This window comes from Pleurodeles waltl, chromosome 4_2, assembly GCF_031143425.1.
Source record: "Pleurodeles waltl isolate 20211129_DDA chromosome 4_2, aPleWal1.hap1.20221129, whole genome shotgun sequence".
Lineage (NCBI taxonomy): Eukaryota > Metazoa > Chordata > Amphibia > Caudata > Salamandridae > Pleurodeles > Pleurodeles waltl.
In genome coordinates, this window is record NC_090443.1 from 281,005,740 (window position 1) to 281,077,828 (window position 72,089).

Sequence of the window (72,089 nt, forward strand, 5' to 3'; positions counted from 1 at the left end):
CAAAGGCATTTTTGGCTATATAAACTGGGTCTCTGACCCCACCAAATCACACACTTCTGGATCTACACATGACCTCTGTCAGAGGAACCGCCTGGCTGCCCAAAGGACTCATCTGGACTGCTTTGCTGAGAAGGACTGCTGCCCTTCTGTTGCACAGCTGCCTGCTGGCCTCTGACTTTGCTGGAATGACTCTGCCTTCCCCCAATGTGCTCTCCAAGGGCTTGGATTGAGCTTGTCTCCTGTTCTGAAGTCTCAAGGCCAATGAAGACTTTGCCAGCTAGCTTTAATCTAGTTTTCTGACTTCAGAGATACCAGGAACGGTTTCAGCGATGACAGCACTGATGCCGTAGCTGCTCCCACCCCATGGACCTTGCTGCACACAACAACCATAGCCTGCAACGCAAGTCTGACATTGCTGCGACGTCACAGAGTGTGATCAAGACACTGCAAAGTCAACTCATCACATCTTGATTGGCTGGATTCATCGATCCAGAAGGGTCACAAGGAACCGACGTCTTTCCCCGACGTTGCACCAGGCCTCGCTTCCCCTGCCTTGCAGGACTGAACCGGCACCTCACCTTCCCATACGCTGTAAGAGACTGACGCCGCACCAGCTCCAGCGAAGCTTCACCTCCACGACTATATGCGTTTCCTTTGTTTCATCGTTTTCAAAGGTACTGTGCCTGGGGTCTGTGCAACTCTGTGACCGATGCCTGTGGCGCTGGGTTATTCAGAACAACTCTGTCAATGATGCAGTGGTAGCCACAGTTGGAGCTATTGAGTTTCCAAGCACTTTAGTGGGATTTAATCTTTAAAAATTCATAACTTTTCTTGTATACATTGGATTTTCAACGTTTTTACCTTATTTTATTCAGATAAATATTACCTATTTTTCTAAACCCGTGTGGTGTATTGTTTTGGTATTTTCACTGTGTTACTGTATGAATTATTGCACAAATACTTTACACATTGCCTTCTAAGTTAAGCTTGCCTGCTCGGTGCCAAGCTACCCGAGGGTGAGCACAGGATAATTTGTGTTGTGTTGTGACTTACCCTGACTAGGATTGTGGTCCCTACGTGGACAAGGGTGTATACCTCTGCCAACTAGAGACCCAATTGCTAACATCGGTGATCAACGGTGAGGATAGGACTTGTGTTTGTGCAGTGCCATACAATAGCTACGTGTACACTACTTACCCACAGTTAAAAGTCAATTTGATTTATTTTCCTTTTGCTACAGTTTCCCTGCTTGACATTCTATACATCATGTCTCTGGCTGGGTCTACAAGTGGAGCTGGGGAGTTTGACCTGGCTAAGCTGGAGAAGTACACAGTAACCCAGCTGAAGGGCCTTTACAAATCTATGGGGTCACCTGCCAGTGGAGCTTTCTAGAAAAGAGAATTTCAAAAGGCGCTGAGGGCCCGAGCAGAGCCCTGCACACAAGGGAATGATGAGTTGGGGGAAGAGAGAATGGTACTCCAGAGGAACAGCCTTCAGCAGTTGGGGATGACACCCCTGGATTTGTGTCACCTGTGAGACTGGGGAGCAGTGTCTCAAGTCTCAGCCTGACCGCAGAGGAAAGGAGAAAGTAGAGAGAACCCAGGCTGCAATTGGCAAGATTAAAAAAGGAGGCAGAGGAGAGGAAGGCTGAGGCTGAAAGAGCCTTAGCTGAGAAGAAACTTCTATTGGCTTATGAACTGAGTCTGAAAGAGCTGGAGTTCAAGGCTAGGCAGTCTGAATCCAACACTGATGGTGGCAGCATACATGCAGGACTTGCTGGAGACAAGAAGGTTCGTATACCCAAGGATTTGGCACCCAGTTATATGGTGGGAAATTACATTGACAAGTGGTTTTCTGCTTATGAAATTGCACTAAGGGCACATAGGGTTCCTGAGGAGCACTGGGGGGCAGGTCTGTGGAAACACATGCCCACACTTGGGAGGGACATACTTCTGACATTAGAAGTTGGGGACCAGAACAAGTTCGCTCCCCTTAAAACCATTTTGATTGCCAAATTTGGACTGACCCCTGAGAAGTATCACCAAAGATTCAGGGACAGTAGCAAGCTCCCCAACCAAACTTAGGTAGACTTCATTGATTACTCCACAAAATGACTGGGTGCGGGGCAGCAAAGTCAGTGATTATATTGGGTTGTATAATTTAATCCTGAGAGAGCATATGCACAGTATTTTATTGTTATAGAGTTGCGCCAGCACCTAGTTGACAGCAAGCTGACTGAGCCCAGGAAGTTTGCTGAGGAGGCAGACCTCTGGGCTAGCACCACAGTGTACTAAAAGGTATTGATGGGCACCCACAAAGGTGGCCAGGGTTGCCAACAGGAGAAAGAGGAAGGAGAAAAACTTAAAAACAAGGAGTTCTTTAAAGGCCCCCAGAATAACTCCCAAGGGAATAGTGGTAACCAGTCCCAGCCGGAGCCTAAGAAGAAAGGGTTCTTTGATCATAAAACAGGGAGGTTTGTACCCCAATATACGGAGTGTTCCAAGTATGGTCACTCTAAGGGCGACTCCAAATGTCCAAAGAGGGTACAGCCCCCACTGGTGGGCAGGCATCTAGGTTGGCTAGTGTAGCGCTCGGGGAGAAGGCAGTCCAGATAGTTTTGAGAAACAGTCAGAGGTAACCCTAGTGTTCCTGAAGGATGCAGATATGGTGCCAAAAACCCACATGCCTGCCAATACTTCTAAGCATAGACTGTGGGTCAACATTAATGGGCAACGGATAGAGGCTCTGTGTGACACAGGAGCCAGCATGACTACTGTCAAGGGTCAGCTGGTATCAAGAGAGCAGATCCTACTGAACACATTCTACCAAGTCATAGTCGTTGACAATCGAGAGAGACATCTACCGGTGGCCCTGGTTCCTTTTGAGTGAGTGGGGGGCTCTGGTACTCTGAAAGTAGCTGTGAGTTCTGCCATGCCTGTAGATTTAATGTTAGGCAACGACCTAGAGCACACTACCTGGAGGGAGGTAGAGCTCAGGTCTCCTTTGGAGATGATGGGAATGCCTGAGTGGGTCTGAATGACCAGACGGTCCATATATGCCCGGGAGGGAAATCAAAAGCATCTGGAGCCTTGAAGAATGACCCAGACAGCTGCCAAGGAGAGGGGAAAGGGGTGTGGGAGTCCGGTCCCGGATGTTCCCACGTGGAGGTTGAAGGGGTCCCTGAGAAGGAGGCCCCTAAGCGAACCGGGGAGGACATTGCCACCCTAGGTGACCTACCTGAGCTTGCTGGCTGGCAAGTTGAAGGTGAGCCCTCCAGAGAGGAATTCTGTAAAGCGCAGAAAGAGTGTCCCACAGGAGGTGAAGCCTCTGGGGATCACCTAATTTACCAGGAGAATGATCTCCTATAGTGAGCCTAAGGCTCCGGGTACTGGGGCAGCATGTGTGCTGGTGGTCCCCCAGTGTTACCGGGCCTTCCTATTGGGTGTGGCTCATGACATACCTCTTGCAGGACATTTAGGGCAAGACAAGACCTTTGCCAGGCTTGTCACCCACTTCTTTTGGCCCCGAATATAGACAGTCTCAGATACATTCTGCAGGTCCTGTCCCACCTGCCAAGCCAGTGGGAAGTCAGGAAAAAAGCTGAAGGCTCCCCTGATCCCACTTCTCCTCATTAGCACCCTCTTTGAAAGGGTGGGCATCAACGTCATTGGTCCATTGGACCCCAAGACAGCCCTAGGCAACAGGTTCATCCTGGTCTAAGTGGAAAATGCCACACGCTACCCAGAGCAATCCCTTTGAAGATGGTGACTTCACCTGTGGTGACCAGAACCTTGATGGGGATCTTTGCCCGTGTGGGGTTCCCCAAGGAGATCATGTCTGACAGAGGCACTAACTTCATGTCCGCATACATGAAGTCCATGAGGGATGCGTGTAGTGTAACTTATAAGTTCACCACACCCTATCACCCTCAATCCAATGGTCTAGTTAAGAGATTCAACAATACCTTGAAGGGCATGAGTACAGGCCTACTTGAGGCCATGAGGCGTAAGTGGCAAGTCATTTCACCATGCCTTCTCTTCGCTTACAGCACCAGAAAGAGTAGGGTTCAATTCCTTTGAGCTTCTCTATGGCTACCTTGTCAGGGGGCCCCTAAGCATTGTCAAGGAGTGGTGGAAGAAAGCTCCCAGAAACCCCCCAGGATGTGGTCAGCTACATGTTGGCCTTCCACATCCAGATACAACGCTTCTGGAAAAAGGCTAAAAGTAATCTTGAGGCCAGTCGAGAGGTAATGAAACACTGGTACGAACAGAAGGCCACTCTGGTGGAATTTCAACCTGCTGACAAAGTATGGGTAATGGAACCTTTAGAGCCCAGAGCTCTCCAGGACCGCTACACTGGCCCATGTGAAATAAAGGAGGGCAGGGGACCTCCAGACCCCTAGGAAACCCCTAAGGGTGCTCCATGTACACAGATTGAAGCCTCACTTTGAGAGGTCTGACGTCAGCATGCTCCTTGTGACAAATGAGGATGTGGAGGAGGAGAGTGAACCTCTCCCTGACCTCCTGTCTGCCCAGGACAGTGATGGGTCAGTGGAGGGTGTCAACCTCTCTGACTCCCTAACCCTAGACTAGCGAGGTGACTGTTACCAGTTGCTGGAACTGTTTTTCTCCCTGTTTCCCTCACCCCTGGATGCACACATCTGTGCGTCCATGACTTTGACACAGGAGACAGTCCGTCTGTAAAGAACAAAATGTACAGGTTGTCAGACAGGATGAAGGTCAGCATCAAGGGGGAAGTTGCCAAGATGCTAGCTTTAGTGGTGATTGAAACATCTAGCAGTCCCTGGGCCGGCCCTGTGGTACTGGTACCAGAGGCTGCCCCAACGGGTGCCAAACCAGAACTTCAGCTCTGTGTGGACTACTGAGGTGTCAACTCCATCACTAAAATTGACGCACACCCCATCCCAGAGCTGACGAGCTCACTGACAGGTTAGGCACTGCCAAATTCCTCAGTACCTTTGATTTAACATCAGGGTACTGGCAGATCGCCTTGACTGAGTGGGTAAAAGAGAGGTCAGCATTCTCAATCCCTGACGGATATTACCAATTCTGGGTGATGCCCTTAGGCTTGAAGAATGCCCCTTCTACCTTTCAATGGTTGTTTACAGGGTCCTGGCTGGTAAGGAGGCATTCTGTGCCGCCTACATAGATGACATTGCCGAATACAGTGCCAGCTGGGAGGACCACCTGTCACGTAGGTTATCATTATCCTAATGAGGCTACTGGATTTGGGCGGCAGAATCGCATAGATTGTGGGGTACTAGGTATAATTCCACACCATGTGACACCTGTCGGCCTATTCCGGGTTTTCCAGCTAACTAGCAGCACCTCACCTCTGTCCAAGAACAGGGATGATTGTGGCAACTGGGTGCATGACAAGAAATACTCCTCAGGGTAATCGTGGTCGATCAGATCTTATCCCTTTCTCTCAGTTACATTAGTCTCACATAGGCAAAGACAAACTGAGCAGAATGGGGATTTATTGAAGTAACTGCATTGTGGATAAAATGACATGTATTGCAATAACTAGGATGATAAAACACAATAAAAGCAAAATTGTGACGAGAAGAGTGAAACACAAAAACAGTCCCACCATACTGTCACTAGGAGTAATATATAGTTCTCATACCTAAGCTATATTAGAGCACAGCATAATAAGCACTAATCTGCCCTTCAGGTTTCACCCCTGGGAAGACATCATCCATCATACCTGAGTAAGGAAGCATGTAGTCTAGAAAGATACCGTCCCTATGTAGACTAGGGGTTCAGCAGTCTAAGCAATCAGCAATCACCATGCAGTCGTGGTCATCTGGCTGGAACCTCCCTCTAAAATGTATGGGACAAAGGAGTGTTTTTATAATAAAATAGTTGACATCCTAAGAAAGTGTCCCCACGTAGGAATATGTGCGTTTCTATGAATGTTGGAGACACAGCGTACCACTTTTGCCAGCAACCCTATCTGACTGCATCCTTGAAGAAAGCACAAAATGAAATGAATGTCCTACTGAGAACGTAAAGCTTTCCTAGGCGAAAGAACAACTAGATAGAGAGAAATAAAACAACACCGCAAATGTGGCTATTGCTAGAAAAATAAAGTGATGCTGAATAAAAATGTAACTGAGCTAAAGTGCACAATGGCAGGCCTAGTTTGCTAAAATAATGTGTTTAAAATATGGCTAAAGTAGCTATACAACACCCTCCCCTTGCTGGTTCAAAGGTGGTTCAGAAAGCCTAATTACAAAAAATGAAATCTAATAAAATCTATTTATGCGGGCATTTAAACATAAATTTCAATAATGACAAGTTAAAAGACACTTGCGCATGAGGGAAAAGAGGGACAATTTAAAACTTCAATAGTGGTGCAAAAGAAAGCCAAATTCAAAGTTCAGTGTCATTTTAAAAATCACCAATTATACCAGGGGTAATTGATGCCAGGAAATGTTCCACTTCGGCAGGTGGTAAAGTATCCAAATTGTTGTCAAACAATACCATAGTGCACTAATGTTCGAAAGCCTGATCTCCAGCTGAGGCGGCAACATACCGTGTTGTGCCCGGTGTTGAGTTAAGAGTTGCTGTATCCACAAAGGGCAACTCATAGATAGATTCCCGTAGCAAACGCACCCTCAACGCGCATGTCTGGTAATGAGCCCTCATCGAGAACATCAACAGATCAGTGTCCAATGAAAGAAAGCGCTTTGTAGAAAGACAGACTTTCAGTGCACATTTGAAAGGGCAGCAATGGCATAGAAACACATGCTGCACACAATCCAAAACAGGTCTGAATGACAAAGACCAGTCACACTCCAATTGCTCCAGGAGTGGTGCTCCGAAATACTGCATCATGCGTTCATGACACGGTAGTGCTGGTGGAAGCGCTTTCAGTCCTCCTTGCTGTAAAGAGACAGGCATTGCACAGAAAAAGTAGAAACAGCAAGATGCCACCTATTATAGCCAAAGTAATTGGAAATCCCCCGACAATACTTGAAAATGGGTATGGCTGAAGGTATTAGGCCAAATATAGAGGAGAAGGTTTGAATGAAACCAGAACCAACAACCTTAAAGAAATGCGCGATTCCAGTAGTACTGGACATGTGGAATCTTCGTCCCATGAGTTCACCAAACTGTCTTGGAAAATTTGTGCTTAAAAGGGACTGAATCTCTGCAGATGACTTCGCAACTTGAAGCGCATAGGTCTCACATGCAGATGTAATAGCCACATGTTTTGAAACAATAAAGCCTTGAGTCTGCTCAACTTGTCAAAATTGACATCAGAAGTAACAATATGAGTCCAAATGTCTGCTACTCCTCTTTGTTGTGTAGGGGGAAAGGGACATTCCCGCAACATGTGACAATTTGGGAGACTGAAAAAACATAAGCTATTCCGGCTCACATTCCACAAGACCTCTCACTGTTAAGGAGAATATAACTGCCATTTGAGAGCACCTGGAATGCAGGTCTAATCAAAGGGACTAGAACTCCCTTCAGATAACAAGCTAAGTCCGCTGCCGAGGCATTACATGCCCCTTGCAAGGACAGATGTTTACAAACCATTGAATGGCTCACAGAAATCTTGCATTTGCTTCCACTAAGAAAGACATCTTTCATGCCATTGAAACATTTGTACGAAGAGGGAAGCTCCCACACCCCATGTATGTAATTATCTCCCAGCCTTTCATATCTGCCTACTGGAATGTGTTTGAGACAGGATGCAAATTGAAGTGTTGAAATAGGCAGATTTATAACCCCATGTATGAGCCATTCAGCCAATGGCATTTCAGCCACAGTAAAAGACAACTTTTCAAATTTCTCTATGTTTAGCCTGATGTAAGTCGCTTCCTTCTTAGCCATTATTTGTTGTTGTCGCGTTAAATAAAATGTTGAAAATATATCCCTTGTGCTAATGTTTTGCCAGGGAACGCGACCTGTATTCAGTGTTTGTAGTGGCCAGCCTAACTGCCTAATGTACCTTAGCTGACTCTGTCTGTGGTGTAAAGATGGCATGTCACTCTGTACTATGTCTATTGCAGAGGATACAATGTTATTTAGAGTATCTATCCTGTCGGACAAGGTGTTAATACCATTATCTACTACGGCTAATGCTTTCTGTAAATTTTCCTGATCAATTTGCTTATCCAGGCAACCGCTTCTTGTTGAGAAAGTTCCAAATTTCATTATATACTTCATATAAGAAACATTTTCTGCTTAGTCTTCTGGGGCCTAACAGGAAATCCTGTAACTCTGTATCATTGGACAGGAGACTGAGGTGTCCTTTAACAGCATCTATTGAGGAACTTTTTAACCATGCTGGCATAATTTTCCTACACTATATGCTGTCACTATACCCAAGTGTTCTGAAGACACATAGCAAGGGTCCGGCCTATTTGTTCTAAAACCACCCGTGGAGTTTACAAAACGTGTATGGTACCCACTGGGGCCTAAAGGCCACAATAACCACCCACTAGGACGTGAAAGTGATATGTTACATTTTCCATTCTTGACCCAGTCATCGAGCTGATCTTCAGATGCATTTGTATACCTTTGCCATTTGTAAACATTTACAGGGGTAGGAATAGTGGGCACATTCAATTCCTTAATCTTTGCAAAGCCTAAACAACTTGTCTGTTGTACGTTTTCATTTAAAAATATAATTTGAACAGGTATCAGGTATGCTCTAAATTAAGTTTCCTCTCCCTTTATTTGCCAATTTTTAGTTCCCCACACACTTTTCGACTTCAACCAATAATCATAGCCTCCAATAGCCAACAGGGAAACAAAGGAATCAGAATAAATTAATTTTGAATTGGTCAATAAAATATGATGGTTTTCCATCACAAGCAATTTAAAATAATACAACTCAACTTTTTCACATTGTGCCCAGAGAAATATGCAAATTTTTCAGTATACATTTAGGATCTCCCCACTGATGGAGTCGGACAGTGATCCCACTGTATGTAATCAAAAATAGTCTTGGGGGTGCTTGCTCTATGAATTAAATGATGTCTATAATAATTATAACAGAACATTTCTCAATCATTTTCTTTGGATTGATACACATCCTCATTTTCAGACACAGTATAATACTGCAAATCGGACATCATAGAATCAACTGTTTTCACATCCTAGTCATCAGAAACCACTCCTGGTGTAATTACATCATTTATGGAAAGTTTGAATACATATGGAATATGAATGACCTCCATTGGCCCATAGATATAAAATAAAACTTTATCCCACACAGTCCCATCAAGAATCGGTGTAGCAGAAATGTTCACTAGGGACAAGTCTCTGCGGACTTTGTGTGAAGAAAAATTTAATTTTAAGACCTCATCCATCAGTTCAACTGTAGAGTGTTCAGAAATGTAATGACCATGTATAAGTAAGAAGAAACCAATGACAAACCAAATCCAGAGGACAAAGGCAAGTGCAGTTAGTAAGAGCCATAGATAGTTCCATGGAAGAATTAAATAGTTAATTTTGAGCCAAATTATCAGCTTACGTGCTCTTGACAGTTCTGTTGCAGTAGAGGCAGAGTCAGTAAGAATGTCATTGATGTCGGCACAATATCCAGAAGCAGTTTGTGCAACAACTGGAGCTGTGTTTGGAAGAGGAGAACTTGCAGAAAACCCCATCAGTGGTTCATAGTAGACTATGCCATCCGTTTGTGTAGAATTTGAATAAAAACAATCAATATTATTGGTGTTGTTTGTTATGGAAGTTAATGGAACCAATGAATGCTAATTGACCACACTCCTCAAGCTCGAAGTATCAGTGTTGTGGCTCAAAACCTGTAGAGAAACATACTGGTCTGTAGTGAGGGGAATTCGGGTACTACCTAGGAGTCCCCCAGGTCTGCTGTGCAGGATCAGCCATATGGTGTAGCTTGATATTGTCGATGGAGACAAAGCGATTTCCTTTAGAACCAGGCAGCAGTGGTAAATTGACAGTTCTGGTACCATGTATTCTCAGGACAGGAACCAGTGCACGATAAGAAGGACTGAAATCCTGTTTCACAGCAATCTTTTCTCATACCAGATCCCCAACTTTTGGAATCCAGCCGGTAGACGTTATTGGTACATCCCTTATTCCCAAGGAGGCGGCACTGGCAGATACATTGACATCACAGAACTATTGTAAGCCCTTCAAGACAGTGACACGTTCATTTATGTCAAAAGGTGATTCTGCCACTTCAATGCCAGGACTATCAAGGTCTGGAACATACATTTGTGTTCTGAACAGGCATTCATATGAAGCACGCCCTCCAGGGACCTTCTGGGCAGATTGTTAAGTGCTGTCTGGACTCCATACAGATATGTAAGCCAACTACGACCAGTGCCTAATACTCTGGCTGTTAAGGATTGCTTCAAATCTTGGTTTCGTCGCTCCACGACACTATTTCCCTTGGGATGAAATGGAGATGAGTCATGCAGTTGGACCCCTAGCGAAGCCATGGCGTCCCTGAAAGCCCTTGAGAGAAAAGTAGGGCCCTGGTCTGATTGGAAAGCCGCAGCAGCATATGTGCCGATAAAGACTTGTAAATCTTTAATAACAGTTTGAGCATCAGCCAAGTGTTGTGGCCAAACCCATAGAAATCTGGAGCATGAGTCAACAGCGACTAAAATGTATTTGTATGCACTATCAGGTGTCAGGGGACCACAATGGTCCAAGTACACACATTGTAACTGTTTGTTGGAAATTAGGAGGGGTGTCTGTGGGGGGTGTTTGTTGGCGGATCCTTTTATTTGCTGGCAGATGCCACAACAAATGACATACTGCTTAGTCTGTTTGTAGAGACGTGCCCACCAATAACATGCTTGTAACATTGAAATTGTAGCCGGCATACCAGCATGGGCAGAAGCAACTCCCTCATGCGCTGCTTTGATCAATTCTGGTCTTTGGTCTTTGTTGGCAATCACATGACTTCCCATCCCTGGTATTACTGCAAGGGCTGTATTGAGGCATGATATTCAGTAGGAATATTTGGCAGGATATGCTTTTGGTAAGGGGTGCCGTCAGACGAACCTTTTACAGCTGCCAGTGTTCCATCATCCAATTTTATTTTAGAACGAATTACTGCAGCAACAGAAGCCATAGCTACTGCTGATTTGGCTGCTTCATCAGCCAAGGTATTGCCTGCAACATGTATTCCAACACACTGATGTCCTAGTGTATGTACAACATGAATGTTGGGAAGCGTCTCTTTCAGATCCGCTACTTTCCCCCATAGAAGTCTGGGTTTAATGGTGTTTCCTTTTGAATCTCTGAACCCATTCTGGCGCCAGTAATGCAGATATTCATTGAAGGACTGGACACAATAGTATGAATCACAGACAATCAGTGTCAATTGCTCAGGATCCGTATGTTCCAGTGCCATCATCAGACCCTTGAGCTCTGTAAGTTGTGCAGTGCAGTCCCCTAGGGTCTGCGTGTAAGTATGTTGTGGTTGGAACTTGCCATCTTCCATGTATCCTGTCACGACTGCGCAAGTGGTGGAATATTGGTGTTTAGTGACTATAGCTGGTTGGGTTGAACCATCAGTGTACAAAATTGTGTAATATTGATCAACAGGCAAGGTGTTTACTGGAACTGGATATTCAAGTTTATATTGCAAAAACTCTTGGGTTTGTAATTTTGAGTTAAAAATATCATCTACATCCGTGGCTGTCAGAGACATTGTCCATTGGATCCAATGTGGATGTAATGCTTTAGCACTAGGAACGCTAGCTTTAGTAACAGCCTCAACGATGGACTTGGGGATATGGCAATGATACGTTTCCCCTGGGTCAGAGGTCTCTCTTTAATGACAGCTATCTGAACAGCAGTGAGAATTTTCTCAGTGGGAGCAAAGCGATGTTCAGCTGCAGAGTAAAGATGTGATTTGTATGCAATCGGGACGGTCTCACTCATTGAATGTTCCCTAGGTGAAACCAGTGGAACCAGAAATTACTCTGATGACCAAGTGTTTAGTTGTCCCTTGTGTGTAGGTGTTTTGCTTCAAGCATGTCTTTTTGTAATGCTCTGAAAATTCGTGTGTTCGACTCTCCAGTTTTTACTGGTAAAGTGAGGGCGTATTAGGTCATATAGTGCCTGATTCCGAATTCGGTGAATGGGATTACTCCGTCTCAAAGGTGACGGATATCCCGCCCGCCGAATTACGAGCCCATTATATCCTGTGGAGTTCGCATGATATCCGTTACATTTGGGACGGAGTAATCCCCTCCGCCAAAGTTGTAATCAGGCCCATAATCTTTAATGCGTTGTGCATAGTCTGAAATGTATGTTCTGCCAAAATGTAAAAATCCCAATAAGGACTGGAGCTTTTTGATGGTATTTGGTGGTCGTAGTTGTGCGTATTTTTCTAAAAATTGGGGTGCGAGGCTCTTGCCTTCATCCAACAGTTCGTATCCCAAAAATACAACACTGAGTAGGGCTATTTCTGTTTTTTTTAAATTAAATTTGTAGCTAAATTTGGCAAATCCTACAACGATGCAGGCTACCCTTCTTATATGTTGCATCAGGTCATTGTCCGTAAGGTATGACAACGCCTCAGGGTCAACGTTGTGTAAAATAGATGTAACACGAGCTGAGAACAGTCCTGGACTGTACTTGTACCCTTGTGGGAGTTGGCATAATTTTTACTGAGAGCCTCAAGCTCTCAAACTTGTTAAGTCCCTATTTTCAGGTGCTATGTTTTGGCAGAAAAACCCGTTGGAGGTATCCAGGGTTGTTTTGTATTTTTTGCGCACTATATTGTTCATAAGTGCTGTACTGTGTACATTTTGTATAGCAAATGTGCATGCATGACTGTTTAAATGTCTGTAGTCTAAAACTATTCTATATGAATGGTCGGGTTTAGCGACAGGGAACAATGGATTGCTCATTGGTGAGACACAGAGTTCAATTACGCCCTGGTATTCTAATTGCTTGAGGATTTTTCTCACGGGTGCTTTTGCTTCATGGCTTATTGAGTACTGGGGTTGAAGTTGGGATTTAATTGGAATTACATGATAGGGGGAATCTTTATCCCTCCCTACGTGTTTGCAATATAATGCAGGTGCCTGTTCCACTGCCCAATCAATGGCATGAATTTCCCCGAGCTTTCTGGGAACAAGGGGCGAGAAGGATTTTTCAATAACCTCTTCTCCATATGGGAGATCATGCACAAATTCTGGTGGCCAGTCATTTTTGGCCAATAAAATATCACAAATGGTGGCGACGCGATCCCAAAAGTTAGCATCCATTATGTGTTCAATCTCTCCTTCCAACTGTATAGTTCCTTTATACATCCTGTTGGATGTGTAGACACGCATGCGCGCAGTCTCAACTTGTAAGAAGTCATCAGTTGCTTTCACCTCCAGATGCTCTTGAAGATCCATACAAACCTTTGTGACCTCTGCTGCACTGTCTAGCACTGTTCTTCAATAAAGCCCTCTTCCTGAGTGGCATGTCATATTGCAACTGCTGACACTTTTTTTCTTTTTACACTGGGATTTTTGTTGGGGAAGTTTTTCTTCTTTCTTAACAGAAACTTCTGACGAGCATTGTGAGTCCTTTCTCGGTTTCACATACTTTGTTCCCTGTTCTAACCACCCACCCCTCTCACTGCATTTTTCCGGTGAGTCCTGAAAGGAACGAGATTGGCGTGTGTCAGTATATTGATATCTGACAGGCATTTTATATTATCTCTATTTCTAAGAATATATCTATTTTGAGGGGTCTCCGAATGCAGAGATTCTCCCCTTTCATTTTTAGGTATTTTCATGTTTTTAGAACCTTCAGGTGTTTGCTTAGTAGAATCTTTATTAGATCTACCTTATAATTGTGGTTTAATTGGTCTGGACCCCAGACTATCTCGACCAATGCTGAGTAGGTCTCAGCAATAATCTTTGACAGCTCACATTTTTGATCCTGTCAGGGAACGTCCCAAAGTTGCATGTGCACTGCTAGCACAACTGCTTCTCCTTTAAGGTTACTTAATATAATTGAAGACACAGTGGCAAAATTGTCCATTAATTGCATCCCCAAGTCCAGGGACAGGGCAGCCCTGTATTCATCTTCAATTTGTTTTAACACCTCCGGACGATTGGCAAGTGTTGGTGTACCATGTGTGGTAGTATGGAGCGTGGAAAATATAGTGCCCCATGTGTTGCAGTTATCTACTGTGGGAACCATCCCAATTGGCAAGCACATAGTGAGGATTCTACATTTGTCCTGAGGAACCATATGGGGAAGACTGCTTCCAGAGCATTTATTTTTTGAGCCAACCAAAACAGAATTTCCTCCCATTTGACGGGTACCTTACCCATGATCCAGTGTACAGTTGCAGGGTTAATGCCTGACGTAACTGCGTATGGTTGCTCTAAGGCAGCACGGGCTGGGTTAGTATTTAATGTTTGCATTACAAACTGCACTAATAGTTTATATATTTCGGTGATCTTTGTATGTATGCAGCAAACCTCAGCTACCGCTAATGTTGCTGCATCAGGGTACTGTGTACATGTGGCCAATAAATGCCAGGTCGGGCCGTCATTGCTCAGAGGACCTAACCTAACGTGTAATATTATATATGGTAGGGCATCATAAAGCCAATCATTATGGTCTTGATAAGATAGAGGTATTTCTAAATATGCATAAGCTCTGTATTGTGCAGGTATGTTTGCAGGTGTATAGTGATGAAATGTGTTTGTGTTCCCATCAACTGCTGGAAAAGTAACCCAAGAATAAAAAATTTCTGTTCTATAGGCTGGATGAGCCTCAGCAACAAATGTGACTTTGCCCCCCCCCCACATCCTCGGGCCATTAGGTCATTTGCCAATAAGTATGCAGTAAGGGATAGTCGCATATTTACTGCAATTGCTATCCATTGCGGGTTTGGCATGGTAAAGGTATTTGTTCAGAGATAAGGGCACCAAGTGGGGATTGATCCTTTTAAGGTTCAAGCTTGAACAACCTACAGCGTTAGATAGGTAATACCTACTTAGCTGAGGAGGAAATCCTCAATACCACGGACGTCTCAGTATATAGCAAGGTGTATTTAACCTTTAGTGAGACTGAGATACTAAGGAGGATCCAAAAATTAGAGCCTGACCAAACTTTGGCAGCTCCATGTCGCGTAGATTCTCATTATCCTAATGAGGCTACTGGATTTGAGTGGCTCAATTGCATAGATTGTGGGGTACTGGGTACAATTCCACACCATGTGACACCTGTCTGCCTAATATGGGTTTTCCGGCTAACTAGCAGCACCTCACCTCTGTCCAAGAACAGAGATGATTGTGGCAACTGGGCGCATGACAAGAAAGACTCCCCAGGGGAATCGTGATTGATCAGATCTTATCCCTTTCTCTCAGTTCTATTAGTCACACACAGGCAAAGACAGACAGAGGCAGAATAAAATTCAATAGGGATTTATTGAAGTAACTTCATCTTAGATCAAATTACATGTATTGCAATAACTAGGATGATGAAACACAATTGAAGCAAAATTGTGACAGTGGAGAGTGAAAAACAAAAAGTCCCACCATACTATCACTAGGAGTGATATATAGTTCTCCTACCTAAGCTATATTAGAGCGCAGCATAATAAACCCTAATCCGCCTTCCAGGTTTCCCCACTGGGAAGAAATCATCTGTCATACCTGAGTAAGGAAGCCTGTAGTCAGACAGGACTAGGCTGAAAGGGGAACTTCTGCACTTCAAAACCACTCTTTGAAGTTTACACCACTTCAAAGGCATTTTGGGTATATATTCTGGGTCTCTGATCCCGCTAAATCAGACACTTCTGGATCTACACCTGGCCTCTGTCAGAGGAACTGCCTGGCTGCCCAAAGAACTCATCTGGACTTGTTTGCTGAGAGGGACAGCTGTCCTGTTGTTGCCCTGCTGCCTACTGGGCTCTGACTTTGCTGGAAGGACTCTTCCTTCCCCAAAAGTGCTATCCAAGGGCTTGGTTTGAGCTTGCTTCCTGTTCTGAAGTCTCAGGGCCAAAAAAGACTTCCCCGGCTAGCTTTGAGCTAGTATTCCGACTTCAGCAACCCCAGGAACGTCTTCAGTGACGCCAGCACCAGCGCCACAGCTGCTTCCGCCCCGTGGACCTCGCTGCACACAACAAACATGGCCTGCAATGCAAGTCCAACATTGCCGCGATGCTGCTGGCGTCACGCAGTGTGATCACAACACTGCAAAGTCGACTCATCACGTCTAGACTAACCGGATTCATCAACCCCACTGGGTCACAAGGAACCGATGTCTTGCCCCGACGCCGCACCAGCTCCCCTTGAAACCAGATGGAGCCAACTCCTCACCTCCCCTGCCTTGCGGTACGGAACCAATGCCTCAGCTCCCCTGACGATGTAAGGGACTGACACCACACCGGCTCCAGCGACGCTTCACCTCCACGACTCTGTGCAACATCTTTCTTCATTTTCAAAGGTACAGTGCCTGGCGGTCTGTGCGATTCGGAGATCAATGCCTCTGGCTCGGGATTGGTGGGAACGACTCTGTCAATGACGCCGTGGTAGCCTGAGTTGAGCTATTGAGTTTCTAAGCACCTTATTGGGATTTAGGGGGTCATTCTGACCCTGGCGGTAAAATCCGCCAGGGCCAACGACCGCGGGAGCACCGCCAACAGGCTGGCGGTGCTCCCATGGGCATTCTGACCGCGGCGGTACAGCCGCGGTCAGAAACGGAAAACCGGCGGTGTACCGCCGGTTTCCCGCTGCCCTGGGGAATCCAAGCTGCGCCGCCATGGGGATTCCGACCCCCATACCGCCATCCTGTTCCTGGCGGTTTTGGCCGCTGGGAACAGAATGGCGGTATGGGGTGTCGTGGGGCCCCGGGGGGCCCCTGCAGTGCCCATGCCAATGGCATGGGCACTGCAGGGGCCCCCTTAACAGGGCCCCACAAAGATTTTCAGTGTCTGCCATGCAGACACTGAAAATCGCGACGGGTGCAACTGCACCCGTCGCACCCCTTCCACTCCGCCGGCTCCATTCGGAGCCGGCATCCTCATGGAAGGGTGTTTCCCGCTGGGCTGTCGGCGGCCTTCTGGCGGTCGCCCGCCAGCCCAGCGGGAAACCCAGAATACCCGCGGCGGTCTTTTGACCGTGCAGCGGTATTCTGGCGGTCCCAGCCAGGCCGGCGGCTTCCGCCGCCGGCCGGGGTCAGAATGACCCCCTTAGTCTTTAAAAATTCATACCTCTGCTTGTATGCATTAGATTTTCATCGTTTTTAGGTCATTTTATTCAGACAAATATTATCTATTTTTCTAACCTTGTGTGGTGTATTTTTGTGGTATTATCACTGTGTTACTGTATGAGTTATTGCACAAATACTTTACACATTGCCTTCTAAGTTAAACCTGTCTGCTCTGTGCCAAGCTACCAGAGGGTGAGCACAGCATAATTTGGGTTATGTTGTGATTTACCCTGACTAGGATTGTGGTCCCTACTTGGACAAGGGTGTATACCTCTGCCAACTAGAGACCCCATTTCTAACAGTGATCCAATTCATAGTGATTACCACTGTACAATATTCCATTGCAATAATTAATTCAATTACCGCACCTGAGTTTTTAAACATTCGCTGTTACTTTAGGGCTTTTTTCATCACAGCAATTATGCCTAGGGTTCATGGAATTAACATGTCCAAAGAACAGTGCATGAGTCAAGATAATAGAATGGCAAGATATTTTACACTGATATTACTAAGAGGATCATGGAGGCCCAGCACCACTCTGGCGTGAGCTAATTTTTATTCACTGGCGGAATGATGCAAAATGTCTCAAAAAACGCTAGGATGAGGAGTTCATCTGCACTATCCCCTTAGCAAGCGTGTAAGTATCAGCTGAAGGTGTTAGCTTGGCATGAACTTAATATGTGTGTATAAATGGAGTCATGTTCACTATGGCCGGCACACAGTAGGGCGAGCAGGGCTACTGAAGCCACGGTAAAATAACCAGGTACTCTACAAAAATGCCTTCCAGGCATGCATGCTAGCTCTGGGCATGCTTTCCAACTTAATAATTAAGGCCTGCTAAATTTACTGAACGTTGTGCTGTGCTGCGTGTAAATCTGCAGTGGTGAATTGCACAAACTGGAAAATTGTGTGTCCCTCTGAATGTTACAAATAACCACAGAAACATAAAATGGGCTACCATTAGTAAAAGCAAATGCATTAAGGTCGGTATCTACAAAGAACTAGTTATTAAATTTGGCTTTAACTATTTGAGAGTGTTAACGCGTCCGTCTATGTCAATTTATACACATCAAGACTCGTTTTAGGCCAATGAACCTTTGGGCCCAGTGGTGAGACACCGTAGGACGAGATAACTAAATAAAATATCAATCAATATCTCAATATCATTGTCAACGTTTAACATCAAAACACCTCTCACTTTAGACATTAACGAACCTTCGACGCAACCATGACCCTTCAGTCATGAATAACCACCTCTTAATGGAGTTAATACGTTTTATTCCCTATTGATTACAATCTAGTAGTAAAGGCATTAATTTCAAAGTCAATAAACATGTAAGCACGATTACAAGATGACAACCACAATAAGCCTTTGATAATGCAAGGATCAGTAGCATAGACAATCAGATAGATATAAGTAGTTTATAACACATCGAACTTTCTAAGATACTAGTTCAGCATAGCACCACGCCAGTCACGTCAGTTGTCAGTCAGAGTGAATACCTCATCTAACCTCTAATTAGCATTAGCATGTTGGGCGTCATGCAAAACAATTTTGAACACCAATTTGGAAAACATCTAACTAAGGTCTCTATCAAAACATACAGCAGTTGGTATCTAGAAAGAAAGGCAAAATGAGTTCTCATTAGCAATTTTATATAATTACCCTCCTCTGATTAAGTCAGCATTCAGGATCAGTCTTCATCTTCAGGACATCAGTTAGATCGCCATCAGTCTATCTAAGTTAGAGGCAAGAGACACTCTCCTCTTAAGGAGAAAAGTGTAAGGGGCAGTAATATGGGCAAGGATGGTTTGTCTAAGTCTCAAATCACAGAATAGTGTGACAGAGTTTCGGGATGTAATGAATATCATTCCCTACCTAATGTCTGGTTATTTCCTGTGTCATGTTTTTTTTATCCCTTTCTAGTAATTCATTCCCCCAAAATTCTATTGGTTAGTCAATACACCCCATCATCGTTAACCTATCAAATTATACATTAAGTCATGCATTTGTCATTTCTCGATAATATATCGTCTTCTGATTGGTCTTCATAATTGGTCTTCCGTAGGTGGCATATCCGGGGTTACTTCATCAGCTTGGCACACGTCTCAGGTTAAAAGTTCTCGTTCCCTCGTCTCATTGTCCTTGGAAGTATCTACAAATGTTTCGAAGCACAATCATTTTATACTAAAAGATGTTAGCATGCGGATGGGAAATTATCCCGATGTGTCGAACTAATACAGAGAGAACAATAGCTGGGTTATGGTCGTTTGCAAGTTCTGCACACTGAAGAAACAGGAAAAATACGCCTTTAACATGAGAGCTACACAGCTTCTGCTCATGCTAACTTAAGATATACGAGTTTAATGAATGCAGTTTTATACGTTTTAATGTGCTCAGTTAGGCAAACTATAAACGATTATTCCTTACAGTTGACATTAGTTTATACATGTGAACGATTCTCCATTTTTATGAATACGCTATTAATAAATGTTTTATTAATACAGCATTGTTAGACATAAGCATTTCACGTCTATAATATGTAATATCAAAATACGCTCTCTCAAGAGTTAGGCTCTCAGAGAAACTTACCTGAGAACTTCAGTTACAAAAAAGTAATGTCTTCTTGTCCCATAGATCAGCGGTAATTGCCAGGAAATACAGAATTACACTTAATAGAGCTGTTTCCCCATCGCTCAAGGTGTACCCAGTGGTAGCTATGGGTGGAGCACGTTATGGGGCGGGAATTTGGGCTACTGTTTACTCCTAAAGGCTCAACATTACGGAAAATAGGTTCATAAGGTCTCTAGTGAATATCTCATCTAGCACTCCCCTAAAGCCTTTGAGGTGGGACTTAACTCTGAAAAGAATTTACCATGTTGCCCATCTTAAAGTGTGGACCTACTGGGTTAGAATTTGGACAACTGTAGAGTTGATCCCGTATAAAGCAGCCTTGCAGGAGTTCATTTCCTTGGACAAGAATTGCATTACACCTTGACTAAAATGATTGTTTCCTAGCCGTTTCCTTTCTGGCTCTGCATTTCAAGTCAAGGTTGTTGAGACTATAGGTTGTTCTTTGACCTGGTAGGATTGCGAGCTGGAGCAGATTGTAGGTGTTCCTGATGGTGAAAGCAGTGGTGTAACAAAAGCCTCTGCAGCCTCCGCGGTGGCGGTAGGGGGGAGCTCCATCGTGCTTCACTAACAAAGCACACTGGCCTGAGAATTCTTGACTGAGCCCGGAGGGTGGTCTCCATGTTCTTTGCAGGGGGTTCGCTCCAGTTTCGTTACGCCAACAGGTGAAGGCCTTATGGTTATCAGAGGGGGCTTTACATATGATGCGGGCTGCTAAGGGGAACCTGGTAGAATTCAGTGAGGCATTGCACAATGTTTTTTTGGTATGTGTCAACATTTTCGTACCATGGTGGACTTTTAAGTCAAGGTTCCCGTGGCTGAGCCAAGTTATGTTGACATTTCATTTGGCTACTTGAAGCCACCGTAGGGCTGCGGTGACATGAGGCAATGACACGTGTGGCATGTTTCAAAACTAAGAAAGTGAACGGCACTAAACACCAACACAATGCGCAACGCTGAGTATACCGGCGGTCTTGGCAGAGCTCTTTGTCTTTGGAGTTCGTTTGGGGCATGGACATGGAACATGTTACCTGTAGGGCTGGATGAGGTCATGAGCATGGCACACATTTACATCGCCAGTCACCTCCAGGTAAGGATTGGCACTATTAATTGGCACGTGCCAGCAGAGAGTCTTACCGCAGGGGCTGGGTGAGGTCGAGGGTGGGAATGGAGTACAGATCCTGACACCTCCAGGGCTGGATGTGGGTTGGTACATTCTACCACCTCTAGGACTGGATGTAGTGGGGGCTGGCACCGGGTGCAAAGCCTCCAGCATGGGGTTTGCTCAGAGCGTAAAAAAGGGTGGCTATGGGCTCACGGGAAATCATCAGGTGATTTTTAAAAATGCCAATAAATGACTAATATTTTTTTATCGCTACCGAGGTACTGGGAGTCGTGGGTGAGAGGAGCTTGTGAGGGAGTCCAGTATGTCTTTTCGGATTCTGCAACAGAACCCTGCGCTCTGTTCTGCTCTTACGCACCCCCTCCCACAGGGGTGAGTCTAGTGCCCCACACCAGGCTTTCTACCTGCCCAGCCCTCTAAGGAGCAGTATTCACTGAGCCGACGAGGACCATATCCAGGTACCAGGGAAACTCCAAATCCTGAATTTGTTTCATCAAAGCTATTGTGCTATGGCGGAGGAGCTTCGCCCCCTCCCCCCCATGTTTATTATGGTTTTATTGTAAAAGGGGCGGGACATGGGACATGGCAGAGATGGAGGGGAGTGCACAGCACTCCTCCTCAGTGCGCATGTATGTTTGGCCAGCCGTCTTGGGCCGGCCAAACACACATGCGGACAGGACTCTTTCCAACTCTGCACTGTGTTGCCGGTTTGGAGAGAGCAGGAAGAGACTTCCTTTCTGCCTTGGAGCGCCCAGCCAAGAGGCTCCACCCAATCCGAATGCTGCTTTCATTCTACCAGCAGCATGAAAGCAGCATTCGGATTGGACACACGGCAGTCTGGAAGCCTCTGCCTGCTGAGGGGACGTAGGTGCGGCACGGCACGGCATACAAGTACATTTTTTTATAACTATTTTAATTTTTTATTTTAATATAATCCATCCGCCACGTGCCGCCCCTTTTAATGCCTGCGAGCTGTGACTGCTATTGTGTGCCTTTTTTCAAAAGTTAGGACTGGTGTGTCAGTTTCACAGACAGCAGCACATACCTCTCTCCGTCCGCTCCTGTCCCTTGCTTCCGGGGGCTATGTTATGTTAAGAGCACTCCAATATGTAGACTGCAGGTATCAGTGTGGGAGCTGTACTTGACCCTCCCTGCCGGAAGCAATGGTACTTGCATCTCTCTCTCTCCCTCTCTCTCTCTCTTTCTCTCCCCTCAGAACTATGCGATTCTGCTGCTGCTGCTTTTTCCATAGGATTATCCTTTTACCACATGATCCATCATTTGCATAATAATCTGCAGATTTTAACAAAAAAAATGAAAATGTTTCTAGCTCAAATGCATCAAGGTACAAAAAATGTGGCAACATTTGCTCTCGTGAGGTGGAAGGCACTTTGCAAAGGTTGATCAGTCATTTTTCAGTTGCTTGTTGCTGCATTTTGTTGACAAGCAAGTACTGATGATGTGAAATCTTTGGCTACTGTTCTCAGGAGTAATCTCGGATTTGCTTGAGTCAGAGCTATTGGCTTTGTAAATGCATAGCTGGACTTTTCTTGTCACATAAATTGGTCAACACTGCTGCATAATTTGGTCCTCTTTGTCACAAAATTCGAGTGGCCCTGCAGATAACTAAAGCACTTCAATTTACCCTCTTCCTCGTCACTCTGATTTCAACGGCTCCATAACTCACAAACACTAGAGGGACACACAGTAACACACAAGAACGCCTGAATGATGCAATAGTGCAAGTGCACAAGAACCACTCAAGGCCTGAGACACTTTAGAAAGTTTGTAACAGAACGGCGGTGCAGAAAGACTTTATGGACATGTTTATCAACCCTGGGCTGGTGAAAGGCTGCAGCGACTTATTTGTTTGTTTTGCTCATTAGTATGTGGTTCGTTCATCAAGTGCAGCACAAATCCAACTGTGGTAAGACGAGCATGGTGCGTTACTGAGCAGGCGGCAGTGCCAGTCTCCCAACAGGTAGAGGTGGTCAGTGGGAGCGTTCAAAGGTAGGACTGTTGGGAGGGGCTTCTATTCCCTTGAGAAACTTAAGGTGGGTAATGCATTGCTTGATGAACAGACCTTCAAGCAATGTGGTCAATGGCAAGAACCCATGCAGCGCTCTCGGCACGCTACTCATGAGAAATGTCACTAGCTGTTATTTAGAACTCTTAGAAATGGTAAAAGAGCTGTATGAAGCGCTGAATCAAAAAAAGTCAAAAAAATGCGTTCCTAATAATGTCATTGTATTGCGCTGCAAGAGTTTTGTAGCAAGCACATAAACTGAGTGAGCAGTATCACAGTTAATAGTGCTTCTACTCATCTGAGTGCTATAATAACCCATGCCTAATAAAAACAAGCAATGCCTGCCAATAACACCCGTACCATCTAAGGAATTGGGCAACAGGGGAATACACATTCAACACACCCACACACCTCCAGAGCAGTGCACAACAAACCAGCATCCTCGCCCCCTCCTTCGCCCTTCACACACACAGAGAACATCTTGCAGGTTGGACCATTAAGGATTTTATGAACCACACGCAATTGTGCAATATCCCACAAACACGCCTACCTCATGGCATTGCTACCCCTAGCCCTTTAGGGCGTGTGGACCTAGAGATTTACAACAATGAAATTCATGCAACATAATAAATGCCAGAGACACCATTTGTGGGTACAATATGTCGCACGTTTATTGATTACACAGGTTGGGTTAGCTTACGGGTGATCCAGGTGTCGGAGGTGAGTTCCTTAAATGGCTGAGACCCATCCTGAGAAAGCTAGAGCTGTCCCGTTTGGTATTCTCAGCACCAACGCACTTAGATTCTTGACAACTCGTTCCTTTATCGTGGGTTACCACTATCCTCCTTTACTTATGTGTCATGCTCCTGACAAGTCAGAGCGAGACCCCGGCCAGTCTCCACAGTTGCTCAGGATTCCAACTGTCCCTTGAGGGATTAAGGAGCGCCGTCGCATCCTCCCAGGCCCCGCCGTAAAGACTCCCAGTGACCTGAGCAATTGCTTTTGGCTCCAAGAATCACTATCTGGAGGCCTTTTACTCATTTTAAAGCTTTAGGATCGCTCTATAACTCCACCTTGCGACGATCCTTGATTCTTCTGTAAAGAAAGTCATGTTATACACATCTGGTACATACCATACATACCTACCCCTTCTTCCCTGTATGCGTCTAGACCTAGTTTGAAGTTGTTGGGTGGGTGGGAGGTTATCGCTGGTCACCAAAGAGGCCCAGCCCCGAGAGGTCACCCCTTATGAGACCTCTTGGCCTCACTCCTCCCTTCTGACACCTAGGGACCATAAACCCAGGGGTGACCCACCCTCTCTACCTACGGAGGCCCCTTGCGTCCATCTGCAGCACTAGCAGGGGAGCAACGGTAGGATGCTGTCCCCTCTATTGTCGCCCTGCGTGCGATGTAGCCAGCTGCATAGTGTTGCTACCCCAAGCCCTTTAGGGTGTGTGGACCTAGAGATTTACAACAATGCAATGCATGCGACATAATAAATGCCAGAGACACCATTTGTGGGTATAATATGTCGCACGTTTATTGATTACACAGGTTGGGTTAGCTTACGGGCGATCCAGGTGTCAGAGGTGAGTTCCTTAAATGGCCGACACCCATCCTGAGAAAGCTAGAGCTGTCCCGTTTGATGTTCTCAGCACCAACGCACTTAGGGGGTCATTCCGACCCTGGCGGTCCATGACCGCCAGGGCCGGGGACCACGGAAGCACCGCCAGCAGGCTGGCGGTGCTTCCAGGGCCATTCTGACCGCGGCGGTAAAGCCGCGGTCAGAAAAGGGGATCCGGCGGTTTCCCACCGGTTTTCCCCTGGCCCAGGGAATCCTCCATGGCGGCGCTGCTTGCAGCGCCGCCATGGGGATTCCGACCCCCTTCCCGCCACCCTGTTTCTGACGGTTTTTACGGCCAGGAACAGGATGGCGGGAACAGGTGTCGTGGGGCCCCTGGGGGCCCCTGCACTGCCCATGCTACTGGCATGGGCAGTGCAGGGGACCCCTAACAGGGCCCCACCATGATTTTCACTGTCTGCTTTGCAGACAGTGAAAATCGCGACGGGTGCTACTGCACCCGTCGCACCCCTGCAACACCGCCGGCTCCATTCGGAGCCGGCTTCTATGTTGCAGGGGCTTTCCCGCTGGGCCGGCGGGCGCCCTTTTGGCGGTCGCCCGCCGGCCCAGCGGGAAAGCCAGAATGGCATCCGCGGTCTTCTGACCGCGGAGCGGCCATTTGGCGGTGACCGCATGGCGGGCGGCGACTGCCGCCCGCCGCGGTCAGAATGACTGCCTTAGGTTCTTGACAGCTCGTTCCTTTATCGTGGGTTACCACTATCCTCCTTTACTTATGTGTCATGCTCCTGCCAAGTCAGAGCGAGACCCTGGCCAGTCTCCACAGTTGCTCAGGATTCCAGCTGTCCATTGAGGGATTAAGGAGCGCTGTTGCGTCCTCCCAAGCCCTGCCGTAAAGACTCCCAGTGACCTGAGGAATTGCTTTTGGCTCCAAGAATCACTATCTGGAGGCCTTTTATTCATTTTAAAGCTTTAGGATCGCCCTTTAACTCAGTCAAGCCTCTGGATGGCACCCCGCGATAACCAAGGGCCCCCCACCTGTGCTCCTCCCTTACCCGCTACGTACATCCTGCTCTTTCTAGAGCATCCCTAATGTTTATTAGGAAAATGTCCGTGCCCACATCAGGCAAGTGTACACCATCTGGCGCAAAATTCCCACTCTGGTGTCTTCTGAGCAGGGGTGAAACCGAATCCATGCTGCATTGCAAATTTCTGTAGGGACCGGTTGATTCTTCGCCTGGACATTTCAATAGCGGCAGGTGGTCTGGCTCCCTGCCACACCCCACGTGGGATAATCTCAGCCCAAATTATTTCCCTGTCTTCAATAAGGGCAGGAATCATGGCGATATCCAGCCGCATGGCCTACAACAGGGGGCACCTCCCACGGGCTGTTAGGTCACTTTCCACCAGATGGATCAAAAGAATGTTAGGCTTAAACCCTCTCTTCCCCACCAGATGGCCAACTCTAGGTTCCAGCATGGCCCTTCTCATTCCTGGGCTTCCCATCCAGGACAGTTCAACGTTACTGAACCCGTGGTTCCAACTCCTCTCTCTGGCCCAGTGTTTTGCTCTGGCCACCAAGGAGTGGCCCATCACCCATACTGTCTTAACTCTTAAATGAACGAGAAGGTAAGTATTACCACACACTTTATTGACATCTGTGATTGCAATATATACGCTTTTGCACAGCAATACTACAAAGCATACAACAGGTTTAGCACCCTAGTCATGCCTCTTTCCCCCCTAGGACCCCATGCAATCCTCATGTCCCCACATATCACTAAATGCTCTGCCATTGGGGAGGTTGCGATGACAACCCTTCCCTGTCTCTGGTCAGAATGTACAGTTTGTATCTGTCAGACTGCCACCTTCCAGTCCGTTTAATCGCCCCCGGAGGCAGACCTTCCTCAAAGGCCGTGGTGGCAGCCCCGATTCTAAAGGAATGTGTTGACCATTCGCTCCCTTGGTATCCCGCCTTTGCGAGGGCCCACTTCAGGACCCTTCTGTATTGAAACTGTGTGAGAGTCTGGCCATCTTGGTGAATCAGTAAGTATCCTGGTTTGCCTGGGACGGCATGCTGTATAGCTCATGAGCAGCTCTATCGGGCAACACTTGGGGTCCCCTAGTCTTCTCAAACGGACTACTGTGCCTTTCCCTTTCTGGTCAGATTTTGAGTGCCGCACTTTCAGTTCAGCTATGTCCTGACCCATCTTGAGGTCACCCCACCTTAGGGCCCTATCCGATGTGTCGCTCTTCGCTTTTGCCACTAACTCTGAAGTCCTGAACACCCCAAAAAAGGCTAGGGAAAATGTGGCAGGGAATAACAGCTCCTCGTACTGTGTGTTACAGATGACTGTGAGTGCCCCCACCAATCCCTTCCGCATTTCTAGCTCAATGGGTGCCCTCTGGTCCGGTGTCTTTCCTTCTTGTCTAGCCCATCCTTTCAGGGCTGCCCTCAGCGGGAAGCCTGCAGTTGGGTCCCCGTCCCCCCTTAGCTTTGCAAAATGGGCTCTTGCCGCCAGTTGCCTTGAAACTCTTGCATGTGATTTCGCTTTGTCTTTTGCCCAAAGCACAAAGTGCTGCACTCTTCTGGCCGGGAAATGGTCTTCCCCAGCTCCCAAAGAATGGGTCACTGATGTAAACCTGTTGTAACACGCCCTGTATTTGGCTCGGATATCAGGGGCCAGTGATAACTCACCCAACACCCCTATCCTTTGTTCCACTGTACCAAGCGCCACCATTCCACCTTGAACGGCGCCATCTCCTCCATCGCCTGGGGGCAAGACACCCAGAATTTCTCCCACTGAAAATGACAAAGAGCATCAGCGGCTACGTTCTTCACCCCTTGAACATGCCGTGCACGAAATTCCACATTTCTCAACAGACAATCTCTTACCAGCTCCCTCAGCAGCCCCACCAATACCGGGCAATTCCCGGACTGGCAATTAATGGCCTTTACTACAGTCATGTTGTCTGAGTAGAATGTAATCCTCCTGTTGGCTAGCACTTGCGCCCACAGATGGAGAGACAGGACAATTGGGAAAATTTCCAGCACAGTAATATTTTTGTGAGGCCATGCTTCCTCCATGCATTGGGCCACTTCGCAGCACACCACTTACGGTCTAGAATGGCCCCAAAACCCTCTCTCCCTGATGCATCGGTGAAGAGCAGGAGCTGCTGACTGGTGCCCTCTTTCAGGCCCGCACTAAGGCGCACCAAGTGGTGGGCTTTCCTAATCTTCACTGTTGCCCTTGCTAGCCGCCTGGCAAAGATTCTGCCTGCTGGTATAATCCTTGCTGAAAAGTTTAGCCTGCCTAGTATGCTCTGAATTGTGGCTGAATTGTGGCTAGCGTCACTTTGTCCTTAATCAGCACCTGCCGAATGTTGGCTTGCAGAGCAATGACCTTATCTTCCGGCAGTCTGCACATCCCTTCAGTTGAATCAATCTCATTGCCGAGGAATGTCAAACACTCAGTTGGTTCCTGAGTCTTTCCTGGTGCTAATGACACCCCCAATGACTTACTCAGGTGCTGAAATGCAATGAGGGTTGCGCTACACTCACTGGAACCAGCCTTACCGATGAAGTCATCTAGGTAGTGCAGTGAACTCCCTGGGGGGTTGTTTTCCCTCAGAGCCCATTCCAGGAAGCATGCGAAAGTTTCGAATAAGGAACATGATGCCGCACAACCCATGGGCATGCATTAGTCGTAGAAGTATTGGCCGGCCCACTGCATCCCTAGAAAGTGAAACCACTCCAGTGGACTGGGAGGAGGCAGAACACAGACTCAATGTCCGCCTTCGCCATGAGGGCACCTTTGCCTGCTGTTCGAACCAGGTCAATTGCCTCATCAAAAGAAGCATAATAAACAGAGCACGTTCCCTCCTCCAGGTAGTTGTCCACGGATGACCCTTTGGGGTAAGAGAGATGGTGGATCATCCTAAACTTGCCCTGCTTCTTTGGTATAATCCCCAGAGGTGACACAATGAAACTTGGAAGGGGTGGCTGGGTAAAAGGCCCAGCAACCCTCCCCAACTGACACTCCTTCTCCAGCTTTTCCTGTATCACCCCTGGAGCTTCCATGGCTGAGTGTAAATTATAGGCTTGCCTTGTGGCTGCCGGTCCGGAGTATGGGATCCTAAAGCCTTCACTAAAACCTCTGAACAATAGCTCGCACTCTGCTGTTCTAGGGTAGCCTTTAAGGATGCGGGCCAAGGTGCTATAGGATATGGGAGAAAGTGCTATTGTAGTGTGTTGCGACTCTAGACAATTAGGGCTGCTTTGCACTGGCATTTGCACCCATTGGCTTATCGGTCTTGACCCCTTTGTTGCAATTGGCTGCTGGGTGCCACCTGGCACACTTGGAGCAGTTGTGTGTGAATTTGCAAGCTGTGCCCCAGGAGCGTGCCCCAGTGTTGTATAGCCTGCATGAATTATTGTTGGTCTTATGCCGGTAAGCCCCTTCACCCCCTTTTGCGGGGCCTTCCCTCGAAAGGGATGCCTAAACTTTTGTTTAAAATAGTATGGCTTTGCATGTTTGTGTCTAGCGAAACGGGGTCACTGTTTGCCAGCCTGCTGCCATTGCCCATGTACTGCACCCAGAGTTCAATTTTGCGACAGTCCTGTGACATCTCTGGTGCCTGCTCCATCTTTTGCCTGAACTCTCTGTTGTAGTTCAGCCACCCCGTGCCCCCATTGCAGGTATATTCCTCGTATATTACCCGGTTGTACTTGCAGAGGGCCGGTCCCTGCTCAGGGAACATTTCCATGATTACTGTGGACAGCACTGCGAATGCCTCTAACCAGTTGTCTAATGACTCCTCTGGCTTAACCTTCCCGTTCCATTTATGCTTCTCTACTTCCTTGCTGGGCACTGTTATGTCTGCGCCCTCCTTGGCAAATGTAAGCAGTGAGAAAATGTCAATGAATTCCCTATTCCATATTCTCTCCCTAGCTTCTAAAGGGACCCTCCATGCCAGGGATGACCTCCCCATCAGCAAGGGAGCATCAGGCCTGACCAAAGTCCTTTTGTCACTCCCGCCTGCTACAGTATCTGTGTCAACCCTGTTTGAAGCCTCAGTTCCCGGTGAGGAAGACTTGCCCTGCACCTTTGGCGGAGAGTTAGTGTCCTGCCCCCAAGCCTGCCTTGCGCATGCTCGTCTGCTGCTGGAACCCTGCTCGTCCATGCCCAACCCCACTAGCGCCTTTGCTGAGGCTATGAAGCTGGGTATTGCTTCCATCATCTTACCCAGTCCTACCTGCAGCCCCTGCCCGACGATCCTGGGGTGAGGCTGCAGGCCACACTCCTTGCGGGTTGGCTGGTCTGCTCCTGAGCAGTTGGCGTGTTCGTCATTGGGTCAAGCTCCCCCCCCCCCCAGTGAGGGGAACACCACTTGTACTGACAGCCTCTTGTTCTTCACTGCCCTTCTTGGCTCGTTTTGCTCCGCTGTCTTTCTGGGAAGTTGAGGGCTCTTCAGGTAAATCACGTTCCCCCATGTCCTTCTTGGTTTTCTTCAGTTTGCTTCCAACCGCAGCCCTTGCCGGTCTCTTCCTTTTGGCAGGCGCTATGACGCTTTCTAGGCTTAGGAGACAGAGGCCGGAATCGGAAGGCTGTACCTCGTCTGTGTTCACCACAGCGAAAGTTTCTGACTGCGGCTGCACTCCTTGCGCCGCCACCATCTTCTATGCCCATTCCAGACCTTTTACCTGCTCCATGGCCATGAATCTCGCCCAGATATCCGCCTCCTCCTGGTTCTCCTCAGGGGAAAAGAGTGAAGGCGAACCGTGGTCTTCCATCGTACCCAATGTGCGTGAGGGTGAGGAACTTATGTCTGCAATTGAGAGAAGACAGTTTTACTATTATGCCCTTGGAGTTGCACCACCCTGTTATCTACTTGCCAGGTGTTACCTCGCTGGCTTGCGTACCTCCCCAAATCCCCAGTTTTTTTTTTTTTCTTGTGCTGTGGCAGGTATAACCTTTCCTGAGTTCCTAATGGGCTTATGCCCTTCTGGGTTCCCTGTGACTGAACCAACCCAACGGTATAGTATTATAAAACGTTCGACTCCTTATCTCTCATGCTGGGCTCACGCCCTTCTGTAACTAACACGTAATCGCTTCTGGCAGCCCTAAATTGTCTCAAGCCCTTATTCCGCGTTTTCACTACCTGCCGACCCTCCTGGGCGCTTATTGGCCATTAAATGTGGCGCCCTGGCAGGGTAGCCGTCTGATAAATATCATGTTTTGGATCACTAGTGGGACTTGGTAGCAGCTGCCCTCTTAAGCGCTCTACTCTGCCAATGCCGCCGGGTCCTGTAATGCCCATACCTGGTAAGTAACCCTCTTCACCAATACGCGCACCTGTTTTGCTTCCACTAAGACCGAGCTGAAAACAATCTCTGGAATGCATTTCTTAGTTTAAAGAAGACATTTATTATTACTTCACCACGAGGTTCCTGAGAGAAGAGATTAGTAGGTTGGAGGCACACGTTTAAAAGTAGTCACAGCAATGAAAGGAAAATATATCAAAGTACTTCTCAATTGCAATGTACACAGCAAATATATGTGATTATATTATAGCATAACTTCAAAGCAAAGAATAAAAGTCAAAATTAATCACCCTAGGGCCTATCGCTGCTCTTCATCTTTCTTATGCCTGCAAGTTGATGACTCCTGTTCAACTGCGAGAAAGAGATTTTCCACCCATATGGGAGGTCAGGCAGCTGACATCCGCTCCTGACTGAAGTCTTGGAAAATTCCCCCTCGCTGCTGCCCAGGGACACCGTTTATAATGAAAAAGCCTGCTAACAGGCCCTTTCCTCTAATAGTCAAAACATGCTGGCTACTGTACATCAGAGTTGGAAAAGAACAAGCTGGAGGTTGGCCAAGTCTCCTAAAGCCCGTTCCTTCCCAAGGCTGGGTAGAGGGGAAAAAACACAAAATATACGCTCCCTTATCACGATAGGGTTCGGTGAGAACAAAATACGAAAAACACAGCTTGTTCTACCATGTGGAAAAACACAGCTCATCTGCAATGTCTCAACTGCAATGTCTAACACCACGATAAAGCCAATAGGCAGCTAACCTAAATACAAAATGTAATGTCTAATGCTATGTTAAAGCCAATAGGCAGCTAAACTGAATACAACATGTAATGTGCTACTGGTGAACATTGAACAACTAATATGCGCAGTGGTGAAGCACAAATTCAGTGGTCAAACACAATTAATGGCATAACAGCACCTCTGCCCTGCCCACCGCGGGGAACCTCGCTCCAATGCGCTGCTGTCAGGCCCACCCACTTGCTGTTCGCCTGCAACCCCCATTTGCGGCGGTCAATCAATAACACACTTCTGCTTACCCTGTACCTTACACTCCACTTTAGTAACCTAATGCCTGTGACTCGTCGTTGCCTTAGGTGGCCAACCGTGGGAATGACCAAAAGTTCTTGGGTCGCCTGGATGCAAAATTGACAATTAACATCCGTAAGTTTTTTGATTAATAATTTTTCTTTCTTTTTTTTTTTGCATACCTTGTCTTGCGTGCTGGTTGCCGCACCCCCTTCAGCCCCCCGCCATGATGTGCCGACCTTCCTTCTGTCATGCCGCGACGGCGTAGTGACGTAAGCACTGCTAAGTGTTCCATACAGACATGTGTTAATACAGACTGTGCTGTTTCGTTTGTAGCTCAGAATACTTTTCTGTTGCCCCCTTCAAGCAAGCACCGGTAACCCCACCGCTGTTGTGCATTGAAGGTTGCTACCTTTCATAATTACCATAGTAGATTCAATCCCTATCAACCTATCCTGCCACTTCACAGTCTGTTGAATGGCCTGGGATGTAATTAACCCATGTAACTCTATGTTTCCGGTACAAGGTTTGAGGTGTGGTACAAAAATATGTTAAAACAAACCTGGACTTTGCAAATTACTCTTTCTTTTTTTTTTTATGACCCTGGCACGAGCCGCAGCTCACTCCACACACGTCTGCTATCCCTCTGGCTCAAGCTGCTGTCTGTGGCGCGGCTGCACTGCTAGACGCTAGGTGCCTCGCGCTGCACCGTGTGCTGGGAACCGTCCGTGAGGCGGAAAAGAATTGCGCCTTTCTTTTCTTTCTTTTTTTTTTTTTTTAAATCTTAAAGCACCGGGAGCTTTTCAGCCCACCAGCACTACATGCGCGTCTACTCTAAGCGCATATATTCTGGAGGCGAGGGCGTGGCAGGGGAGGGCCTCGCACAAACCCTACACGCGCGCATACTTTTGCGCATCTATCACTGGGTGGGGAGGCGAAGCCCCCTCGCAAACATGCCGCCGGCTTCCGGCGTCCTACTGAGCCACGTTCTCCCTTCACCTTTGTTGAGAGCTGCGGGGTGACGCCTACAGAGGTCACCTCGCGGCGCTGCGGTGTCCTTATGCGCGGGAGTGGCCCGGTGCGCCAAAAGCTCGGCACCCGCACCTCAGCAGCACGTGAGGCTTGTTGCATGACCCCGCAAGGCTTGCCGAAGATGCTGCTCTCCCTCCCACTGCAATCAAGGTAAGAGGGGATAGGGTGTGGGCGGAAGTCAGTTCTCATGTGTGTCGTCTTCCTTCTTGGGCCCATGCCAGCCAGCCTTCACCGAGCCGCCGTCTTCCGGTCCATCACCTGTGCAGTGCACTTCCGCCCACTTTAACGAGGGTCGGTTCAGCCCACGGAGGCTGCCTCGTGGTGCTGCGGTGTCGTGAGGGTCGCCACCCTGCCCCTGCATAGCTCACTGCAGGCACCGCTCGTTCTGAGCCGCAAGATATGATGCCAAGGAGCAGGGGTGGGGGGTGGCATTCCGCACGCTTGTACAGAACTATCGCTCCAGCATGCCCCCCAACCCTCTGCCAATTCACCCAGAGAGGAGGGGGGGGGGTCTTCCCACCTCCACAACCAGCGCCACACGCTGCAATATTCCTGGCCGCCGCGTTCGCCTGTGATACCACAATCCGACGCACAGTAGTATTTCACTGCTTTTACAACGCCACGGGCCCAAAAACTAGCCTGACAGTCCTCCCCTCTTGCAGCGCCCCGGCATCCCCTGTCCCTCTGACTCACCTCTCAGAATCGTCGTTCCTGCCCGGTGTCCATCTGGTAGCGCTGGTGTCAACTGGTATCGTTGGTCGCAAAAAGAGGCCCAGCCCTGAGAGGTCACCCCTTATGAGACCTCTTGGCCTCACTTTTCCCTCCTGACACCTAGGGACCATAAACCGAGGGATAGCCCACCTTCTCTACCTACGGTGGCCCCTGGCGTCCATCTGCAGCCCTAGGAGGTGAGCAACGCTAGGATGCTGCCCCCCCATTGTCGCCCTGCGTGCGACGTGGCCAGCTGCATTCCAGCTGGATCGCTGTTCCTCCTTTTGCAGGGGCGGTGGTAGAAAAAAAATAACAATGGCGAGAGCCACAAAACAAGCACTAGAGTTTGTTAAAACAAGCCCACAGTAAGCTCAGCCTGAAAAAGAGACCTGAAACAAGCCCATTTCAAAACGACGTTATTATGACACTAAAGGCAATGTTGACATATGTCTTTATTTGTTCCATCTACATTAGAATTGTCTAAGTTTATTTATTTTCATTATTAGTATCATGATGATGATTATGTCTGGTATTTTGGGACATGGAGGTAGCAGAATAAACAAAAAAGTACAGTAAAGTCACCTCTCATCAAACCAAGTTTGCTTTGCAAGTTAGGGGTCTAAGAGGATGTGGCGTGTTATACAGAGCTGCTGACTTTGGTAGTGGGGAACCGGATTCCAGTCTCGGCGTTGGCTCTCCCCTAAAAAAATGCTGATCGTAACAAAAACACTGGCAATCGAAATCAAATAGGAACAAAACAAAATTACAAATGCCTATCCAATTACGGTAATTGTTGAAGCAATGGTTGAACTCTGTTCATGAATTAAGGCACACTTGCTGATGCAACAAAAGCAGTGGAAAATTATGAATGCAACACAAGTATGGCAATGGCTGAACTCTCTTTATGAATGAAACTGCTCATGCTGATGCAACAAAAGCTGTGGTTGAAGCAATGGTTGAACTCTCTTTGTGAATGAAGATGCGCATGCTGATGCAAAAAAGCCTGTGTGAGCTACAAAAGCATTTCAATTTCGAAACTCGTCCCCGCTCGCCTAGTTCCTAAGGCCGCCAGCAGAGTGCATTTCTGTGTTTCGCTGGCCTGGCATGGAAAACACCACATTTTAAAAACCCGAGCAGGAGGAAAAATAAAAAAGAATGTGCGCTGCAACGAGCATAAATCGACAAAAGTGAAGAGTACATGTAATAGAGCCAGTTGCCATAGGAGGGAACCAAGCACACAAAGGAGGGACAAATACAACCAATGCACCAATGAAAAGCCTGCATTTCAGAACGGCACACAAAATAACAAATGGAAAACGATGGGTGTGCCAAAACACCAAAGGGGAGATACAGCATGTCAAGAAATAGTGCATGTGCACTGCCTAGGCTCGACCTAAAAAGGCCGACAAAATAAACAAAATAAAAAGCCCACACGCCGGCCTGTCACTCCAGCCGTTGAGCACTGCCTGATTGCCCTACAGGCCACTCCTACCCTGCGTGGGCAGGAACTCTGATTTCTGAACAGGACAGCAGAACACTGCTTTGTGATTCACAGCAGGATATAAATCTCTGTTAAAATAACGTAAAATATTGTGTAGTTGACGGCTTCAAAAATCGTCTCCAGGTAATGCTCAGATGCCACAAAAAGTGGGGGCTCTAAAACGGGCATGGCCTATGTCATTAAGTGGTAGTCTGAAAAATCTAAACTAAAATCCTGTGCCTCCCAAAGCGTGCCACCTGACTTGTACCTCTCTGCTTGCTTCCAGTTATTGCACACAGACATACAACACACCAAGGACATATGCCTAAAACAGCTCACAAATGTTGGCTCTGCTGATGCATATTAGCTGTACAAGATAAATGAGTGCCATTTTTATGTAGTGAAAATGTTTGAATTCTGAAAACATAAGACTGTGAATTAAGCATTACTAAGGCCTGTGGATGGGTTTGTGGTTTGTGTAGCCTTAGTCGCTCCCATCCTTTCCTTTACATCACTTTCCTCTGCAGTCTCTCTATGTTTGACACTGACAACCTTTTTCAACCACATCCTTCTGAAATCCTCCATCTGCATATCTCACACCTCATCCTTTCCCTTTTCAGCACCATCCTTTCACTCACACCTGTACTTCCTTGCATCTCCTTTACTTCTCCATCCCCCGTACACACATCGACCCACCTGTAAGCACTGCATTGTCTTTAACTTTTGCTGTGTCAGTATTTTGACCTCCTTCACACACGTTCCACACGTGACTATTCCTCTACGGAGAAACAACGGATTAGATGAGCGTGTAATTGTGACCCACTGACAGACACTATGAGAAACTCAAGGTGCCTTCAGACTCCACCCACAACCTGAACTCACCCAGTTCATAATACACACTATACAAGACTAATATGTTGCACGAAAAAAAACTAAAGAAACACAAAATCCTGGAAAAAACAATCTTGCATTCCCCAAGAGAGTTTAAGTAAAACAAGTGAAATATCATCAGGGGCTCCAGGGATGACCTGCATGGCGTTATCTGTTTTTAAAGTCATTGTTAAGGAATTGTGCACCGCTTTTTCCTGTAAAGTAAAGGACCTGAAAATAAAACCCCACGGAGATCTGTTGTAATGTTAGTTTTTAGGGTCGAACCTGTGTTGCATGCGCTTGCGCATGCGTTTCGCTAACGAGACACTTTGGGAATTAAAAAGGTGCTCGGAGCCCCGTCCACGTCACGTCAGTGTCTTTCATTGGTTCAAGGGCTTGCCTGTTAGAATCTGCTTGATTTCATTAGTGGAAGGCATTCATACGTCATACCTTTTCTGGTGGTTAGCCCTCCTCGAGCGCATCCACCAGATACAGAAAACATACGAGGCTACTTTTTCTCTATTTTCGCAACACGATCTCGTTTGGCAGAAGTAAACGCTTTGCATTTTTAAGGTATCATCCATTTCGAAAAATGCTGAACGACAGTGATTACTCATACAAAAAGCAGAACTAAAGCATGAGAACATGCCTCTCAAATCACAAAGTTCCCAGCATTAAAATAAAATTCGGACTGCACGACATACATGACTCTGTGAAGGAAAACCATGACTCATGTATAGGTTGCTGACGTTGACTTTTTCATAACATCTCGACCCACGTTTTATTAATGTGCACATCCTACCGAGCAGAAGCTAAGGAAACACATGAAGTGCAAAGTGTGCCTAATTCTGAAGAACCACTTCTTTAAGTCTTTATTTAGATACGTCAATATTGGAATTACTCTGAATCTTTCTTGTCTTTTTCAACACATTACCAAATTTTAAAGATAATTTCAGTCAATTAAAATTAAATAAGCCCATTCTTTTAGTTAGGTAGCTGTTACCGAGGTCTCTTGCAACTTTAAAAACAAAAAGCTATTATGATATTGTTACTGAACGCAATCATTAATTTCTTATTATGCGCCAGCAGGCCTCGGAAATATGCATTGCACATTTCAGTCATGGACTGAAAAGCACACATTTTGAATTTTTGCATGTTGCATGGGCAACCAAATGACCTCACCATATCCGGGCTTGTAAGGAAGTGTACAAATTGTTTGCGACCCTCATCTGGTAGCAAAGCATGACATGGCCACTAAACTGCTAAAACCGGCTGGTTGGTAACAGTTCACAAAGTGTAACCTGTTAATTTCTGACAGTGTATATACTCTCAGGGTATGCAGGCTGCCGGCTTCAGGATAAGCAAACAGTGTCTACGAGTGACCTCTTTTCTATCTTTCTCTCTCTTTCTTTCCCTCGTTCTCATTTATAACAGCTCGTCTCTCCCATGTACTCTCTCCTGCATCTTTTCATGTTCTATACCACTTTCTCCCGCACTTACCCATGCATTCTATTCTTTCTTGCTCTTCTCATCGTTTCACCTTTCACCCTGTCTTGCCATCTTCATTCTTTTTCCTTCTTTTACACTCTCCGTCATTTCCTCCCACCTTCTTCCTCATCACCTACTCCAGCCCAATTCTGCCTTTTTCACTTGCTGTCACCATTCCCTCAATCTGTTTTCCTCCTCTTTACTTTCCTTTCCATCTCACTCCATGGTTCTCCTCTCTCCTTTCTTCTTATTACTTACCTCGTTTTCCTTTTTCCTTTTCCCTCTTTGTGTCCCTTTTACACTGTTCTGTCTTATTCCTTCTCTCATTTTTCTCTCACTTTCATCGTCTTATTCTCCATCAAATTCCTCTGTCTGTTATTTTTTCTACTCTCTGCTAAGTATTGTATTTTCCTCATTGCTGTGGTCTCTCAATGGGCAGCTCCAGCTCTCTCACAGACAGCATTCTAAGCAATACTCCACGGAGTTAGCCCTTGCTCTGCCAGAGTACCTTGGCGTCTATTTGGGGATTTGTCTCCTTCCACTGCTGACGAAATAGAACTACTTGTTTAAGCTTTTTTGTTTTTTAATTACATTTTTGCACTCCATGACAATGCATGGTCTTGCCTCTTTCCATTGTTTTTCATTTACTCTTCATGTGTCTTTTTACCCCCTCCTTCTTTTGCCGTTCTCTATCCCACCTCCCTGTTCAAGTCTCCTGTCTTCACTTTAACTCTGCCCATCGCCCACCACTCAATACTCACCCTCTCTCCATGCCTGCTCCCATGATTCAGTCGTCTTACCTATGCTTGCCGATGTAAGTTTCCAGAAAACAGCACCTGTCAGTGTGTCTTCCGCTTTAAACGATGCAGGCGGTTGAGGCAGAGGCTGGGGGATGGGTCATGTTGGTTGGCCTAGCTCTATTCTCCGCTCCTTTACAACTCTGAGACTGGTAGGGCGTCTCAGTGAGATGAACAATGGTCTCAAAGTATGCAACAGTTGCTTAAGTGATCTCTTTGCCTCTTACGTCTTACAATTCCCCCACCCATTAATTTAAAGGAAGTGAAATAGGGCACTATTGTCTTTTGTTGGCATCTACATATGGCTCAGTAATTTGAATATTAGTTACTTGATCATGAGTCCTGACAAGGCTGGCTCAGCAATTCATTTTCCTGGATGTCCTTAGCGTGAGTGCCAAGAATATCTGTTCAATGATGCATTCAAGAGTTAACAAGGGTTAACAAATATTTAAAATGTATCCTTGTGGAGTAACACTTACCGTGTATTCATGAAAGTTCATGGATGTAAATTCACCAATTGCCAGGGATAGTGACATCATTTTTAGGGTCAAGCCAGAGTGGCATGAGCTTGCGCATGCGTATCGCTTGCGAGACGCTGTAGTAGTTAGAAAAGGGCTCGGAGTCCCACCCATGTCACGTCAGTGACTTTCATTGGTTCGTGGGCTTGCCTTTTAAATTCTGCTTGCTTTCATTAGTGGAAGACGTGCATACGTCATGCCTTTTCCGGTGGTTAGCCCTCCTCGAGCGCAACGAGCAAGTACTGAAAACATACAAGGTTTGCTGTTTTCTGTCCGGTTTGTGGACTACTTTTTCTCTTTTTTTGCAGCGCAATCTCACTTGTTTAGCAGCGCAATCGTTTTTTTCCCATTTAATGAGGCAAGAAAAGTCTGGTTGGGAGTTTACAACTGCTAATAGCTCTAACTCGGAGAAATGCGAGACCCGTTACATTACAAATGCTTGTTAATTACTACCAGACTCTGAGACCCTGAAGGACACCCCCCACTTAAAGCCCTGGGTCTACGTTCCAGCTGACAAAGTCGCCTTGTTACCCACAGTAGGCATAGCTACTAACTTTCTCCAGTCGATGCGTGATGTGATGTTCTACTCCAGGTTTTTTCTTTGAGTTCTGGAGCGTATAGCCCTGTATTATAATGGAATAAACCAGACTACAAAACCCAGAATTCTAAGAAAAGGCCTGGCCTGGAGATGCGGTCACTCATGGATCGGTAAACTCGACAGTGCTGTTTCAGAATCGGAGCCCTATAAAAGAGTTCAGTGAGTTAAACTGTTTGCAGAGGACGTATCAGTGTAACATGCAGGTCTTAGATTTATAACCGAGGGCAGTAGGCCATGGGGTTAATGCGCCAACTGCTTAAATATGAATGCTCTCAGCAGGTCACGGTCACCTACAACTAAGAGGGTTAAATGCAACAGCTACATAACTCTGCCGAACGTTTTCATTCAGGATTCTAGCTTTCATCGCAGGATAGCTCAGAGGATAGGAGCACTGACTGCAGAGGTTACCTCCACAAGCCACGAGGTCTGATCTTGGTTGACTAACTGAAGGGTTTAGTGCAAAGCTGCAGAGTTCTTTCTCTCTCGCTCTGCAGATCACATGATTTGACAACACCCCCCTTCCCCCCACCCCCCAGCTTTGTTGAAGTGGTTAACGCGAGTGCTGCAGATCGCTACCTTTCGGCATGGGGCGTGAGATCAGGGGCTGATCCGCCCATTCCAACGCTATCCGTATGTAGGTCGCGGGATCTGATTTCAGCAAGCTAACTCAAGTGACAGCTCTCGTTCTCTGCAGGTCGAAGGGTATGAACGCAATAGCACAGATCAAGGATTGAATGCATCCACTATAAAGATCCATTTCCCTGGATGTGACAGGGTCTTATCCAGTGCTTAATTTGTCAATAAAAACTTGCCGGTGCCCAAAGTCCTCCTCTTAAACACGCGGCTGCTGCAATTAAATGTGCAAGCATGTTTTACTGAGGCAGGGTAATCCTGAAGCCACCTCAGGCCTTCTTAATCAAATTACAGCCACTCCCTGCCCCTTCAGCTCACTGGTGCACCTTTCTGCTTTCTCCCATTGTGACGCTTTTTCGTCTTTCTCTTCCTCCGTTTTTCCCATATGTTTCTTTGCTCGCAGTAAATGCTTGAGGCAGAAACATAAGCGCCGGCCCGCAAAAATAAGTACCGGTGCTCGGCACCGGAAACAACAAGCACAAATTAAGCACTGGTCTGATCTCAGTAGGACAGCTGGCTCTTGGGGTTAATGCACTCGCTGCAGGGCTCCTTCTCGCTCTCTCATCTGGTAACACCCCAGCGGGCTCTTCCTCCGCGTCACATCCTATGTCCTGCTATCGAGGAACAATCGTGACGGTGTCAGGGGTGGGAGTGAGGATGAGGATCTGACGGCATCTCTGGATGAGGTCATGGGAGGGACGGGAGCCTTAACCGGGATGCGCTATAAATACAAAGGCCGGGCTGCGGAGACACAGAGTAAGGACTGGCGGGCTGGGCTGTTGAGGTGTCAGGGCCAAGAACAGGAGCCACCCGAGACGAGTGTCGAGGAGCCACGACTGGCCTGAGTGTGAAGAAGTCACGGACAGCTGGCGCGAGCGCTGGACTCAATAAAATGGGCGCTGCGAGGTGAGCCAGGCGCCGACACCCGAGAGGGAGATAAAAAGCACCGTGGACTGCGGTCAATAACTGGGCAAATGGTTGCTGTTGGCTACTTCCAGCGAGAGTGCCCGGGGCTGAGTGGGGCCTGGGGTGTGGGGTTGCTTGGCGAGGGGTTGGGCTGATGGAGTCTGTGGTGAGGAGGGCTCTTTGAGAGGGCTCGAAGGGAGATGTAACCTTGACTAAAGGAACCCAGGGGTGAGGGCCGGTGGAGAGGGGGTGAGGGGTAAGATGAAGGGTATGTGGGAGTTTTTGATAGAAGTAATTGGTGAGGGGTTCTGAGGGTGCGGGGGATTCATTGAAATGGCCTGAAGTGGAGGGTGAGGGCGAGCTGGAGTGAAGGGCTTGGAGACTATTGAGCCTGGCATGAGAGGGCAGTGCTTTGAGGGCCCTAGAGGGTGACAGGCCCTGGGATGAGAGGACTCTGTGAGGTTGTCCTTTGGGTGAGGGGACTGGGCCAATGGAGAAAAGGTAGAAGGGCTATGGGGTCACGGTGGGTGAGTGAGGGATACACGGGATGTGTGTATAGGGGTTATCAGTGAGGGGTGTGGCAGTGACTGTCATCAGTATCATGATCTTTGTGATGAGAAGGCCCAGGAGGGTTCAAAGGCGTTTTGAGCTCCCCGAGAGACCAGAGAAGACTGAGAGGGTTCTGGGGGTGAGGGTGCCTGGGTGTTTAGAGTCTTGAATTATAAAGGGTCAGGGGCTGAAAGGGGAGTAGGGACATGTGTTGAAGGCTCCTGGAGTAATGATGGGAAGATGTAAGACCTGGGGTTTGATGGAACCTGGAAGTGAGGAGTCTGTGTGCGAGGGGTGAGTGTGCGGAAAATGGGGTCAGGAAACATAAGGTAAGGACTCTAACTGAGGGAGTAGTCTGGTGGGAGTGAGTGGCACAGTGGAAAGCAGCCTAGCTCCAACCATACATTGGACCAATGGACCTGGGAAGTTTGAGATATGAGATATGGTACAGGGAGATAGATATATCTCGGTTAACAATGTATTTGCATTTCCTTAAAAATCAATTTGGAGATGTATGTCTTTGATAAATGAGGGATATAGTTATTTGATTACGAGAGGGTTTAGTGTATTTTGTGTAAATTATTTTTTGCACATACTAAAAATGAATGGAGATATTTTGTTAACAATAGATTTTTGTGTTTTGTTAACCATGGGATTGTTTCTTTATGTTAAAGATCGACTTCATAGTTTGTTTCACATTCGATATAGTGAGTTGAAGAACAGTGTGGGTATTTGATTAACAACTGATTAAGTATCAATGCATGCATTTGCACAACAGTTGATGTAGGTATTTAGTTAACTATTTATATGCAGGATTAAAGATCAACGGAGGTGTGTTGTGAATGGATTACTATACTTCACAAACGTAGTTTATTTGGCCAATTTAAGTAACTAGATTGAAACCTGAATATAGGCATTTAATTAACAATTATTTTAAATTAGTAACTAATTTGCTCATTTGTATAACAGTAGACTTACATTTTTGGTCAGCGTTCAGTTTTGTTTGTTTGGCAGTTGTCTTTGCAATCATTTGGTAATCAATCAATTTAAGTATATGATTAAAGGCTGATTCGGGTATTTGTTTAATGGTTAATCTGTTTTCACAAAAGTAATAAATATAGCTATATCCGCATGTTAAAGATCTGCATAATTATTTGGTCAGCAATATATTTAGGTATTTAATTAATAGTAGAATAACATTTTTGTCATAACGATTTCTGCAACTGTTGTTTTAGCTATTTAGTTGTAAATAACCATAAATAGGACCTGAGCACAACCTTTTATAAAGTGGATAGAGCAAAGTTACGGGTTGTGCTGAGGTCCAGGGAGGTGGAGGGGGCTCTCATTCATTTTTTGATTGACTTGCATGAGGGGCTGGAAGTCTCAGTAAGATCCGGGGCCTATGGCGAATGCACGTCGCGCTTTCAGTTAGGGAGAGGAGTCTGTCAGGGCTGTATGTTAGCCCCAGGCTCTTTATTTAATATATTAATCAGTTGGACCAGTTTCTAGTTGTGCAATGTAAGGACTTTCTTTTGGTGGATAATAGGAGGGTGTCAGCCTTGTTATACGCAGATGACACTGTGCTCAGAGCCGTTCAGCCAATGGTTTGCAGCTGTTAATTGTCAGTTTCTATGATTTTATGGGCAGCCTAGGTCTGAAAATTAACTTTAAAAAATCCTACATTATAGTGTTAGGGCCAAAGAAAGTGAAAACTAGAACCCTTGTTATTAGGGGTCAGCATAATTTTTGTTTTTTAGGCATCCAGATACAAAATTAAATTGGGAACCTTTAGTCAGGACTCAGGTGCAATCATTTAACAGAGTGGCCTATTGCATTGATGCTTTTGCAAAATGATTGGGACACCCGCATGTTAAATCAATATTGACTCTTTATAGAGTCAAGTGTGTCCCTACAGTATCTTTTGGCGCTAAGAATTGGAGCTATAAGCCTTGTCACCCCGTTCAGGTGGTTGAGAACACATTTTTAAGGAGGATATTGAGGTTACCTCAATCGGTGCCTGCAGAAATTGTCCATAAAAAACTGGGTGTGGGTTTTATCTCAGATTATATTCAAATCCGTCCCGATCTATTATGGTTGTCTGTCTAGTTTAAAAAAGACCTGGAATTTAACAGATTAATTTTGAAAGACTGTTTGCAGTTGGAACATGGGCATCTAATTCCGTGGATTCAGTACATCAAAGATACGTTAGGGATCAGCAGGCCGGAGTTGTTTTCTCACCCAGAGATAATTTCAAAATCTGATGTGTGTTGGGCCAAAGAGATGTTTCGGTTGCATATGCAGGGAAGAGGGATAGCGAGGTGTGTGTCCAAAAAAGCATATAGGCATTATGAGATGCTGAAATTTTCAAGCGATTGCAAACTGTACTCAACACTGGGCACGCCAGTCTTCCATAGGCGGCTCGCTTCTGTCATATTTCATTTAAATCTGTTTCTCCAGTTGCTGGTTGGCTGGGACAGACCCACAGAGCCTGCTATTCGTACTTATGACAATGTTACTGCACTTGAAACTTTAAACATCGTTTTTATCTGTCCTAACTTCAAAAATCTCTGATCTACATATATTCACCCATTACTACTGTTATTGGGTTTCAAGCAAGCGAGGCAGGTCTTAGGTTACCTACAATTTTTAGTCACAGTTTGTTTTTTATGTATCATAGTTCTTAGCAGGAGTTTTCCATTCTTCTCGTTAAGTGATGATAATGATTTTTGCTGTTTTTGTTGATCTGTTTATTGTATGTGCTTTTATGATTTATTAAAGTAAATTGACTAAAGTGATTTGAATGATTGGCCAAAAATATCAGTAAATATAGTTAGATGTTTACTAGATTTAAGTATTCGGCTAGTAATAGGTTTCTATAATTAATGACGGTTGTAAGTATTTGTTCAATAATACTTTTAGGCATGCAGTTGATTATAGCTTTGGGTATTAGGTTAATGATGAATTTAGGCATTATGCCCATTCTGGCTGTACTGTGGTTAAAGCAGTTATGTTTCTAGAATTTTACTTAATAATGTAATGTTTATTTGTACTTATTCAGGGATACAGAAGAATATGACGAGGCCAGCACTCCCCTCCTTCCACCTGAGGACGCCGGCCCGGCTGCTTCGTTTCTCTTGGACCGCCGGAGCCGCCTGCGGCAGCATACCAGCCGCCTGCGACGCATTGCTGCGCGGATCGAGCGCCTGCGCAGAGGGACCCACGCAGCTAGTGTGGCAGGCAGCTGCCTCGGAGCTGCTGGAGCAACTGCTGCTGTGGTAGGCCTTTCCCTCAGCCCCATCACATTGGGAGCGTCTCTGCTGGCCTCGGCTGTGGGTCTGGCTGTCGCTGCAGCCGGTGGTGCTGCCAATGTTGCTTCGGACCTGTCTGCGGCCGTCTACAGTGCCCGTGAGCTGAAGCGTGTACGTGGCATTGCTCAAGATTCCCGCCAACTGGTGGAAGAGGCACTATTGCGATTGGAGCTGCTGAGGCGGGAACAAGGCCCAGCAAGTAACAGCGGGGCCATCTCACTTGGCGACTGCACCAGCTTCGCGCTGCTTTTTGGTGCTCATGACTTCCTGGTCCCTGAAGCCCCAGAAGCAGCCAGCAAGGTCGGACAAGCAGTGCTGCGGGCCAAAACAACAAGACTAGCCCAAACGCTGGAGGCCTGCACGCGCGCCCTAGATGCCATCTGTCATCGACTGCTGACAGGTGATGAGGAGGAGCTACGTGGCCACCGGCGGGAATCCCTGTATGGCATCACTGGCCAGGACAGCATGCGGGTGGTTTCTGGACTTTGTGGGAGCCACCGGAGGGGTTGGCGATAAGGTGGACCGAGAAATCCGATGTGCGTGACTTGTTTAATATTATTGCCTCTCAATGGCGTGTGCAGCCACTCAGGGTGTGGATAGGCTGTGGGTGATTGCCTAATCAGGAACTAACTATGGGTGGGTGATGTGTGTTAGAGAGGGGGTTGGAAAGTGTGTGAAGTGGAGTGGGCTGTATGGAAGACGTGGAGTCCGAATGAGGCTCGGCGGGTGTCGTACTGGGGTTATGTGCTAACCTAAGGTCAGACCTGGGGGTCAGTGACAGAGCTGGGTATTATACTGAAGCACAGGTGGGTTAGGCGCCGGCATGAGATCACACATGGAGCCAGTGATAATGCTGTGCTTACACACGAGGCAGCGAGGGACTCACCTAGGGACAAAAGAGGATCAGTGGTAAAGCTGCACTTGGTTCAAGGTATGCGGATCACAAGGCACTGAGTGTTCACGGGTTTATTCACAGTTTAGATTAGTCCGAGGCACAAAGAAAATAAGGCCGATCTGAGATCACACAAAGAGTTAGCAGGGCTGAAGGTAGACCAAGGCATGCGAAGAAGAGAGACGGAGACTGGAGGGGAAAGGGCTCATCTGAAATCACACACAGGCAGCTGGTGAGGGTACTGGACACAAACCACTGCAGCTGCCGCAGAACCATGTCTGTATCCCAAGGTAAAACTTGGAACCTGCTTGTGACCAGAAATGGCGACACTTGGGACAGCACTGTGGTGGAGATGATGAGAGGTGAACAAGGGTTGGTGGCTGAGGACTGAACGACAGACATTCTGAATCTATTTTTCCTATGTTCATCGTTTAAAAGGAGGGCTTTTGTGTGTATGGGGTCTCAACTGGAGTGAGGTTGGCTCGGGCATGGAAAGCAAACAGGAGCCTGATCCCAGTTCTTGTAAGCAGTTATTTATGTGCATAATAAAAGATTTCTCAATCGACTGTCTCTCTCTCTTTTAACTGAGGTATACCACCCCGCCCAAGGTGTTGGGGCCTGCACCCGTTTTTGGGCGGCAACAATGGGTCTGAGGAGACTTTTAGCCCAGCACTATCTGTCTTGTAATGCCAGTGTGAACCGTGAACAACAATGGGCTCTGGATGCTTGGGGTCGAGGGCTGCCGCCTTTCACAGCTAGAAATACCAACCATTAATACGTGTTTTGGGGTTCCAGAAGGATCAGGAACTGTTACTCGATTAACAGCTTGTGAAAAATCATCTGTATAGTTGTTTCAAAGCAATTCGCCCTCTATTTGCTTCCAAATGGGATAGGGCTAGTCTAGACAACTTTACAATTCTTTTGATGTGTGTTTATCGTGCTTTACCTTTATATTTCAAAGAGGAAAAATAACAAGTGTTTTTCTTGATTATTGTTATACTTGTCTTGGTAAGAAATTGCCAAACAGGTCAATAAATAACTGATCACGTTGCACCCCTAGTGAGGTATTTATTGGATTTTCCTAACTCCTCCGCTTTGTTTCGAAGGAAACCAGGAAGCCCAACTGGTCCAGGTTCCTTTTTAAAAAATCATACTACTTTTCGGATGGTTTCTGTGTATATTCGAGGTTAATCAAGTACCGCGTATGTTCTCATATAGACCTCTGGGCGCAATAGTCTGATAGAAAAAATGGCCAACTATAACAAATTATACAGGAGTCTAATTTGTATTACTATATACACAAAGCTCCTATGTGTAACTGCTATTCGTTAAAACAATCTGTGGGTCTTTTACCAGTTTGAGGAACTCAACCTTTTCTCACTAAGGCCCAGATTTATGAAGGGCCTAGCACCAACTATGGGCACATTAGGGCCATTTTGTTTAGGCTAATGTGGCCATAGTGTTGCAAAAACGCAAAACCATATTTACAAAGTGAAGCAATGCTTGCGTTGCGCCACTTTGTAAACCCTTGTGCCACATTATGCCTGCGCCAGGCATAATGTATGTAAGGATGGCTTTTCCACGTTAAGGGGCCCTCAAAAATGGTGCAGTGGGATCTATGAGTTTACACTGCTTCATTTTTAGAGCCATTTTTAACGCCTGCACAGAACAGGCTTTAATAGGAGGCACATAATTATTTATAATGGGCCTATATGTACTTTGTAGGTTTAGCTCCAACATTTCTGGCGCTAATCCTGCAAAGTACAACAATAGCATAAAAAAGTATGACGCTATTGTCCCTAACGTGCGCCATGGTGCACTGTGTGTTAAAAGCACACACATGGTGGCAGTAGGGGGGCGCAATGGGCTGCAGGAAAAGGGGTGCCACATGACATGAAGTGCCGCTTTTCTTGAATCTGGGTCTACGTTTTTCAAGAAGTGTGGAACTGTGCTGCGTTGTGAGATTAGCAGTCCCACCGCCTGTGGTCTCTAAGGTAGTCTATGAGCCAATTTTTGCATTTCAAGTTTCTGGATTCTTTCTTTCCCTCTTCTGCAGCGTCACAGCTTTTCAAGCCTGTCTATAGAAAGAACTGAGCCGTTGTAACGACCTCATGTAATCTAGTCTTCAAGAAAGGTACAATGACAAGTACACATAAATAGTGGGCTATGGGTCATTCTCTACTTTTGATGGTTTTTAATTTCTTGGATGGGCTGTCCTTCATGACCTTGACTTTTTTCTGGATGGTTACATTGTCACATGTTTTTGCACTAGGATTTGGTAATAGGGCATTAACCAGTCAGTTTGTTAGACTGCTGATGCAACATTATTTAATGTTTACAATTGAGTCCAAAGAGTGTCTTTCGATCAATTTACATTGTGAAAAATAGTTAATGAATTGTGGGTTTTTTTAGGAAGTGATATGCTGGCTAAAATGCTAAGTCTGTCAAAAGTCACAGTGCTGTTTAATAATCCCCTTTGCACTTGTATTTGTTTTACCCTACTGACATAAACAGAGGTAGTTGGATTTCACCTCTTTTTGTTCACAAAGAATGTATGTGTGTACGCATGTGCCTTTTAAAGACCTACTGAAAACACCTGCCCTTTGTTGAAAGTATTGACTATGCAATATTTTGCCGTACATGCCTTTTTAATTTCGCCAATTACAATCTTCTGATTCATTTTCAAAATACCCCTCTGGTTGCCTCTACTAATGTCGTTTTAATAGTGAGGTGCAGTACTCTCAGATTCCATATTGTTGTACCCCAGTTGTCGATTTATTCATTTATTTTCTTTCTGTGACACCTATGGAAAATGTGCACTATTACCCAACACTTTGTTTAACAAAATGCCAGACTTATAGGGTTTATCAATGCTTGTTTTCTTCCTGGAGTTCCCCATTTCCCTTCCACGAAAAACCCTGTTTACCCTAAATAGCTTTGCAAACAATGTAAAAAAAATCGGTGTAGTAGGTGGCCTGTCCAGCCATGTCTGGTGGTAGAAGGGGCCCGGCATGCGTGGACTGCGTTACGGCTTTAGCGCATCTTGGACTAAAATTGCTGTGGGAGTTTAGTGGTAAACTGTTTACAAGTTTGAAGTAAACGAGGGAGAGCATGGTCGTAATTAAATATGTTTGTTTATTTTGTAAATAAAGAAACCACGGTCTCCAAATGCGTCCGGGTGTGGCTGCTAGACCCGCAACCATCTCATGCCGCGCTCTAACCCCCGCGTGTCTCACCCTGGCAACCATCGAAGCCTGCTCGCGAGGCAGCGCACTGAACGCTGCTCGAGAGCACTAAGTACTACATTGAGTTATTATTTTTTTTTTAAGTTTCTTTTTACAGTACCATCACAACCCCCCCAACAAAAAATAGAAAAACAAAAATATCTACAAGTACCAACATCCACATTTAAAACCTACAAATAAATATTAACATTCACAGTGCTTTAATAGAAGTTACACATTGTCTTATTGACACAGTTTCCAGGGCAATTTTCGTACTCTGTTACTCCTGCGCACGACCGGACCCTCACCACCACCATCATGCAAATCCGACTGTTTCACCAAACCAGCACCACTTTCGTTCGGGTCAGATTGCTTTACCAAATCACACTTGCTCACACCCTGAGGATCCCCTCTCCCTTTCAGTTTGACCACCTTGGATTTGTTCCGCCACTTATTGCCCTGAAACCTAACAGCATTACCCAAAACCGGTTCGACCCTAACCGGTTCAGAAAATTTGGTATTGCCTTTCTTAACAAAAGTAGGCAGTTTTACAGCTACCCAATCACCTTCTGCAATAGGTGACTCTTTAGCCCCTTTCTTGCTGTCAAAGTATCTCTTTTGTGTAAACTGCTTGTTTTCCACATTAGCCTTGATAAAATTAGTACGATCTCCGACCAGCATTTGTTAAAAAAACTTGGACATCCACCCAGGTTTGATTTGCATATTAGGCTTTTTCCCTTTCAAAGCTTCAAAAGGAGATACCCCTGTGGTGGAATGAGGAGTTGTTCTGTAAAACCAAAGCATTGCTTGAACCGACACCTGCACATCACACCCACTCTTCAACGCCCACCTGATACTATCCCCCAACACACGGTTGAATCTCTCTACCAAACCATTCGTTTGGGGTTGATAAAGGGAACATCTCAAATGTTTGACTGCACCTTGCTTCAAAAATGTTTTTAGCTCTTCAGACACAAATTGAACACCATTGTCCGAAATGACTTCCTCTGGAAACCCCTCATTCATAAACACTTCCCTGAAGAAAATCACAAGAGTCTTGGCATTCGGCTCCTGAACAAATTTGCATAAGGCCATTTTGAGAAATAGTCAACCACGACGTACGCGTACCGTAGCTTGCAATTGAACGAGTGAAAAGGTCCCACCATAGCAACACCCAATTTGCACCAGGGACCACCAGGACATATAATAGGCATAAGGGGTGGTGTCACCGGTTTCAAACTCTTGTCAGAGTTGGAACACACAACACAATTCCTTACTAATTGTTCGATTTCATTGTCCATGCGAGGCCACCAAAAGCTGTCTCTTACTCGTCTTTTGGTCATAGTGGCCCCCAAATGACCTTCATGCGCCTTCTTCATTAATGAACACCTCAACCCCTCCGGAGGAATGAGTTTATCATTCCTCAAGAGAATGCCATCCTCAATTGTTAACTCATCAGAAACTTTCCAAAATGGCTGAACCGTCATCGTCAAGTCCCTTTCATACGGCCAGCCCTCAACTATAAACCTCATAACTGCGCACAGGTCATTGTCATCGGCTAACTTCTCCTTCCACTCTGATTCAGAATACACACACACCTGTTCAACCTCGACAGCTGCAATCAAACATTCGTCGTCCGCAATTTCATCACACGTCGGGATACTCTTACTGGGAAATCTCAACAGATAATCAGCTCTTACATTCCTCCCCCGGGTATATGCATGACATCAAAATCATACTGCATCAACCTTGCTACTAATCTAGCAATTCTGGGTGTTCCTGTTTTGTCGTTAGTCCCCTTCAAGATTGAAACGGCTTATGATCTGTTTTCAACACAAAGTGTCTCCCCCAGACGTAACTCCTGAATTTTTCAATGGCCCAAACACAGGCCAGCAGCTCCTTTTCGATGACAGAATAATGCACTTCTGGTGATCTCAATACTCTAGACGCAAAGCCAATGGTGTTGTCAACACCATCAATCATTTGAGTCAACACTGCTCCCAGTCCAATATTGCTGGCATCAACTGTTAGACAGCATTGGAATCATTGATCATACGGTTTCAGCACTTTGGCTTGCGTCAACTGGATTTTAATATCCTCAAACGCTTTTTCACATTCTGATCCCCACTCAAAACTGGTCTTATCTTTCAATAAATTGGACAAAACTCTCACCCGACTAGCATACTGCGGTATAAACCGAGAGTAAAACTCACACATACCTAAAAAGGCTTTAACACCAGCCTCATCTGTGGGCGGAGGAGCTGCTGTGATAGCATCAATCAAACTGGGTTTTGGGCTAACACCCTCCTGACTTATTACATGACCCAAGTACTCAACCGACGACTTCATGAAGTGACACTTTTCTCTCCTAAGAACAATGCCATGAACCATGAATTTCTGCAACCCTTGTCTTAGAATCTTATTATGCACCTGCTGATCAGGTGCGTGAATTAGTACGTCATCCTGGAAAACCACCACGTTGGAAATCCCCTTTAACAATGTACACATGATTCTTTGAAACACCGAGGCTGCAGATGCCAACCCAAACGGCATGCGGCAGAACTGGAAAACACCAAAAGGTGACACAAAGGCTGTTAAGAACCTGGACTCCGGATAAAGTTCCACCTGATGATATGCACTAGCCAAATCTAACTTCTTAAAGATCTTCGCACCTTTAATGGTGGACAGCATTTAGTTGATATTAGGGAGGGGATGTGAGTCCACCCATATTTCTCTGTTGAGTGCTCTCAAGTCCACGCAAATTCTGAATTCCCCATTCTTTTTTTAGCTACTACTAACGGAGAAAGCCACAAAGAGGATTCAATTGGTTCTATAATCCCTTTGTTCTGTACATTTTCCAGTTCCTTTTCTAAATCTTCTCTCACGCTAAAGGGCACAGACCTAATTTTATGTTTGACTGGAATGGCATTGGCTTTCACTTATATTTTATGTTTAAACCCATTCAACTTCCCCAGTTCACCTGAAAAGACTTTGGGGAAATCATTGAGAAGGCCTTCAATCTCCTCCGTTTCTCTTAGTACTGCAACCTGCTCAGACGTGCCTAGTCGCAACACCATTCCAAACAGGCCCTGATGGAACCAGCCTAAAATGTTCAACCCCCTTGCCGCTACATAGATCTTCCCAAGTATGCGTCTCCCCCTAAACTCGAGAATGTCCTCAAAAAAACCTTGAAGTTCAATCTTCCTCCCTTCATAGGACACTGGAGCCCTGTCTGGCGGCTCAAGGGCATACTCACCCCAATTCAACTTGAACAAGTCCAGGGTAATCATGGTAATCCGAACCCCTGAGTCTACCAGCAAACGCAATGACTTGTCTCCCACTCTTATGCATACATAGGGATCCACACAATTATCCAGATCCCCAGACTTAACCGCTCCCTCGACTACAACTAAAACCATGTCTTGAACCTCTCCCATAAGGTGCTCCACCGCTTCATCATTCTCTTTTATCACCGTCAAGACAGACTCTCGTTTTCCACCTTGACAGATGTTGGCAAAATGCCCCACCCTGCCACAGCTCCTAAATTGGACATTCAACGCTGGGCAACTCCTAAATCCTTTTTGATGCATCATATTACCACATCTAAAACAAAAATTTCTCTGTTTGAAAAAAAACATTGGAATTGGCAAGCTTATTGTTTTTTTGACCACTTGATTTGACCCCAGTCCTTTTGTCATCCTTGGTGATGACAGCGTTGACCCTGCTAGTTTTCGCCAATTCTATTTCCTTGGAGGACTTGATAGAAGATTCGATGCTCTTTGCAATTCTTATCGTCTCCACCAACATTGGATTGTCCAGTGATAACAACTTCTGTCTGATAGACTTATCTGTCCCTTGACAAATAAATTGGTCTCTGATGAGTTGATCACCCAGTGCTCCAAACTGACATTCTGCAGCTAGAAGGTGCAACGCTGAAATATGTGTCCACATCTTCGCCGGAGCGTTGTTCTCTTTTAAAGAACTTGTGCCTAGCCACCACCAAGCTGGGAGGTGCATCAAACCTGTTGCTCATTTTCTTCACCGCAGACTCCTACTCATCCATTTCATCATCATCCAATTGTACTTCTGGTAGGTGCTTGAAAATCGCTCTACCTTCAAAGCCGATAGAATGGAGAAGAAGACATTTTTTCCGTTCTGGCCTGTACCGTGATGCTCCAATCGCCCCTAAATACGTTTCGAAAGCATCATACCATTGTTTCCAACATATAGGTGGTTCGCCAGGGCTGTCTAAAAATGGCAGTGGGGGCAGAACCGATTGCATGGTGCAACCTCACGAAGGTTTTTTTTTTTTTTGTCTCTATGACATTTGTTTGTTGTCCAAAACCATCTGTAGACCAATGAGTCTAAAATGCTTCCTTCAGATAGCACTGTTATATGAATAGTGTCTTAAATCTGTTACTCATTGTCTGTACGCATACACTGTGACATCGTAAAGTGGCTGAAATATTAGAGATTTTAATATCTGTAGAGCAGATCCATACATCCTGTTTATTTTGTAGCTATCAATCTCCTTAGCTTGCGTTGAGGTGATTTTTACAGCTGGTGGGAGTAACTCCGGAGAACAAAACCACTCTTGTGATGGTATTTTCCCAATGCGCCTGTAAACGTCTGTGATGGTTTGAGGAGGACGATGTAAGAGTCGATTCTGCCTCCAATGAAGTAGACTCTGCAGGGGGTAATCGTATGCATCCACACCTTGTACAGATGCGTGGGCCCGCTGCGTTTGGAGACCACGACCCTCGTCACCAAGTGAAGTAAGTGAGGGAGAGCGTGGTCGTAATTAAATATGTTTGTTTATGTTGTAAATAAAGAAACTATGGTCTCCAAATGCGTCTGGGCGTGGCTGCTCGACCCGCAACCGTCTCAAGCCGTGCTCTAACCCCCGCGTGTCTCACCCTGGCAACCATCGAAGCCTGCTCGCGAGGCAGCGCGCTGAACGCTGCTGGCGATCACTAAGTACTACAAAGTTTTTGTGAGGTTTGAAAAAAAAATCTATTTTTAAGTCTGTCCTAGAGACAGCTTTATCTGTCTCGCGAGCCTCATGTTTCCCACTTTCCCTAAAAATGTAACTTTACATATGTGATACAGACAAACAGGGCTTTCGACTAGTCCTCTTCATCCACTGGTCTGTCCAAGTGTCACTCACATTTTTCTGCTGCCCACCACAGCATACAGCATGGGGCAGTGGTCAGCCCAGTTCATCCATTTGCTTCATCCTGTGTGACCTGCTTGCAAAGAGGTGACACCTTCCATTCCACCCTTTCTGAGACAGTCAGCGAAGCCTTGCCCTTTAACTTTGGAAGGAGAACTCAGCTTTAGTTACAGTATAACTTTGGATTTTAATTTACAGTGGACTGCACAGAAGTGCACCCCCGATGTACAACAAAGTGCCCAACGTGTAAAACTAAAATGCAACATATTGATAAAAATCTGCTACAAACCATAATCATCACATACCAGACTAGAAGGTTTCCTTTCCAGAAAGATTGGAACTTATATATACCAAAGGCCACCAGATGTGAAAGGAGGCTTTTGACACTGCACATCTGTTTGCACAATAGAAATGGCGGACTCTCGACTACATTCAGGCAGTAGCCAGTACCAAAACTCGGAAAAGGAAGCAGGTCCTCGGCACCTCCAGGCTCTCATTCTTGTAGCTGACTTCAAACGAACGAACTGGACCAGAGCCCTCAATGGAATGGAACCTGTTGGCAAAGAGAAACCCTAACCAGTCACACACTTTCGTTGACGGATTTATCTAGACCAGGAACAGATACAAATAGATACAACTACGACAGGGACATTTTAATAAAAAGTAAACAATATTCATTGCCTTACACTACATTGTTAATGTGTTGCCAAAGGATCCAAACTTTATGACCCTCAGATGGCATGTCGTAAATGTCCTGTTGATATGAAGCTTTTAGTACTGAGATTTCGCCTGTTTCTCTGTGCTGCCACTGTTAGAAATGCAACCACAGAGGCACAAGGTGATTTAGTAATTTCCCAAGAATTACACAGTGTGGTTAAATGAGGAAAGTGGAATTAGATGACTAGGCTCAGGATCCCTAGTGCCAGTGCTTAAAGTGGGCTGAAAATGTGTCCTAAAACAGATGTAGCTTGAGCAGCCTGGGTGAACGTATTTAATGCATATGAAATAGCATGCTGTGGTCCATAGACACATAAAGGGGCTCTTGCTAAACAAAGCATAATAAGCATCAGCAGGATATTTTATTTGACAGCTAATATAGCACCATTATCCAGGGACAAAAGCAATACTGAAGTCTCAAATGTTAAGTTTAAAAGTATGTGACAATAGATTCATTTTTCAGTTGAAATTAAATAATGCTTTAGGCCCTGGAACATTAATGCTAAATAACTTTAGCCTTTTGTCATTCAGCTCTTGTGTCACAAAAGAGATCCCTTGTGGAATTACTGCTTGTTCAAATACCTTTATTTCGGCGACAATGCCATAATGCCATAAAAGTATACAATACAGAAATTAAAATACAAAAATACATAGATAAAAGCAATACAAATATCAGATTTAAACATTGCCATTGATCAAAAATCACAGACAGCTAGGAGCATCATGAATTGATGCATTGACCATATTAGTCCAGGGAGATGTCCATTGACTAAGGCCAATAGAAGCGCTAATACAACATGTCAAAGATAGAAATCACAGACAGCTGGGAGCCTTATGCGTTAATGCAATGATCCAGTTAATCCAAGGCTACGCACATTATCTAAAAGCCATTAAGACATGAGGTGTATACGACAACTATGAATGTCTATAAAATAACACTGCAGCTTAGCAGGTACAATGGTAAAAAACACTGCGCCAAGGGATTGGCCCTAGGGAAAACTAGGCTGCGCACTGCTAAATTAGAAAGGCTACCTACTATCCAGCATTGCCCCACCTGTGCCGATAAAAACTCTGCCCCACTTGTGTGGTTGGGCCTAGTGCCAGTAACAGGAACGGATTCAACCGAGGTCAGTAGATGTTCTCCATGCTAGCGCTCCCATTGTCCTGTGTTTGATCCTTTCCTGCTGCGGCAAATTGGCAAATTTGGCATGGATTACTTATGTGGACAAAAAGTTATGGGGGCCTAAGTGTGAACTACCCCAAATAGCCAATAAAGGCTTGCCACAGGAGGGGGAAAGGCTTAGAAACGAAGGCTTTAAGTATCACCTTGCTGACATGTGCCTTTGCTGATATGTGCCTTTGATGTCATGTTGGAGGAACGTTTTATACCCAGATAATCAAATGAGTTCACTTTCACTTTTGGCCATTCCACCTAAAGCTAGTCCCCCTTTATATGTTTTGTGCTGATAAAATGACATACATGTTGTCTTAGTTGCACTGATCTCCAATTGCCAGTCACGGCAAAACCCATCAAAACAATTCAAGAGTTTTTGAAGCCCATTTGGTGTTTTGAAGATCAGTAAAGTGTCATCAGCGAAAAGGAGAATAGGTATTTTCACTGTGGTCAGAGAAGGAGCATCAGTGGATTCTGGGAAAGGGATTGTTCAATGTAGTTTAAATTTAATGAAAACAAAGAAGGAGCCAGAAGGCAGCCTTGGTGGACTCCTTTGGAAACGGGGTTCCTCTCAGTCTTCTGGCCCTGTGCTCCCCATTGACCTTAAAAAGTTGTTCTCATGCAACTGTATAACTAAGGACATAATGTCAGGCAGCATACCCATGTCTCAAAGAACTTGCCAAGCATAGGTCGGGGGACCAAGTCAAAGGCGGATTTTAGATCGACAAAGGCGACGTAAAGGTGTCCTCTGCCAATCGACGATGTCTTCCAATATGTTAAAATCCAACAAAAGATTTGATCAATAGTGGAGATTTTGTCCTGGAACCCAGCTTGGAAGGGACTTATTTTAGATAATATGAGACAAATGAAAACCTTTTGGATGCAATTTGTTAGGCTGATAGGTGTATAATTAGCTGGTAGATTTCTATCACCCTTTTTTATAGATTGGCATCACTTCAGCACCCTTCCATGAGTCCGGGATAGGAGCTCTCTTTGCAGTAGCATTGGCAAGGGTGAGTATATGTTTTGTCCAAGTGTCCATTTCATGCAAAAAAAGTCAGCTGCTATACCGTTGGGCTCAGGGGCCCTGCTACTCGTGATAGCAGTCAACGCAGCTGTAATGTCAAATGAGTCAAACAATGGAGTATCCTGGCTCAAGGGTCCCATTACCAAAGGAAACCTCTCAGAAGGAGCAGGAGTACCATCATGATATGGAGTCCTAAAGTACTTGTACCATTCTGCCAGTGATACATAATTTGTAGGCTCAGGTGCAAAAGCACTACCACCCCTGGACACCAACAACCACAATTTGGTGGAATCTTTGGCAACGCAAGCATCCCACCACCTTTGCTCATCCCAATCCCTTTTAGCTTTGTACAAGCTTATTTTATAGGCAGCGTCCTTTAATTTTTTAGCCACCGCCAAAGAACGCCTAAGATGTCTACAATCTCTGTTAAACCAAGTGTTAGATTCACAAGTATGCTTTTTGGTGCGTGGGGTAGGAACTGTGAAGTAAGTCAAAATGTGCCCAGAGAAATGTTTATGTAAATCTCTTAGAGCAGTGAAATCTGCTTAACAATTAAAGCAAACAAGCATTGTGGGTAGTTCCACTTCCCGGCCATGGCTTATGGCAGGCAAGATATCCGGATGAGTGGCAGCTTGGCACCATTTGAGGCGGCACATATCAGTGGTAAGCTCAATATCCCCAGTAAGGGTATGCGTAAGAGGATGGGACAAGAGTCTACCAAAAAGGGAAATCACAGTGAGACACAGCAGATTGTGATCGCTCGTTATTCTTTCCATGATGACCATGCCATCAACCAAAGACCATAACCGCAAATTGACTAAAATCTAGTTGATCCAACTTGTATGGCTAAGGCCCCCTCTGGATCTGATCCCGTCTGACCGTTAGTGGCCCTAACCCCAAGTTCGATAGAGGGAGCATTTAGCTGCAAAGCAGCCTTAGTCCACCTTCTTATAGCAGCTAAATCCAACTAAGGAACAACCCATTGTTTCATCCTTTTTAAGTGTTAACCTTACATCATCACTTTCTAGTGGCTCAAAGATGGTAATAAAGTCCCCCAAAAGAAAGAGATGAGATTGAGATAGGTGTCTTTCCAAAAGATCCTCGAGGGATTGTAGAGTCTTTGAAGACAAACCACCCTTCACCCCTCTAGCATAGATGTCAAAGACGGTAACACTAATGTTCTTATTGTCCCTTAATTGGATACTTAGGACATTTGGACCATCAATAGTTAGTTGCCGTATTTTGCAGTTAAGCAAAGCTCTAAGCCAAATAGTTAGTCCACGAGGATCTCCCAAATGGGCTTCACTTCGCAGGAACATGGTAGTTTAAGTAATCTGTTTTAAGAATTGGAACTATACTCCAAGTTTCTTACAAGAAGCAAATATAATTATCAATTAACTTTTTCCAATCAGGGTGAACCATTTTTAACCCTAGGCCAGCCACATTCCATGGCAAGTGTGAACGGCATAGACTTGTGCTACAGTGGCAGTGTTGGTTGGATATGTCTGGGTCCAAGGAATTGCAATAGGTAAATTAATGTTGGTGGTTAGTGTGGACTTTTCGACTGCAATAGCCATATTTGCTGGGTGTCTGTGAGCTGAGGCGATTGCAACGGATAAATCGGTATAAGTGGTTATTAAGGTTAGAAGAGTTTTAGGTTGGAGAGTAGTTGTAAGACTAGAGGCTACACAGGGGTTTGTCTCAAGGTCTAGTGTGGTAGGACAGACTGGAAATACATAGTTGCTTGGAGCCTCAGTCAAAGCAATGTTGTTGGAGAATCGCTTTGCGGCACTAGCATGTGACAGGAAGGAAGGTAGGTTTTTTCTTCAGTTGGTGGATGACAAGAATAGAGGACCCTTGTTCACTGTTCATTTTTAGGTTTCACCTGAGACAGTACTTGCAATGTTGTTGCTAAATCTCTAGTAAACAAAAAAGAAGCTTAAAATGGGCTTAGCGCTCTTCCCTTACTTCCCATTACGTCCCATTGGTTAGGTTCTACTTAGCTTCTACCTCCTTGCTTCTCAAGGGTTAGCACCTCCGCTTCTACTTCCTCTTCCTGTCTTCCATGGAGCGTGGATCAAGTACAGCTTTCTGTCTGTATCCAATGTCCTTCCACTGGCCGCAGGCTTTAAGAGTACTTATTATTATATTATTTTCACACTGTAACTCCATAAAAGTGCATATATTTGCAGGCCCTATATAACCCTCCCCCTTCCTTAAACCGACCCACCCACCAGTCCTTGTTTCATGCACCCCCTTCAACGCACACAAAGGTGGATTGTTGTCCAGAACGCTGCAGCACGGTCCACGCAATACTGTTGGCGAAGAAACGGATCTCCATCAACACTTGTAATATTTTTAAAAGAAAACACGAAAAGAACACTTCTTTAAAGGGAATAAAAACCACAAACATGTTTTGGGGACATGAAGTAAATTCTAGCAATAGCAGAAAACAGCAGTATAAAAGGTAGGTGTGGTTCCTGAGCGAGTTAGCATTGGAGGAATCACGATGCATGCATGCTCACTGTTGCTGAAGCAGCTTACTGATTTGTTAGAAAATCTCACCCTTTTAAATAGATCCTGAAATTGCCATTGTCTCTTCAGGAGGACCCTGCCAATGAGAGCTGGGATTAGTTGTAATATGTGGCCTAAAGACAACTCAAATAATGTACCTAATCTTATCCTTCAGAATACCAATGGCCACTGGAATTATGTGATTGTGTGAGCTCTGCGATTTTTACATATTATATGTGTGCCACATAATCCATTACCTGCTGCATAATCTGCAGTTTTTAACAAAAAATGTGTTTCTAGCTCAAGCGGTTCAAAAGTTACTAAAAATGTGCAACACCTATTGCTGCCCTGTACAAGGCCTTTGCAAAGCTAGACCATTCACCTTGCTGTTGCATATTGCTATTTCTGGGTTTTAAACGGGTACTAATGAGGTGCAATGCTCAGACACTGTTACCAAATTTTAAAATGACGAAATAATTGAATAATGTTATTATAAAATGTGTTGCATTATGCCACATAATTTGCTTTTTCTTGCCGCATAATTTACTCAACCCTGCCGCATGATTTGGCCCTCTCTTGCCACAAAATTCCAGTGGCCCTGAGTGTACAGTAGGTAACCACAGTTGTGTTCCTAGGCTGCCTTCCAGAAGAATATACAAACGTTGGCCCGCTGTATCAGCTTCAGACGGCGACTTACTGCCCTCTGCAGGACAGAATTGGGATGGTGCGCAGCACAGGAAACTTTTTACATCCCCTTTAATCACCATACACAATTCAGAGTCGTTTTACAGGACATCAACCACAGCACTTAAAGCTGTTGTGGCTATCAACGTATAAAAATGAATTATTCAACATACGTTTCGAAAAGTTTCGGAGTGGTGTCCTATAGATTATTGTAAAAATAAACAAACGAAAAAAATAAACATTAACAAAGCGAACAAGGTTCACCTCTGCGAGATCTATTGGCTTTTAATGTTTTTTAGACATGTTTCACAGCAGTGACGGCGCTTCTATGCAACACGGCTTAAAGTAATAAATAATAGCGCTACGACGCGGTCAACAATGGCTGTGTCATAGCGCTATTATTTCTTTACACCGTCTTGCACAGCCAGCCTGTGCCGCTGTGCAATGTCTGAAAAACATTGACAAACCCTTTGACTTGAACACATTTTCCTCGCATGCTTGTTGGGCTCTCATGCAGTCCAGATAAACAAGGAACAAGAGAAATGGGCAAATAGTGCATACGGTTTCGGGGCATTTCCTGCTAAATCTGTTTATTAAAGTGGGACAGAGAGCCAGCGAAAGGACAATAGCCCTACATCAGGTTCTGGTCACTATCTTTCCACTTCCGACTTACTACAGCAACGCGTGTCTTTTTAGGAACATCTAACTATGACAGAGGACTAATGGTCAAGGTAACAATTACCTGCCCAGGATCACAAGGTGTGGTTAAGTTACAAAGCCAGCATGATAAATTCAGTCAGTTTACCCACTGGATTGCGCTGTACAGATACCTTTGGTGTAATGGAAGGATATCTCAGAGGCCAGTTATTTAGCCACTTACAAAACTGCGAAATACACTAACCTACTTAAAAACGTTTAGCCTCGCAAAGGGTGTGGAAACCCATTTATAAATACCAATACAATATAAAAACAAGCATTTGCAATGCAACGGTTCTCGGATTTCGTCGAGTTAGAGCTATTAGCGTTGTAAACTCCTAACTGGACTTTTCTTGCCACATTAATTGGGAAAAAGAAATGAGCGCGATCGCTCTGCGAAATAAATAAAAAAGTAGTCCAGAAATCATACGGAAAACACGGAGCCTCGTATGTTTTCAGTAATAGCTTGTTATGGGGTTGGTGATAATTTTGAAACAAAGGTGTACCGAACTGGGGGAAAATACAAAACATTTAAATATGAAAATATTCAAAAGGAATGCACTGTGTATGTGAAGGCAGAGGAGGGCATTTTTACGACAAATGCACAGAATCGGGGTTCACCTCCTGTTCTATGTATTTAGTTACAATACTCAGTACGCGCTTAAGTGAATACAAAAAGGGGTACAAGGGCGTGCACCCAATTATCATAATTCATGTAAGAGCACTAAAATGGGAGCTGTAGATACGCGTTGCCTATTTCAAAGCGTTTTCTGTACATTAGCAGAGAAGCAATTGTCTTAAAAGAACCAGGCTTTTAAGAAGGAAAAAGGAGGTTTGCATTTTTATTCAAATTTATTGCAGAAAATCCCTCCTGCTGTGAATGCGCCTAGACCTGTAATTCCAGATTTACCTAGTGCCTCCACGGTCTGCCAAGAGCCCCAGCGTCACGCGTGGCACGAGCAGCTGGCACTGGCGCTTCACTAACAGCCTGTTGCATTCTGGGAGGTGTAGTTTCACATTCACCGATGCCAATTTCGCATAAATCCCCAGGCTGAACGAAAGATTGGCAAAGCCACCAACAGCGGCTGGGGGTGCCACACGCGCGCCGACGCCACTCGTCACCTCTTAATATGGCCAACCAAAAATTCATCTGTGAACATGTTTGCCCCACTGGTTTCGGTTTTTAGAATTCTGCCTCGCCTGGGGTTCCTACATATTGGACAGCGTCATCGACTCCGCACATCTGAATACTAATTCAATCCCCTTAGATGGTTTCATAAAAAACTGCTGCATAATTAGGAACGATGATTGCCACATAATTCAGGATTCACGCTTCCAGCCCCGGCTGATCCGCATTCCTTGGGCCGCTAATATCATTAAAAATATACCATTAGCTTCAAGGCAGATTAATTACCGCCAGAGTTTACAGATCAATACAGGCATTTACAATGCAACAGGTCTCTCATTTCGTCGAGTTAGAGCTATTAGCGTTGTAAACTCCTAAACCAGACTTTTCTTGCGACATTATTTGGAAAAAAAACGAGCGCGATTGCCTGTGTAAAACCCAGCGCGATCGCGCAGTGAAATAAAGAGAAAAAGTAGTCCAGAAACCATACAGAAAACACGAATACTCATATGTTTTCAGTAGTTGGTAGGTGCGCTCGAGGAGTGCTAAACACCGGGAAAGGCATGACTTATTCATGCCTTTCACTAATGAAAGCAAGAGGATTTTAAAAGGCAAGACCACGAACCAATGAAAGTGGCTGACATAACATGGGCATTGTTAGAAGCCCAAAGAGAGATTACAGCACGATCAGAAGCGCTTTGCGCTCAAACCTAATAATGCATAATATAGAAACACAATTAACTGCAAGCACATAAAGCGCACAGAAATATATACTACCCTCCTAAATCGCACCCCTCATACAACCATCAAAAACACACAAATAAAGCATACAATTAAAAAAAGTGAAATTGAGCAAGTACACGGGGCCACATTCCAGTCCCTTGTATCTTTTGCCTACCATGTTACCTCAGGCATTAACCAGCTTGATGCACATCCGTCTTGGTCCAACTCCAGTAGGAACTGTACAGCCCTAACTGCAAGGCTTGGTACCTTCGGAATGGTAACACAAGCAACCCTAGACTGCTTTCAACCTATGTGAGCCTCACCAGCAAGGTGCAGCTTAAGATCTGTGGCACGTCTGGCCACATCCATCACAAATAGGGGTTGCTTGTATTCCAATTTAGAGTGGATCTGGCCTGGCCATTTAAAGTGTACTGTTTCTATTGGACCAGGACAAGAGCTGATTTGTATGTGGCCAGTCTCTGTCTAGAGTGGCACAGTGGACAAAAAACAATGGACTGGAAAGCAGCCAAGTAATATAGCAGTGGCTGAGATTAATTCAAGAATTCCACCCATCCCCATTCTGTTTTCCTCTGCCTGACTAATGGATACACATCCAGTAACAGTTACATGATGAGCCACTACAATACTTACTCTCTACATCACACCATGATCAATAGATGCACTTTGGAGGAGCAATAGCCACATTTATGAAGTAAACTCAGGGAGAAACACTTCTGCGTTGTGCACTTCCAAAGTTAAAGAAGAAAGATTCATTATGTTCTAAGCAATGGAATTAATTCTCTAGTGACAGAAAGCATAGTAAGTACAACTTGAATCCCCTACCCGACTTCCCCAATAGCAGCTTCCACAGTGCAGGTTCCCTTTACACTCTGAGGTGATGTAACCTCTCTCTTGCCCCTTCGTTCTATCAAAATCTCCATGCCATGGAACATACAACATGCAGCCAAAAAAAGGTTTGTATTGTAAATGCTCCATAAGTATATTTGTCCTGAAGAAGGCCTTTCTCTTTGCAGAGGTTGAAACATTATTCACCTGCTCCTTTCTCTGCAAGCAAGAAATAATAAATGTTAAAGGCTTGTATTGCACAAAGTCTGCTTTTGACTGTATTGTTGAGGAACCTTCTCGACTAGCAAATACATATATGGACTTTATATGCACTAATTAGTGTGACATTGTTTCTTCAATTTGCCAAGTTATATAACAAGTATTCAGGCATAATCCAGCAGTCTGAATTTATTATCACATTAAAACTTTTAGTATGCTCCAAATCTTCAAAAATAGTTATTTGCCATACACCATCATACTTTGACCATTTTCTTTTAACCATGCAGAAACATGGTACACTGCCCATGCTTCACTATTGCAAACATCCAGGCTCTAGGATTCCCTTAGCACAGATTCATCCCAGGCACATGCAGAGTATGTCTCCAAATGCATTTTCCTGGGCTTACCAAGACACTCACCACCTTTAATTTACAGAATACCTCAGGTGTGCACGCCACCTTGAATTTCTAGGGTGCCACTGTCACCAATTCCAGGAATAAATCCCTTGGGTGGGATGAGTATAGAAGAGACCCTGAGCTTGCAGTTGGCACTTCAGAAAGCTAAGGCTGCGGAAGATGAGAACGCCAGAGAGTCTGAGAGGGAGAAGCTCTAACGAGCTCACCAGGAACGAGAGTAGAGGAGGTGGGAAAGATAAACGGAAAGGGCCTGGGAGGAGACATTGTGTGAGAGACAGGAGAAACAGGGAATGGGAGGAGTAAGGGAAGGACATGGGAAGAGAGCTGGAAAGGGAAAAGATAGCCCTTGGGAGAGAGCGGAAGTTAGGGTGGCAGGGCCTGGGGGCGGTGCTCTGCTGCTGCCAGGAAGAGTTCTACATACCTGAGTGGGAAAGGAAGGAACAGGACCTTAGTACTCTGAACCCGGGACAGCGGAGGGTGTCAGGTGGGTTCCGGCCCTTTGGAGGTGGGGATGGAAAGGGGCATTCGAGGCATGTTCACAGAAGTATGTTTGAGACTCAGGGGCTATGTGTAACCCTCTTACTGCCCTGCCCAGCCTGCCAATAGGAGCCCCCACCACCGGTGCCAACCGACCTCTGTTACTTTCAACCAACCCTTCCTCTCTTTTTCTTTTAAGTAGACCGTGGTCCTCTCTCTCTCTTCGCCATTCGTTCTCCCAACTCTCTCCTTTCTGTAGCCGTTTCCCTACCTAGATTTCGTTGCAGCTGCTTCTTCTCCCTCCATGCACTCGGCTTTTACCACTGCTCTTCCCTCCCTATATCCCACCCCCACCCCTTCCACACTCTCCCGTAATGAATGCTGATCCTTTCCCTACTCTGGCACCTTCCGCACTTCCTTCGCGGAGGCTCAGCAGGGTAGGTAGGCTACGCAGAATTCTGGTGGGACCCACCTATGCTCATGCAAGCTCCTTCGTGGCCGGTAGGATGCGATGACCCGAGGAGTCCAGGCTTTGTCATAATGAAAAGACCCTGCGATGACGACACTCCTTGCTATAAAGCTGTAGTTTTATTGATACTGGATAGCGGAGTAAGCAATCCGCCTGAAACAAGCCAACTGCTTTACAGTGGAGTAACAAAGGCCCCCGCGGTGCAGGGAGAGTGGGAGAGCTCCAGGGCCCACCTCAGCACAGTGCACGGGCGGCAGGGCTCCGACTGGGTCCAGGTGGCGGGGGGGTCCCTCTAGGTACTTTGCAGGGGGGGCTTCCTCAAGTTTTGTTACGCCACTGCTGCCGTACACTGAGCACGGGCGAGAAAAGTAATTTATTTAAAGTAAAATAGCTGAGATACTAATTAGTGCACGCAGCGAGCAAAGATGTTCATGCACGTAAATTATCTTTCGCTTACATAAAACCTGTTCACAGTTGTTATGCGAAAAGCGTATCCAAGTAACATAACCGATGATGTTTCTTGTCAAATGCATGTATTTGTGATGCATTATTAAAGGCAGTGTTCCGAGAGGGGTGAGTATAGCTTTCCTTCCAGGGATGTCGGAGGACGGTGGATATCTGTTTTATTGTGACTCTGAAGCGCCCCCAGAGCGCGTGCCGTAGAAAAGCAATACTTAAGCCGGATGTTATTACAGACATAGAGAAGTAAATACGTTTTAAAACTAAACTTACATATCTTAAAGTTGTACGTATCGTTTGCACTTTTACGATATTAAGCTATCAAATGACACAAAACTAGAACATTTGAAAACAAAGGGAAGAGCTGCTTGATTAGTACATTTAACGAACTTTGGCAAAGCGAATAGGTCTCTCCTTTTTGATATATTATCTTTGCCAATGCTGGTTGCCGCTTCTGAAGCATCGGAAAAAATAAGAACAAGAAAAAATGGGCCAATGACGGCTGTTGGTGGCGTCATTTCAGAGGCGTCACTACGCATGCATGCACCTGCGAAGTACGCCTTCAAAAATACTTAAAACGGCACTGCAACTAATTCTCACACTAACACTTGGATTGATGAAAAAGCATCAGTCATCTCAAGCTTATTTCTGATTCTGCCCGAGACCTTCCAGAATTTCTCAGGGTGGGACTGTAAACAAATCTATCAGTTTTCCTCTGTACCGAGTCCACTGCCAACTGGGTGTCCATTGTTAGTTCTCAGTGACCTTGGTTGTTAGGAGAGCAATATTGTCCAGTTAACATTGTGAAATGTTCTTGGACTGTAATACACGTGTGCCATACCTTGAATTGGAAAAACAATAATTTATTGAGGTATGTTGTATAGTGCAAGCCTGTCAGCTTTGACTTCTCAAGTTGTCCGACATGCTCTCCCTTGTTAGTCCTCAATGCCATTTTCGGATGTTCCAGGGTCCATCTTGCCTGGCTAGCTACATCAGGAAACACTGTCGGAGACGAACACACGTGCACCATACCTTGGATACAAACAATAGGTTTTTTATGGTGCAAATATGTCTCTTTTGCCTACTCAAAGCATATTCCAGGAATAGAGTTAGACAAGTAAATATGCCTACTGGAGTAGTTGGTAGAAGGTTGTCCTTTCCCCCAAATGTTCTAGAACTAGAGCTAAAATAGTAAATTTGACCTGCCAGCGTCCGACATGCCCACTGCTGCTCTAAGGGTGCAGTTCAAGGCAAGAAACACGAACGTGCCAACGGGCCAGCATTTTTGGACACCCAGAGTGTAGCTTCTCTGCACTCGTTTGGTAATATTCCACCTCACCAAATTGCAACAGCTGTACAGCAAGGAACTACAAGGTCTCAACAACTTCTCATCCCCTGCGGAGTAAAAGGATCCATCACCTGACCCATTTTCTTAAATATCTACATGTAAGCTGCTGGGAAGCCTTACTCACCGCCAACATCAAGGTGCTCAACTCACTTGATAATTTACTTGGCTAACCGATGTCCAATACCCAGCTAAAGTTGAGCCTAGTAAAGGCAGGGTTCCTCCTGTTCGCCAACAGGTCCAAGCAACCACAGACTCAAGCTTGGCCGAATGACTTTGAATGGCTGAAGTCAATGGAGTTGTCCTTGGCCCTCAGCTGATTGATGATATAGATTTGTTCATATTCACGCTTGACACAGTTCTCAACATCAAAGAAAATGTCATCTTTAAAACAAGAAAGTTTGGTTGCAACTGTCTCTCCTGAAGGAAGTAAAACCCCTCTTCCAGAAATATACGTCTGAACAACAGTGCACACCCTGGTCCTCTCACACCTAGTTTATCACCTCTCAAGACATCTAGCACATGCAACAGCATGTCTAATCAAAGGCCTGAAGAAATTCAGCAACATCACCACAACTCTGACGAAAAGACAGCTAGTCCCCCACCATGCCCACATTATCTTCAAGGCCACCTGCAAATCCTGCAGGGCCATAAGAAAGGATACTCGAACATATCTGTCCAAGAAAGTAAACATCGTAGGTGATCTGCACCATGCCAGGACGTTGCCTGACAGGACACAAATACTTGCAAAAAAGAAACAAAGGCAGAAGATTAGGCCTTTACCATCTATCATTCTAGGATATGGACTACAGTTTTCCCACTGATATCAGAACCACTCCGGCAAAGAGCAGATGACTGATTTCTTCAAGTAACGCTTGGGCCTCTTCAGCTGACTCCATTGGCTCTAAGTTCTAGGAATGTAGTTCAGAGAAGATACAGACGATGTACCACAGAGCTAGCAGAGATGGGACAAATATACTCAAGTGGATGAAGTTGGGCAACAAGCTCAATAGACCAAAAACATGCGAAAATAGTTTGTGCCTCCCTCAGTCACATAGGGGATCACTAATGGTTTGTGCGCATTCACGTACAGAGGAGCGTGAGGTGGCTCAATCCACTCACTTATCAATGTGCAGACAAAGTAAGGTATGATGTGTTCTAAGTGGACCACAGTCTGTAGGAAGGTACCTGTATTCTAATCACCACAGTAGCATTTTAGGTAACTAAAAACAGTGAATTGAAAAGCCCAGAAGAACTTGAACACCATGCTGGGTGAGATGCTGCCAGTGTTTTTCTGTGAACAATGCTACTTTTGCAACGTCCTGTTATTGTATAAGTTGTGAGCAACTGTCCAGTGGACAGTTACTTGTAAAATGCAGTGTGCTTGAGTCACCTAGTTAGGGGCCATATTTATATTCTGCATTGTACTAAAACATGTCAACTGCAAATGAAAAAGAATGGCATAGACACTCCAGTTGTCTGCCTTTGCAGTCTGGAAAAGCCATAGATAGGGCACATATTCCCTCCTGCTCCCACTGTCCACCGTCCCCTCTCAGGACAACAGTAACCAATAATTCGCTAATCACCATATTATTGATACAGTAACACTTGAAAGTCTGAGTTTCTACAATACAACTTCAAATCTCGATATATTCTCTTCCTTATATATGTGTACCCTTTCTATGTAGCTATTAGAGTTTATTATGCCTGCTGCGGAAAAAAATAGAAAAAAACCTTTGACTCTTTCCAATGCACAACTCTAGTTTTCACCCTATACCTCTCACAATATATTCTCTACCTTCACTCTCTGACTCATCCCAGACCTCATTCTACTACTATGATCTCTGGAATTACCCTTTCTAAACTTGTCTCCCCTTTGTCTCTCATTGGCTCACCCATACCTCATTTTAGTACTGCAATCTCCCTAACAACCCTTTCTAAATTCTTCCCTAATGTATGCCTTCTTTGACTCATCCCAACCCTCATTTTACTACTATGATCCCCCAATCACTTTCTAGAGTCTCGTCCCTCCTCTATCTCTCCTTTCACCCATACCAAACCTGATCTTATTACTATGATCTCCCAAATAACACTTTTTAGACTCTACCCCTTCTGTCCCTCCATTATCTCATTCAATCTAACTAACAGACTGACATAGCCCCCGCTCAATGAACTTATATTTACCTACACTAATCCACCACCAATCCTTTTTGGGTTCCGGAGTACTGTACTACTTGCCGAAAAGCACTGCGACTTCTCGTCAGGCATAGTAAGCGCTATATAAATACAATTACAATTACAACTCCTACAGGGATATGTGACACTACAACCAGTTCAGGTCAGGTTGTGGCCAAGGTTCCTAAAGATTGTGTGCATGTGTATGTGAAAGGTCAAGATATTTTGCAATGGTTCGCAAGCTTTGAATTTGCTTGTAGGGCGTAGGTCTTAAATCAGGTGTCTAAGACAACTGGGGCGCATGGCATTGAAAAGGACAGCCATCATTGGAAGAATGCCTGTGGCAGACCAGATAGTCTATGAGGAAATGAAGGAAACTCTGATTGGCAGCCTGGGTTGAAGCCAGCTCAGTACATGTAGAGATTCTGGGACTGCAAGAGAGAGGATGATATTCCCTTTGAAACTTTGAGTCATGGCGTGTTGTGGGATTAGAATGAGTGTCTAAGAGGAATGGAGGCCAAGGATTTTCATTCGCTTAACCAGTTGATCAAGTGAGAGATGCAAGGAGGAGACTATCTCACCTAGGCAATGCTTGTATGATTTGACAGAGAAGGATCCAAAGAAAACAGAGTTCACAAAGGGCTAGAACAGCGTACTTCTAAATCAAAAGTGGAGAACTAGTGTAAAGCATTTAGAAGCATCAAACAAAGAAATAAGAAAGTCAATCACCATGAAAGAAATCTGACACCAATTTATAAAAAATAGATTGTATTTTATGAATTTTTAGACACATAAATGAGCAAAATTCACGGGAGGGTTCAGGAGATATAGATTTTTAAGTAAAATGTAAATGTCAATTTTAATTCCAAATTTCAAACAAGCATTGGCAACCGTAAAGTTTGGAAACTTTGGAAAAGTTTGAAAGTGTTGTGTTTGGGTACTCTACCCTGACTGGGGTAGGCAGTTCCAACAGGGAGATGGCCCTGGGAAGCTGTAAGGAGTATTTGGGCAGTTACATGGTCAAAGAAACAGTCTCAAGTCCAGTTCCACATTTTACATCAAGATCGCTATAGACATCAATGGAGTGGTCCTGATGATGGGGAAACAGGATGCTGAAAGATGCTCTGGCTGCTGTGCGGTCGAGGAGGTGTCCTTGTTGTTATTCCTTGGTCCACAGGTAAAGTGGGCTGACTTTGGCCACAGGGTTGGTGTCCTTCGAAGTCCTCTTTGAGCTAGAAGAAGGTCAGCTTTGGCTGGGCTACCTATCTCCATATAGAGAAGGTCTAACAGAGTTCTTTAGTGATGGCTGGTCTTTGGTGACCACTTTGGATTCAGATGACATTCCCAGCTCCAGAAGACTCATGTGCAACTTTTGGGCATCAAGCATTGGTGTCTTGGATTTCCCAGCGTCCATCAGCGGTGATTCGAAGAATTTGACTACTGACTTCCCAGAATGGGCTACTTCAGCTTTGATGGCCCTGGTGCTGGTTCCAGGGAGTCAGACAACTGACTTTTGGAGTCAGTTCTTTGGTCTGGGGCATGGGAGCAACTTTTAAATGACCCACAGGCACAGTCCTCTCTTTGCTTGCCCAAGGTGTGGCACGTGAAGTCCAGCAGTCAGTGCAGCCTCTCTTTCCAAGCCCAAGAGTCATCTGGCCTGTCCTTCTTCAGTCCTTTCTCCAGTTCTTTTGTCACCTGAGGTTCAGGGTGCCTAGGGTGACATATGTATGCCCAGAAAGAGCCCTGGGGAGATGATGTGGTCACTAGCTAGTGGGCTTCTACGATCCCTCCCAGCTTGTGACGACTTCTGGCTATCTGTGATATTTAACGATCCCAGAGTACACAACTCTGCCCACTCTCAGGATCTTTGAACCCTTCTGTTATACCTGGCATATTTTGGCATCTTTCACCTTTTTGCTTTCTGACCTTCTGTTTTATGATATGCTGGACTTCGTTTTTGCTGGTTTTTCGTCTCTGCGCAGTTTACCACTGCCGTTCAGTGCTAAAGTGCAAGAGCTCCCTGAGTAAATTATGATTAAGATTGGTTATCCATGATGGGCATACTTGATTTACTAGTCGGTCCCTAGTATAGTGCACCCAGGGTGCCGGGGGCCTGTAAATCAAATGCTACTAGTGGACCTGCAGCACTGTTTGTGCCACCCACATGAGTAGCCCTATAACCATGTCTCAGACCTGCCATTGCAGTGTCTGTGCATGCAGTTTTAAATTGCCATATTGATCTGGCAAGAGCACCCACTTGACAGGCCTAACTCTTCCCTTTTATTGCATGTACGTCACCCCTAAGGTAGTCCCAAGCAGTCACTTGTGCAGGGTCAGTGTATTTAGAAGGTAGGATATGTTGTGGTGTGTTTTCAGATGTCCTGATACTGCAATACTGTGCACTTTTGTTTTTCACTATTGAAAGGCTATCTCTTCCATAGGTTAGCATTGGGCCTGCCTTGAAACACCTTTCAAGTGCAGATTCCCATGGGAAGATGATAGGAAGATGGAGTTTGGGATCTCTGAAGTCTCAATTTAACAATACATCTTTTAGAGAAGATGGTTTTTAAATTGCGGGTTTGAAAATCCTGCTTTGAGAAAGTGGGCATTTTCTTGCTTAGCCATTCTGTGCCTGCCTGTGGAATCTGCATCTGTGTAGCTGACAGCTTGGTCCTCCTGCATACACTCAAGACAGTCACACAAAAGGAGCTTAAGTGTGCCCTGCATGTCCTGATGGGTCTTCCTGGGCTAGAGTTGTGGGAGAAGCTGACACCTGCACCTGAATAGAGCTGGACCTGTCCTGTACAAAGAAGTATCCCCCTCCTGGAGAGCATCTTGGACAGAGCAGGAGAGAACTGGATCTTGTGAGTAGGAAAGACTGTCTTTGAAGTTTTCTTACTTCAAAGGACAGAACTCATATAAGTT

General features: G+C 45.5%; 1 protein-coding gene across 2 annotated transcripts; it reads left to right on the forward strand.

The window, feature by feature from the left end:
* Positions 1-31,995: 31,995 nt before the first annotated feature.
* Positions 31,996-46,266, forward strand: APOLD1 (apolipoprotein L domain containing 1). Of its 2 annotated transcripts, none has more exons than XM_069231117.1 (2): positions 31,996-33,100; positions 44,559-46,266. In XM_069231117.1, the coding sequence occupies exons 1-2, from the start codon at positions 32,979-32,981 to the stop codon at positions 45,322-45,324; spliced, it is 888 nt and encodes a 295-aa protein (XP_069087218.1). In that variant the 5' UTR covers positions 31,996-32,978; the 3' UTR covers positions 45,325-46,266. The 2 variants fall into 2 exon arrangements, with proteins under 2 accessions (XP_069087218.1, XP_069087219.1); XM_069231118.1 differs by lacking the exon at positions 31,996-33,100 and adding an exon at positions 40,706-40,951.
* The last annotated feature ends 25,823 nt before the right edge of the window (positions 46,267-72,089 follow it).

Coding starts and splice junctions, on each gene's coding strand:
- APOLD1 (XM_069231117.1), top strand. CDS start 32,979: ATGCGCGGGAGTGGCCCGGTGCGCCAAAAGCTCGGCACCCGCACCTCA. Junction 33,101..44,558: donor TCCCTCCCACTGCAATCAAG/GTAAGAGGGGAT, acceptor GTACTTATTCAG/GGATACAGAAGAATATGACG.